The sequence below is a fragment of the Labrus mixtus genome, chromosome 9, assembly GCF_963584025.1.
Source record: "Labrus mixtus chromosome 9, fLabMix1.1, whole genome shotgun sequence".
In the NCBI taxonomy this organism is placed as follows: domain Eukaryota; kingdom Metazoa; phylum Chordata; class Actinopteri; order Labriformes; family Labridae; genus Labrus; species Labrus mixtus.
Window position 1 is genome coordinate 21,698,908 of NC_083620.1, and position 69,531 is coordinate 21,768,438.

The 69,531-nt window shown below is 41.0% G+C and overlaps 2 protein-coding genes across 9 annotated transcripts; one reads left to right on the forward strand and one right to left on the reverse strand.

The window, feature by feature from the left end:
- The first annotated feature begins 11,754 nt into the window (after positions 1-11,754).
- Positions 11,755-47,387, forward strand: synrg (synergin, gamma). 8 transcript variants are annotated; one of them, XM_061046890.1, is made up of 23 exons: positions 11,755-11,848; positions 15,944-15,984; positions 17,148-17,287; positions 17,826-17,953; positions 18,445-18,550; positions 18,660-18,771; positions 19,943-20,356; positions 22,242-22,520; positions 23,681-23,761; positions 23,946-24,142; positions 25,109-25,360; positions 25,446-25,585; positions 26,999-27,123; positions 27,777-27,839; positions 28,954-29,910; positions 35,773-36,324; positions 37,600-37,763; positions 37,934-37,987; positions 38,310-38,406; positions 38,732-38,880; positions 40,332-40,442; positions 40,567-40,605; positions 46,266-47,387. In XM_061046890.1, the coding sequence occupies exons 1-23, from the start codon at positions 11,814-11,816 to the stop codon at positions 46,395-46,397; spliced, it is 4,368 nt and encodes a 1,455-aa protein (XP_060902873.1). In that variant the 5' UTR covers positions 11,755-11,813; the 3' UTR covers positions 46,398-47,387. The 8 variants fall into 8 exon arrangements, with proteins under 8 accessions (XP_060902873.1, XP_060902874.1, XP_060902875.1 ...); XM_061046891.1 differs by having other exon boundaries at positions 23,684-23,761; XM_061046892.1 differs by lacking the exon at positions 40,567-40,605.
- A 5,490-nt stretch (positions 47,388-52,877) lies between these two features.
- On the reverse strand, positions 52,878-60,460 carry dusp14 (dual specificity phosphatase 14). The gene is made up of 2 exons (XM_061046898.1): positions 60,206-60,460; positions 52,878-54,415 (listed from the first exon to the last, which is right to left on the reverse strand). The coding sequence occupies exon 2, from the start codon at positions 54,318-54,320 to the stop codon at positions 53,691-53,693; it is 630 nt and encodes a 209-aa protein (XP_060902881.1). The 5' UTR covers positions 54,321-54,415; positions 60,206-60,460; the 3' UTR covers positions 52,878-53,690.
- Positions 60,461-69,531: the final 9,071 nt, after the last annotated feature.

Consider the following 69,531-nt stretch of genomic DNA (forward strand, 5'->3'; position numbering starts at 1 on the left):
ATAGACATGCAACTGCAGACACTTACAACTAAGGGAAAAAATAGAAAAGAGGTTAGAAATTCAAGCGAGCCACACTTTGTTGTGTATCTACAGCCTTATGGAAAATGGGCGGGTTTCGGATGGGTGTTACTTTATGGCCTGTTGATTGACAAACGCCCCTTAGCTGCAGACAGAGGGTATATGACATAACAAGGGGATGTAGAAAAAGTGAGTTATAGGCACAATGGTGCAAGACAACCGAGAGTTTGAGGGGAAGAAAAGAGGGGAGGAGAAGGCGGAGAGAAGGAGACATGAGGCGGCAGAGCGAACAGATAACAAAGTGGGAGGTGAGAGTTTTTTTTTGTGGAAACTTCGGTTGGAGAGTGTAACGAAGAAGAAAAAGAAGAGAGGAGGGGAGATTGCCTTAAATCATGAGCGTGTGGAACAGATACAGGTCGTAAAAAAAAAAAAAAATGTCCCCAGAATGCACTGCTGTGAAATACACGACTTCAGCCTTGTCAGTAACTCAGCAGCGTTGACGTCAGAGTGTCTCAGTAAGGGGGAGAAAAGTAAATATCAGCCTGCTTTTGAAAGAGGTTTGCAGGGATTAGAGCTAACAAAGGACACCTGCTTGCTCGAAACGCTGTAAGGGCATTTACTGGAAGTGAAGCACACACACACACACATGCGCACGCACAGACTCTCTCTCTCTTTGAAGGGTTATTGTAGAGAAACTGGTGGACTTTGTTCTCCTATAGAACAGAGGGAGCCCTTTGCAGCAGTATAGATAAGAGCAGAGAGGCCTGTTTGGCAGTGTGATCATGGGAGCGTGTCATAAAACCTGCTTTGGAATGCTGTCAGATGTCAGTATAGAAGTGCAGCGACGCAGACATAACAACACACACCTGAGCTGCCACAGAGGATGCATCGGGGTGGTGGTGGTGGGAGGAGTGATGCAATCTGACCTGACCAGCGTACTCAGCTAACCTTGAGCGTATAAATAATGATCATAATCCCAGTGAGCACTTCATTGTTCACATCTGGTCGAAAACAAGGTGAGATCAGGTCTGAACGTCTGAGACCACTTCTCACCCACGTTGAACCATTTTACCACCGGCTTACACACTATTATTATTATTATTTGATGAACTCGTCATCAGACACTTATTTCTTTAATCATTTGAATATTCTTTTCATTTTAGCATTTTAAGGGTGATGAAAATGAGGTTGGTAGCGGCATATCTCCACAATCATTTTCGCAGCAGTGGTTGAAAGCACCGACTGTGCACAGATTAAACCCATTTTATTTTCGTACAAAAATCACAAAAGTTCAGAGACATTGTTAAGAGAAAAGTCTTAAACATTCCCTAAACAGAAAAAATAAAAAAATAAGACTGCATGAGCAGAAAGACCCCTGGGTGTTAATGTAGCCTAGTTGACTGATAACAGACATGAAAAAGGACGGTAGAGAACTTGGTGGCTCACAGTGGTGAGTGGTGGACTTGCAAGTAAGTAATAGTGATCCAGTTCCACTCATTTAATCTTTGACTGTGAAAAACTGCTCAGTCCTTCACTAGCATTAGATTGAACTATATAGAAGTTATATATAAATCTCTTCCCTGGTGGTCTTGTTTACTTCTCTAAACTCATTAAGAGACGTCAGTATTCATTTCAGTCTGTTTCATAACTACGCTGAGTTGTTTTGTCATTCTGATTAAGAAGACTGAAAACATAAAAGTTCACGTTTTTCTTTTCAGAGGCAGACAATTTGTGCTTGGAGAAGACTAGCAGGTCTAATTTATTTTACCTTCAGCTGTAGATTAACGGCAGGGCATCTGACTCTTTTGAAGTTTGTTGAGCCCTTGAGCCACCTAATTCTTGAAATGAAGTGGAATAGTGAAAACAGCAGGTGTTTTCATTAAGTTTCCACTGAAACTCCTAAACAGGAAGTATAAGCCAAATCCTACTTCATCCCATTATTACCAATAATAATCAGCAATAACCAAACTTTTCTTTCTGTTCCTGTTGTCAGGCAACTGACATGTGCATTCAATAATAATAGATTTGTCTGGCTTATTCTAAATTCTTGGCTTTTGTTCACTTTTTTAAACATATTTATTGATGTACGGTTTTTTAAACTGATGTTTGGGGTCTTGTATATTTTTGATTATTTGCTTTTATTTGATCATTTGACTATTTGTGCTGTCACCCTTTTGCGATGTCTGAACTGTAAAGCACTTTTATTTTCATCATCAATAAATGAAACTTCTGTTTCTGTATCACTGAACAGTAATCTGAGCTGAGTGAGTCTGTGGATGGACTCACACACTAACTTTTAAAGACAACACTCTTCAACATTTTCTCCCCCTACTCCCACCCAGGGGAGTATGGGTAAAGAGGGCTGCAGATAAGAGAGAGATTACACACCCCTGCCGGGCCAATGAGGGCAAATAAGGGGCATGCCACAGTGCCGAGAGCAGAGCCCCTGTAAACCCAATCTCAGGGTTTATCCCCCAGCTCAGGCCTTTAAACCACACATCTGCCCTCGTGCCAAATATCAGATTTAAGGCGATATCGGGCGAACATATTACTGAGCACGTTTAAAAACAAATCTGTTCACTTCAGTAGAAGTATTCATGTCAAAATGGAAACTAGGTGAAGTGAACAACACTTTCCACTTCTATCCAGAGTGATAAGAGCTTAGAGCCGTATCATGTTGCTATATTTGGTGTTTACTAAATAATATCATTATAATACCTCTCCGTGCCACACACAGCTTTCGGTCTGATGTTTGGCATAAACACAAACACGTGCCTGATATGAGTCAAAACAGAGTCTCTGTTCAAATATGGCTTGAGTTCACTGAATATCAACAGAAGACAGTACTCATCAAACATGCTCTGAATCCCTGGAGAGACATGTGCGGCCCCTGAAGGTTTCAGGATACGAGTTATGAAAACATTTTGGGCCTTTTCCTGTTTTTTCTTTTAATGCTCTGATACTCTGTCCCGCATGTCTGTATCCTTTCAAAAACAAATAATATCGTCGGGCGACTTATTTGCTGTGTCGGAGGAGCACTGTTTGGAAAATAAAGATTGAGTCGGTGCACCTTCCTGTTTGCAACATGACCTCCTCCCTCAGGACACACACACACAGTTTGTGGAGACACACAAACGCGGGCACGTGATGACAAACAGGGAGAGACAGATGTAGGAGTTTAATTGAATGTTTGTTGTCAAGCGGTCTACTCCACACAGCATGAATCAGCAGTGTTGTTGTTGTGCAAGAAAACCACTTATAGCCCTTCAGTGTTTTATAAGGAGCATACATTATTCATTCTATATTCTCTCTACAACATCCTCCTTGACTCTCTTTCACATATATTATCACCTCAGCCATCATTGGTTTCAAACCTCTGACTTTTGATTGCTGGTAACGAGAGCGATGCGTGGATTTTGCCCACTGCATCTGATTCAAGGGGAGAAAAGTTTTAAACTGAAGTCCACTGCTCACATGTTAAGCGTGGGAATCCCCTGACTACGGGTTATTTCTGCTCCAGGCATTTGCCCTGTGCTGCTATCAGATGTCACCCATGTATGCAACTTACTTAACATATGCACATATATGAAGCAACACACACATTCCCTGCCCCCCCCCCCCCCCCCCCCCCCCCCAGCTGCTGTGGGTCACTTTGTTTTTGTCACTGTGACCAACGTCTTCTGTCGCTAGGGAGAATCCAGAGCTGGTCTCAGGTTGCTCTCCAACATCTGCCACGTTTGACGCACATCTCTTTCAGTCCTTTTATCCATCTCGCTCACAAACAAACATATACACACTTTTTTATCATCATTTTGTCACAATCAGTTGTGAGAAACATTCTCAGAACCTTTGGTTGAACAAACCTGCAGTGGTAATGCTATGTTTTAAAGAAGTGAATTGAAAACTCATCCAAGTCAAAGTTCAGGAATACCCAGGAAACTGTCCAGAAGTAGCCCATCATTCTTGCCAGAGTGATAATCAAAATTATTTTTCTCAATATTGAGATCACATTGATGACTCACAATTATTTATTGATTTTAGGAAAACTATTTTTTATTGTACTTTCACATTTGTTAATATTCACACGCTGTTTTCCGACTATCAAACGTAGCATGCAGTATGTACTTCACTACATTTGACACTTTGTTTGTTTTTGTGTTTATTGTTGATATTTAATGTTGTACCTTTGTACAAAGAGAGCACAGTTTACCAAAGTAAAATTCCTTGTGTGTTTAAGCATACCTGGCCAATAAAGCTGATTCTGATTCTGATTCTGATTCAGTAGTTTTGTAGTCTGACTGCCAGTCGGCGGTCATTTTGCAGTATATCAGGCCCAGCAGAAGTAAACATCAGCCCTGCTGACGGGAAACGCAGCTACATGGTAACATCCACTTACTGTCTGAGAAAAGCTGACAAGAGATTCATTGATCTTCATGATTATTTCCACGGTTACGACAGTGTCCACTGTCCGTCATTTCTACATTCTACATACTACATACGGCATACTACATTTTCCATTCTACACATACTACATTATGTATTTTGGCAAAATCAGTTTGACTACTAGGTGTTTTCCAAAACAGCCAGTTATGGTTTAAGGGAGCGCTTGATTTGATGTGCAGCAACGTTTCTTTAAGTTCGGAACACAGTTCTTTAATTTCATTATCGCTGTCAATCATGTTAATGCAAGTTTATTAAAATCCTGACATTTTACCTTTGATTGTTGAAAATCCGATCCTTACATTTTATAAATATGCCTATTGATTTAATGTTTTTTCCCTTTTTAAAAAGAGTTTCCACTAGACTGTGTTGCTCAGTTAAAGGGATTTGCTCCTTCACAGCGACAAAAGCACAAATGAGGTCAACCACTTCTGTTTGACTTAAAGACCCGGCTCACAGTTTGTGCCAAAGGTGTTGGCTGAGTTTTAGGTCAGGTTTGTGTGTAGTTCAGTGAACTTCTTCCTCACCAAAGTGGGATAAAAAAAACTCTTTAATTATGGACTAGGCTTTGTGGACGGAAGTTTTGTCTTGCTGAACAGGAAAAGGACTTTATCGAAGGTGTGCCACATAATTGTGGAAACACATTAGACTGAGAGAATAATTACATGTGGAAGTAAGCACTCAAAATCCATTGACCAAACAGTTTATGCTATCAGAACTTTCAAGTTCTTCATTTACAGAAAGGCTGCTTTACTGAAAAAGATTTATTTATTTATTTTTGCTTTATTGTCCGGAGCTGCTCTCATGTCTCTACAAAAAAATATATAAATAATACTCAAATATTTCATATAATCATAATTTTTGTGTCACACATAAAAGTAACTGTTGTGGTTTTTTTTTTGGTGCATGACCACTGGAGAGGGTACATAACAGATAACACACACACACACACACACACAGGGGGAAAAGAAAAGGTAATAAAGAAAGAGTGACAGCGGAAACAGAGCAACAAAGAGTGTGGACACAAAGAGATTTGACAGGCCGCAGCAGGAATGTGCCGGCAGGTAGAAGGGGCCCAGGAAGCAGGGAGACATGGGAAAACATGGAGGGGGGAACAATAGGTGTGTGTGTGTGTGTGTGTGTGTGTGTGTGTGTGTGTGTGTGTGTGTGTGTGTGTGTGTGTGTGTGTGTGTGTGTGTGTGTGTGTGTGTGTGTTTGTGGTTGGGGTGCAGCAGCCTTGGGGTAGATCGGTTTACCCTGCACCACTTACCTGCTCAGCAGCACTCATGCTGGGAGCGGGCCTCAAAGGGAGACACATCAATAGCTGCTATACATGTGTGTGGTGTGTGTGTGTACATGTGTGTGCATGCCTGAGCTGTTGATTAATTAATGGGGAGATAAGGCGGGGAGGAAATGTTTCAGACTTTTTGTCAGTCTTAAATAAACACCAATGTTTGAATTGCCTGTGTGGTTTCTGTGTGAAGGTTTTAAAAAACTGTGATTTCCACTGTGCAATAAATCTCAAATGAGCTGCTCGCACCAAATCACAGAGCGGATTTACACGTTTTCTGGCACTGCTACAGACAGAGGATTATTTAAGTATGTTTTGTGAAGTTTTTTTTTTTTTACACACAAACATTTGGAAAAGCACGTTTAAAGGATCGTGTGCACAGATGAATAACTGGCATGATGTGAATCCCCATGAGCAGAACGATTTAGAGGATGAGCTGGTTTGCTTTGGGGAAACAACACATTGGGGATTTTTTTTAATAAAAACAGGGGGGTTTCGGTGAACAATCTGACAGCAGCGAGTTATTGAGTTTCTGATATTTTTTGGTTTTTCAAATGTAAGGGAAAGTCAACTTTGATTTTTAGACTTTGGACCAGTAGTGACGTAAATGTCTGAGTAGAAATCCCCCAGAACAAATATTACTTTTCTTGTGCTTGTTTTCTCCGACTCACAAAAGACATGAGAGAGGGAAAGTACCAAAGACCAATACCACACTAAAGGAAAGTTCTGAGGAACTTCTAAGTATTTCTATTCAAGGTTTCTTAAACCCTAATTTCTGCCACAATTGTTCCATTTTTTCTTTTTAAATTGGCAGCTAAACTTACCTTGTCATCATCTTACAATAATCTTTCAAATCCATCTCTACCGGATGTATTAAATGCTGTTTACACATTAAAAACCCACATTCATTTAGGTTGTGCTGTGTCCTGTTGAAATTCCAACACAACCTAATTATTATTTTGGGTAGTCAGGGTACTACATGACAGTGTATGGAAGCTTTGTCAGTCTTGTTTGTTTTCTATCCCACCCACACCTGCTGCTGTAATAACTGACTGACGCAGCTTCAGGTGTTGAACTTCTTATTGTTTAACTTCATATTTGTGACTCATGAAGACTGACATCTGTAGTCTAAAACAGCTTCTTATGGCCTTAGAGCAGCTCACCCTGCAGGTTGAGGGATGGACTAACACATGTATCCTCCACACATCTCATATAGTGCCATTTGTTGAAAACAAGGGGAATGTAAAATCATACTGTAGAGTCTTTCCTTTTAAGTAGTAAGTTCCTTTCAATATTTTAAATTTTTGAAAATTCAAATCAGCAGCTTAAGTTAAAGATGTCATGAAAAGAAAGGACGTCTCATGAAATAGTTTCTGTCTCTCAAACCTCAGATTCCAAGATTTTTGTTCTCACAACAGAAAACAGGGATGAGATTGAACTGGCTGCTGCGACAGTTTTCATCCAGTAACAGCAGAGAGGCTCTAGAGCCTGATGAAGTGTCAGGACAATGTTGCAGCTTTATTGGGGCGCCTTCCTGCCTGAGTGAATGCTCTGGGAACATTAGGTTGGTGATAAAGAGAGATTTACAACACACGGACAGAAGTCTATCTTCTCTCCATCAGGCCTAAAGTTAATATCACTTAATCCTCTAGCACCAACATGACTTCAGTCAGCGCGGATCTTCTTCTCTCAGATACTAGCGACAAAAATCACACAAATCTAAAGGCCTGGCCTCAGGTAAGTGAGATACAAGCTTCAGGGCAAGCTCTTTCCCAGATGTGATTGTTTAGTGTTTCTCTCTCTGCTCATTGACTGAAGCACTTAGTGACCCCCGGCATTCATTCACAAAGTTAATGCCCCTTTCACCCCTCTTTCACTGTGTCCCCCCCCCCCCCATCCTCACAAACACACGTCTCTGATCTTCCTCCTCTCCTCTTCTGTCCCCTGAAGTCTTAGCCCCACACCCCTCAGCAGTCCCATCCCCAGGGGGCCCCCTAAGAGCCTGACTGGGTGGTCCCCTCCTCCTTCTAAAGCCAACCCAACCCCCCCCCCCCCCCCCCCCCCTGTAGGGTCAGGAGTCAGAGGTGACCCCTGACAGTGTGTGGGAAACGTGCTGTGCCGTGTGCCGTGCCGGGAGGAGAGGAAGGAGTTGAGGCAGCCATATTTCCCCCTGCGGCTGGTTAATAGAGCTCTTGAGGTCGGCAGGACAGTGAAACACAGTTAGGTGGTGCTGGTGTCGGTTACAGTTTTGATTTATTGGACCAATTTCTCCCTCAAACGTGAGTTTGTTTGGGTTGCGAGGGAGGCAGAGCAGACTTGCTAAGACTGATGGGATCAAGCTAGACGCCATGCACAATGATTGTGTGTGTACGTGTCTCTGTGTATAAATGTGTCTGATATGTGTGTGGCAGCCGATGATCCCTCGCTGAGTGTGTGTTAACTTCAATCATTTATTAGCAACTGTCTAGCCGGTGTGGTGTCAAAGGAGCTTAAAGTGATTTATTTGGAAGGCTGAGGGAAGCCGGTTATTTTACAGGCAAATTGCTGAGTATTTTAGAAAAATGACGGCCTTGATTCTGTCCACTTGGAGGATAACAAGCCTTGGCTCGCAGACTGGCAATACCTGGGCTAAAATGGAAATTCTGTAATAATAACTTTGGACAGCTTAATGATGATATGAGGCCACATATGAAATATTTCTAAAAAACACAAACAGACAGACTCAGAGCCATTAGTATTATGTTTATACATCCCACCCAATTCACAGACAAACTTCCCAATTCTCAAACCCAACTGAGTTTTCATTTGTTCTTAAAAATATCATTTTCACTGCTCACATTTTCTCTTTACTGCATTCATTAACTTTTGCATGCCTTATTGGTCACAACTTGCCAGTCCATTCCAAACAATACAATACTCTATTCAAATGCCAAATACATTGTTTATATTTTTTACAAAACATTCTTTTACTTAACCCTGAGCACTACGGTCATAGGGATTCGGTTGTTAAACACATTTTCAGAAGTCAGTTGCATTTTGAAAAATGAACATTCACACACAGGACAAAAGTGGTGAACATTTCCATTTGACTTGGCTCACACACATGGATGTCGCAAAAGTGATCAATGGCACCCTTCCTGCTCAAAACTCTGCATGTATGATGAGATTTCCAGTCGGAAGAAATCTATAATCTTTAATTATTGCAATGCTCCGCCTTGCTTGGACAGGAAATGTCATGTTTTACGCCACATGCTACCTCCCCTGGGATTTTGAACAAATCCACACCAAATTAGTTCGGACAGAATTTAAGACCTTGATGAACTCTTCTAGTTAATCCTGTGAGTTATTGTAGAAGGTCATGTCCATGGTGTACCATGGTTACGATGTTAGCTACTGTCAGCAGAAAGTTATAAGCTTTTAAAAAATGTAAATACAAATCCAAGCGGGTTGGCCAAATCTCCCTAAATATTGAATCAGTTATTACCTGAAACAATGAAGATGCTAACATGCATAGGTCTTGAGTTTTTCATAAAACAATGATGTCATTGGCAACATATTGTTTGACATTAAACACTAAGTTGTTGTTGAGTGTTTTGTGATGCTTGAAAGTCAACCTGTTAGACAAGTCCTCTGCAGGAAAAATAAAATAAAAATAAAAGAAAATCATCATATAATTCCTAAAAGTTAGCATCATCTAGTATCTGATCATCAGTAGCGTACTGAAGACACCTTGTTGATTAAAAGTCTTCAAAGCCTCCATAAACTAATGACCCGAACTTCAAATACACTATAGGAATACAACCTTGAAGACTGTAGTGATGATCCAATGTCCACATTTTTTTATCATACTTTTAGTCCCTCACATAGGTCCATGAAAAGGTCTTGACGCAACAAAAAAATAAACAAATGTCCAAAATGAAATTACTGTGTATGAAACGCCCATTTATTGTAAACCAACCGTGATGATGATATGATGAATGATTGTTGTCGAGATTATACTTGTTTGTTGTTGTTTACGAGATCCGTGTGTTCCCACAACATCCTGTTCACCAGCGACCTATAAACACTCAAACATAGCAGCTGACCAATTAACCCACACTATCAATTATCACCTGCTAGAGTCCAAATAAATAAACATATAAACCAAAACCATTGAAATACATTACATAAATGCACACACTAAAATGGCTCCTACAAAGACATATATGTGGTCATATTCAGTTACAGACATCACTCTGCAGTGGCAACAGGAAACTTCACATTTTACACTTTGAGCTACTGCAGGCCAGGGTTATATATCCACATTAAATGTAGTCAGACTGGACAGAGTGTGAGTTTTCTTTAAAGAGGTATCTTCCATAATTTCTCTTAACACAGGACAAAGTTGTTGAGTTACAGTTTTTTAAAACTCTCATAAACAATGTTACTTATACCTCAAATTTCAGATGATCAGAGTCCCAGATGAACAGAGCTACATGCCGTTTGGTCAAACTCATAGCACCACCTGTTGGTAAGAGGCAGTAAATCAAAACAAACGTCATCTAAATGACATTGAATGTACACACTGTTGTTTACACTTCATGTCAGCATGTAATGCTGGACTGAGAACATGTGCCCCCTCTTGCCACCGGATTTCACTTTAAATTTCTTTGTGTACTGTCTAAAACACATGCACAAAATATGAATATACTATATGACAGCCTAGTGAAGACATCTCTGTTTCCAGCTTATTGTAGAGCTCTGTATACTGCACACTTGGTTAAACAATAAGACTTACAGAGACTTTGAGTAGCTTATGATGCTGCTGTTGTAATACTAATCTATCACTCTGTCGGGATGCACAACGGTCTCAAGACTTCAAGCAGACTGTAACATTGTTGGCCTAGACATCATAGAATACAGCTTAAGAATGATCATTTTTAATTTAAGTATATAGTCCTTCAAATATACAGCAACGTATAAATCAAACAAAGTAGAAACACACAGTGAAACGTGTAATGGTAACTACAGAAACATTACTACTGGTTGTTCCATGCCTTTATGGAAAGTGGTTGATAAGTAATATTTAAATTCAAACGCCCATTGTGATTTAAATATTACTTTAAACTATATTAGAGTCAAATGAAGACAAATGTGTATGAGAGCGTAGAAAAATAACATTAAAAAAATAGCATAGCCAACTTGTCTGGTTTGAATCATTTTCTTAATATATGCATCATAATAAATCAGTATAACTCTTCAAGGTCTTTTGGTTTCTGTGTTAACTATTCGTCATAAACATTTAGTAGCCTGTTGAGTTTTATATCTCCATTCTGCTCTTTGTCTAAAATGAGAGGTGTTTAAAGTCTCTCGTAGGCTATAGAAGAAATAAAAAACATTCTCTACGAGGCCAATGTCGGACTGTAAGACGGGTTGTGACCATGGACTGTAAATAATAGGGTTGTTTGACATATAGTGGAGCCACACTCATCTGTTTTGTACTCAGGGTGCAAATAAGCTCAACACTGACATCTCCTGGAATGCAATATTAATCGCAGCTCTTTGTTGGGTTTAAAATGAGAAAGTTTGCCCTGTGTAATGCTTTCCAGGATCAGTCTCTCTAAACGATTCGCTTACAGATATTTTTCTTAGTAAAATGAACAGTACCACAGAGTAAAATAATTGGCTCGTGCAATAAAACAATACCTAAACGTATGGCATTATTGTGTAAAAAGTCTAAAAAGGCTATCTTAATGTCGAAGTATGAATCAGCCTATAATAGAAGTACTACTAATTAACTTTAAGTCTTCTCAAGCCCAACCATGGATCTCGCACAGTTTGCCTCAACTTTCCTGAAAGAAAATAACTCATGAGATATCTAGAAAAAAGAAGAAAACAGATGAGATGAAAACATGAGACGAATTTAAAAAAAAAGCAACACTTTGTAAATAAAAGGAAGGCTTTATAAAGTCACGTCTGTCATAGCCATCTGTGCCTGAGAGACTGAGCAGAGGGCACAACACTCCGCCGCTTCTCTTCCGTCAGCAATGACGTCATCATCAGACTAGTGACTGCTGTTATCAAGATGGCGCTGCGGCCAGGATCTGGAGGAGGCAGCAGGTATTTTAGCCTTTTAATATCGACTCTGTCGGTAAAAAAGACAACATGTTGTAACATTTCCGCCTCTTAGTTCCGCTTGAAAACACATTTATTACATCGTAGGGCCTCAAAGACAGTCGTGAAGGCTGGTTTTGTTGTCGATGCTGGGTGATGAGATGGCTGGTTGTCAGGTGTCACAGCTAACGGTAGCTAGCTAGCTGTGTGTGCTGTCTGTCAGAGCTCAGAGTTGACCTCAAGTAACACCAAAAGGTTTTTTAGAGTATGTGATGTCTTGGGTCATGTTAACTATGCGTACAGCTCGTGTTATCCAGTGTTGAGACTACATTTTCCTCCTGTAGCATTGTAACATCATAGCTGTGTATGATGAGCTGACAGGCCTGTTGACGCCTTACTGAAGTCAAATCTGCCTGTTTGTTATTTTATATTCAGACTATTTTATCATTTACAATAAGGTCTTTTTAAATATAATGTTGGTACATTTTTAAAAGGTTAAGAAATTGAAGTAGATGGGAAGGTAAGACCTTCAAAGGAGCTGCCAGATTAGTACTTTGTTGTCTTCCAGCAGCAGATAAAGATACTTTATATTTATGTTCTGATGTAGATTGTGACAGCCCTACTTCATTTATTCCTCTGAAATACAGTAAATCCAGTCTCACGTCTGTTATAAACATTTAAAGACAGTAGACACTAATATATGTGAAGTAGACATACATGTAGTATTAGGAGATGAAAACAGACTCATGATTCTTTCATTCACTGAGCTCCAGCAGCTTGAATAATGAATATCCTCTGGTAACAAGAATCTCTACTAACCAGGTGATACTGATCAGACATGTGACACCAACCACCCTCCTTTAGTCTGTATGAATGAGTGGAGGCTCATGGAAAAAGTAGATCTAATGTCAGAACCTGGAGGTAATCATAGCCCTCACTAATACGTGATCTGATAGTTATTGAAGAGTGTTGTAATGGTCTGGGCTGAAGTCTGATTTGTTTACTTGAGCGATCTATCTGCAGGAGGTATGTCGTTCCAATTCTCTTAACACAATTTGACAATATCTCATAAATCTTTACCTGTTGCGTCTGTCATTAGTAGCAGAATGCTAATAAATGAAAGAGTGTTGAGGCAGGAGGTGGAGCAGTAGTGCAGCGTGCAAAACTAATTTGACAGGTGCAGGTGCTTGAGGTAAATGTATAAATACTGTATAATGATGCTAAGGTTTGTGTACAGCTACAATAATGCATGACATTCATTCTTTAAGTTGGTAAATGTTCCATGTGGATGTCTTCAACAGACCCTGTGATGTCAGATGGCGTCTCAATGTAATAACCCAATTATCAAGGCGTTATGGTATCAATTAAGAAGGTGGACTGGATTCTCTAACTGTTGAAAAGTTTGAATTATAACAGGAGATCCTAAAGCTGTTCATCACAGCTTTTAGACTTGTGGTAAAAAAAGAAACAACAGCAAAACATTGTTGGAGTAAATGTTGTTAATCTTTTTTATTGCACATATTCAATTTAAAAAAAAAAAACATAAACAAGGATAACTATGCGCTCTTTCCCCCCCCCAAACACGATCTTAAAATTGCCGGATCAGTTAAAAAAAGTTCAAAACTCAAAGAAATGAAAAATAAATGCACATCAATTTATCAATTTTCTAAATATTTGCTGTTGATAGTACTGATCACAATTTCCTCAGTAACCTTGTAGTGTTTTTATATCTCTTGTTTTTTTTTAATCCAAAAATGACCCCTAGATTAACAAGCTGGAAGTCAGTGGTTCAAATCAGTCAAGGTTTTAGGCCTAATTATGTTTTTATACTGCATACAGATAATGGATTGAGTAATAATAAGCAACCTCTTCCTTTCCTCCAAGACTGTAATTCCTCTTTTAAATTAGAGTTTTACGTCGAATGCATTTTTCATTTTACTAGAAGTATAAGATCAAATAATTTCAGATTGTGCCTCCTCATTGATGATGACTTTGACTTACACTCCTGACCCTGCCGTCAGTCTCCCAGCTTGAACAACAGTTTGATGATAGCTGTCGGATGATTACAGTCCTTTTACAAGGCAGCAGCCTGCTGGGCCACAGCTGCTCTTACTGCTTATCTCCTCCTGTGTTAATCTGCCCAGCCATGATGACCTGTTATTCACTGCAGGATGGTGGGCATCAGGGCTGCAGCGCTCCTATCCTAACCTTTTAAGCTGCAAATCTTACAGGGAGCAGATGTGAGAGTCTGAAGCATCATGAAGTCAGGCATAACTAACTGAAGTTATCTATCTGAACATAAAACTGAGCCGCCTTTCATCTGCAGCCTCCTCTTCTCTCTGCTGAAAGGTTAAATGATTCTGAATGATCAATAAATAAACAAACCAATATATCCTCTGTATAAATAATGATTATACTACCTGTAATATATTGACCTGACATCTCATTAGCTGTAATTTACCACCAACAGGGAACATAAATTGTCATCAAAAGTCTGCTGTTTAAAAGTCGACCAGGTCATGTTGATTTAAAGGCAGAAAAACATCAATACAAATCTCCATTTAATGTTATTTGTTTTTGTTGGCCAACTGGGGGCAGCAAAAAACAAGCTCTAAACACAACGTGGCCACATTATGACTTTATAAAGATGACTTAATACAGCTAACAGTTACCTGTTAACCCATCTGGCAGTCATAGTTCAACATTAGTGTTCGCCCTGATCAGTGTTTGTGTTCACCTGAAGATTGTAATTGCAATATTCACTCCTCCTTTAGCTCTGTTTTTGGGCTCCACCTCCTGGGGAATACAATATCACGTTCTTTAGCTGCTAAATGTTACAATGTCTGTCAGACGTGATCCACAGCAGAAAGTCACAGGCTAAAAAACACAAAGAAGGAAACCATAAAACTAGAGAGGAACTGCAACTCTCTGTGTTGTCGTAACTATGAGAGGCACATTTCAGGTTGCAAAATGTCTTTCCATCAATTGTTTCTTTTAAATTATTAATTAGCAGAACACCGTCTTGGAACGTGTAATACAGAAGGGTTGCAGGCAGCAATTAAAGGTCACAGAAAATTAATGGAAAATAGTTTTTTATGGACTAAACAGTCGATTAAAAGCAGTTTAAAGGGATTCATTGATTCAAAAATGATTATTTGCAGCCCAAGTATACAGTTTTCAACCCTTGGACTGAACACAAATACAGATATTACTTGTTATGATGCTTTTAAAAAAGCTTCCAGAAGTTAATTTAGCATGCAGAAGTCAAACCCAAGTCAAAATAATTCCTTATTTGCCATGGGGAGTTGGTAATTGCATTGGCAAATGCCTGAACCCTGTGACAATGAGCTCACTGGCTCCCTTTTGTTAGCACAGTTGTGTTGATACTAAAGTTATCAGTATGATAATGTCGCTCACCAGTTGGTTTAGTTAGATGCTCAGAGTCAGACGGGGAGGCAGAGATTCAGCTGGCTCTTTTTTCTGTCTCTGCGTCATCAACGGCAGCCTGAAGAAACGCGCTGTAATGAGTTATAGACAAATAGCTGAAGGCCTGTGTGTGTTGGCTCGGCTGAGGAGAGACTTGGCGGCTTGTAGAGGCTTCCTCGGATTATTTCTTAAAGGCTTGTTTCTCAGCAAGAAGCCAAGATGCCCTTGGAAACTAAACTGCATCATTTAAGCTTTGTTTTGGCATTGATGTTTAAATGAGAAAAGACATTTAACTTGATTCTGGTTGACTGAATGTGCTGAAGTTCTATCTTATTGAAAAGGTGACTAATCTGTCACTGCTACTTTTTGTTCATCATGAAGGATATTTTCCACGTTATCTTTTATATGTACTGCTTGTAATGAAAGCAGCTCCTTGGTATTTGTAAAGCCTCAATAATTTATTTAACAAAAAGTATTTCCCTTGTGGCTTCCTAAAGTGATAGTTTATTAATGATGCAGAAGGTTTAAATAGGATCGGTTCATCAAGGTTTTCAGCGTCGCAGGGAGCATTATTTGGTTCCTGTATCTCACTTAAAAATCTCACAGGTGTCCATAAAGTGTGCATTCACTCTAGCTAAAGTTTCTCTTGACATGCATGTTGTTTTCTTCCTTTAGTTTTATGTATCCTGTTGGCGGAGGTCTGGGACCGCCACAAGGTGAGTCATTCTGTTTCAATATTTTTAATATCTAGTAAACAAAGCTTTTCCCCTCCCCCTGAGTTCAAACGCTGACACAGGATTTTTAATTTCAAAGGGGATCTCTGCATCAACTCTTGGATCATGCCAGCATATTTGAATTAGGAAATCAATCTGTATGAACCTTGAAGATAATTTCACTAATATAATATAATAATATTTCTTGATGATACTGCAATCTTTTTTGCTATAAATAAATAAAATATTATTCCCAAGCAACCAAAAACCTATTTATTCAAATACAGAGCATTTGAATTTTTAACAATTTTCTAGAATAAAATACTGCCATAACACGCTGCTTTTACAAGATGCCATCATTCACTGTGCTTGTTTCTTTGGAGTTGTAGAGCTGGGAGAGCAGGCCTGTTACCCAGAGCTACTGTCAGTCTAGGGCCGCAGCCTCAGCTCATGGCAGGTGGCTGCATAACACACTGTGGTCATACCACTTGACCGGCATCAAGCAGCAACATGTGAAAATATAAATAATTAGTTTAATGGAATAGTGACACTGGTGCAGACTAGGGAGGGTGATGGTATACATCCCTAGAAATAAGTAGCTTGAAGATTTTGCCCCAGTGGAACTCCAACCTTTGTCAAAAGGTTGCACAGAGTAATGCATCACTGGCCTCTGATGTATCATTTACCTGTGCTTGAATGCCATATTTGGGCTGTTGACTCCCATTGGCTGCACCATTTCAGACAAAGTAGATTGTGTGCAGCTTCCTAAACAAGCCACTCATTCAGAGCAGCTGATTGCTAACACAGTGAATCATCTGGCGGCTCAGCTCTGGCTGCTCAGCTCACATAGCATCTGTGAAAACAAACAGAGACTTTCACTCCTTTTCCTCACTCCTCTTGTTTTGTTCCAAGCTGTCACAGTCGTCACAAGAAAAACAGATTTGGTTCTTGCAGAGCCCAAGCCTCCCCAGCTGTCCAGGAAATTGATTTTCAATACTGAATCAAGTCCAGACTCTTAAGGCCTTTTTTCAAACGGCAGAATTGTATTTTTCTTCAGTGTATTTTAAATTGTGGTGACGCTCATGCTTAAAATGGTGATAGAATACACTATTCTTCTTCATGTCTATATTTCATCCTAACAGTGTTTGATGTTTGTTTTTTTTCAGGCATGGTTCCCATGCAGCAACAGCAGCAGCAGCAACAACAGCAGGGCTTCCCTATGGTTCCTGTCATGCAGGCCAACATGCAAGGCATGATGGGAATGAGCTTTGGGGGACAGATGCCCCCCGGGGCCATGCCCATGCAGGTGAGTTTGTGTTCTGCTTTATGTTAGATTAATATTTAGATTAGTGTTGTCCAGGTCTTCTCTGTGTGCATTTTATTTTACATTTTTATTTTATTGTTATTGACTCTGATCTTTAAACACACAAAACTGAAACACTGGATGATTTAGCTGATGTCATTCAATGTGAGGCTGAAGTTTAGAGCTCCTCCTCCTGAAGTACAATACTTTCCTTTGGTTGTAGTATTTAATAACAAGTTAGAGGGGAGTTTAAGAATAACTGTTTGCCTGTTTTTCCTCTCACTGTCTCTCTTCACCGTGCTCTGCCTCTCTCTCTGAACTATTTTATTTAAGGTGCATTTTTTATTTAATATTATTTTTGATTTCATGTACATGTTAATTAAAGTGCCTGTGTGCTATCTGTCATTTGGCCATATCGATTTGACTTAGAGATATATATGGTGTATTGCCATTAAGTTATAAAAATATTGAGATGATTTTTTGGTCCATTTTGCCCAGCCCCAGTCTGAGCTGCTGTTTGTGTTTTTTTTTTTCCTATCAGGGTGGGATGGCGATGAGTATGCAGTCCCCTGGGATGCAGTTTTTGGGTCAGCCACAGTTTATGGGTATGAGACCAGCTGGACCCCAGTACACAGCTGACATGCAGAAACAAATGGCCGAGGAGCACCAGTAAGACTTCTTTACATTTATACCAGATTTCTTCTATATTGTCTGTTTGGTTGTTAATGTCAAAGCTCTGATTGTACAAAACAGCAGGCCGAGTGGTTCCAAGCTAGAAGAGAAAAAGTGACCAGATCTAACTAACTTTTTTTATACCACTTTATTTGTAGGACATTTCCAGTTATGATTTTTTAATAATCTTGGTATCTAGGGTTTCTTCTTTGGTAGACAAAGTTCTTTCATGCTGAGCAAAATAAATATTTCAATAACACTTTGTTCTCACATGACAGCAATGCTCATCTTTATTCCACTACTTTCACTTGTATACTGAGGAACTGCATACACTATTCTGTCCTCCTTCTTTTACATCTTTATTCATTGATTTTCCCCTTGCCTTCCAAGTCTGCTCTTATTAAAAAATCTCTTTAAAGTCTCAACAGGGCATCACGTCTCCAACATATTCAAGAATATTAAGGAATCTGCTCTATTTTGCCCTTCAGAAAACGTCTGGAGCAGCAGCAGAAGATGCTGGAGGAGGACAGGAAAAGGAGACAATTTGAGGAGCAGAAACAGAAGCTGAGGCTGCTCAGCAGTGTCAAACCCAAGGTGAGCCTCTCTCCACCTCCTGATTATTTTCCCACTCTTATTCTGGCCTGTCCAGAGCTCATCTTTGTTACCCCTCTGAACTCCTGACCCTCTTTTGTTCTGTACTCAGACAGGGGAGAAGAGCCGTGATGACGCTTTGGAGGCAATCAAAGGCAACCTGGACGGCTTCAGCAGAGACGCTAAGATGCATCCAACTCAATCATCACAGACCAAGAAGCCAGGTACCTCCACCTCAAAGCTTTCACATCTACTCCCTGTTGTGTCTCTCGGTCAGATGATCTTCTCTCTGCAGCTCTGACACCGCTACCTGACAATGATAGCTGGATTACAGGCAGGTCAGCATGATGAAGGCCCAGCTGGCAGCCAGACCAGCCAAAATACGGATTTTCTGTCTGAGCACATATGTAACATAATTTTTTGTTTCCTTTATTTATATTGTTTCCCCTCTCACACTTCATCTGCAAACCTGTCAGTGTTATTCATCGTTTTCAGTAGTGTCGTGTTTTTTTTTTATATTTGTGTACAATACAGCATCCATGTATGAACCTCAGTGTTCATGTTTGGATCATTTTATTATTTTCCCCACTTAACCTATTTCTGTGCATTTCAAGAAACTGCAGTCATGCATTTCAAAACCACTGCCTGAAGTAAAGCTCGACAGACAAAGTTACCAACCTATTAGAGAAGCAGAAGTAGTATTTAGTTGCTACTTTTAAACATTGGCCTTAAAGGGAACCTTTAAGCTTTCTTCACACGCTCTCATGGTGAATTTCCCGATATAAAGAACTTCCTGCGTTCACACATCACCCAACCCTGACTTTTCACAGAAGTTTTACAAAGGAGCTGGCAGGAAAAAATCAGGGGAAAGTTGGAGGGGATGGCAGCCTCTTGCGTTCACACATGCAGCTCACCCTGACAAATTTTGGGATCTTTTCATGTTTTTTTTTTGTCCGTGTGAAAAAGCCACCCTTGGTTCTTCTCCAAACTTGAACATGCAACCTTAAGACTTTATGTAGAGTCCATATACTCTGGTCCTTCAATTTGGATAACAACTAGCAACAAGTCAAACAGTTCAGTATTGAACAAGATGAAAGCATAGGTTAATAAAGGTTATAAAAAAGAACAGAAGTGTATTAATAGAGAGGCTTTTTTACAGTAATCATGTTGTAATTTATCTCAAGTTGCCATTGATGGGTCCCACACTGCGTCCACGCTGTGTCTGCTTTAAAGTCATTATCATGACACTGGTTGAATTTGCAGGTCTACACTTTCTGGTTTTGCACTAAATAGTCTTTATCTCATTCTTCCAATGTGCAGCTTTTATATCATTCTCCATTGTTCTGTGTTTCTGCCATGTTTTGTGCCATCATCATTATTTCTTCATTTTTTCAGACTCATCGCCATCACACCCGTCTGTCACCACTCACTCCCTCCCCCCCACTGTGTCCGAGGACAATAACGAGTTTAGTGACTTTCAGGGGCCTGTAGAGACCCCCGCCTCCTTCCCTCCGCCCTCCTCCACTTCCTCTGCCTTTGGCCTCTCCTCTCAGGCCTACGTCCAGCCTTCATCCTCTGCCCCTAAGACAGGTTTCTCTCAGGACGATGATGAATTCAGTGACTTTGTTCAGGGTCCCGTAAACGCTGTCCCTTCCTCACAGGCCCAAGTCTTACCTTCGTCCCCTTCACTGAGGGCAGGTCTGTCCTCCTCCTCTTCCTCCCTTCCTCAGTCCCTCCCCGCCTCTGTGTCCATTCCCACTGTCACTCAACACTCTGCTGTCAACACCAGCTCCCAATCTACATTTCAAGGTAACTCTTCTTTTGCTTTGTTGACACCTCCCCTCCCATCCTCATAATTTGTACTCATCCATTTACTCTCTAAATTATACGGAGGTTTTTTTTTTTTTAAACTTGTAATGCTGCCTTGGTTGCTGATGCTAAACATTTGGACTGGTATGTCTTTTTTGAGTTGGTTTTGGCCTGTGATGCAGAGTGAGAGCATGCAGCAAGCTCAGCAGATGGCCCGTCCTCATTACCTAAAACCTTTAAAGCTATCACACATTACAAACAAACAAGGGTGAAGAATGAATCAAAAACTGTGTACCAATAGGTTATTACCATACAGTACCTATATACACCATTAATGCTGAATCCATATTGAATGGTTTGCACACTGATTGGAGACTGTCACTTTCATATATCATGTGGTGTCTAATCTCTGGGATGAGCTGCTGCTCTGTGGCAGTTCTCTGGTCTATGAATGACAGGACAGAGATCAACTTCTGTCCAGTGAAACGCAACAGCCGGCCCTCCATCGGGTGTCATCCCCCAATCCTCTGAGACATTTTTGACCTAGTTGTTAAGCATCTGGAATAAGCAGATTAGAAGGCCTTTCGATCACTGCCTCTGATACGAGAGAAGACCTCAGGAGTATATGTTCTGCCTATTGTGGGATTTACAGGGTTTTTTTTTGTGCCGATGATAATTGCACAAGAACTACAAAAGTGGTACACCAAAACAAACAGTTTGTGCAGGCAGAAGTATAACAGGATCTCAATTATAGCTGAGAGAAAACATTCTCTGAGATACGAAACCAAAAATAAACACGCTAAGCAGGATATTTATCAAGTATGATGCACAACTTTTGCTACAGTAGTTCTATCGAGTAGGGAATTTACTAGGCCTGCAGGATATGAAAGAAATATGGGATGCAGATATCATTGTTTACCATCGCGATAACATTATAATATGCAATAAACAGAAATAAAGCGTGCGCATTGTGTAGAACTCACAGCGTCTGTCTCGATCAGCTGTTCTTCAAAGAACACTTGTTGGCATCATTTCCCCCCTGAACCCAATATCAATCCATCAATCACTAAATATGCAGCATTAAAAGTGAGGATAGCTGATAGCTCACTTTTGTTTCATCTGAAAGCATGACCATTAAATCAAGGCCTCAATCAAACAGTAAAAAATGAACACAGGCTGATGTCTCATGTATTTCAATCAAATTCAGACTTTGACTTCAACTTGTTAATGTGAATACTCTTATCACCATTACAATGGTGTTGTGATTGATTAGGCCGTCCTTGTATTTTTACGTCATTCATACATAGCAAGAAATATAATTTGATTTGAGTTTTGCACAACTCAGCAAAAATATAAAGCTTGATATAAGCATAAAAATAGAATAAATAATCATAGATAAAAAAAAGCACTTTTAAAATGGTAATAGACTTCCATGTAGTTCAGAAGTTAAAACTTAAAATACCTCATGCTACATAAGAGTCTGTGCAGCCTGTTGGGTCTTTATGACCACAGAACACCTGAGTCTTATTTGGAGACTATCCCAAAGCTGAGAGGCTGCTGACTCTGGAGCACGAGTCATACAATGTGTCCAAGGTAAACGTAGAAACCCCGGGAAGTAGACATAAGAGCTCCCCTTGTTGTTTTGGGTCTCAGAATTTGTAAGGCCCTCATGAGTGCCAAAAACATCAGTAACACATTCATTAAACTTCAATTTATCGTTGTGCCTTCTGTAGTTAACATAGAAAAACAGAATTTGACTGTGATTGATAAGTTAATATCCCCCTAAATATGACAACAACAGACATTGCTGCTGAAGCTTCAGACTTAAACTTCTGTGTATAGTGAGTTTGTCACCCAGAAACCTGTTCCTTATTCATTCCTCTAGGCCCGTCCCTGGAAGAGAAGCTTTTCTCCTCATGCGATCTCACTGCTGGTAAGACGGCCCAGGTTAGCTTTAAGTCCAAGCAGAGTATGGCTGAAATGGGTCCTAGAGCCAAAGTCTCAACACAGTTTCAGTCCAGCACTAAAGCCAGGAACTGGGCTGAGGCCCCCAAGGACTTGAGTTCTGTCTTCATCTCAGAAAAAGTACCTGAGGCTCCGGTGTCAGCACCCAGCGTCCCCCCACCGGCTGCTGACTCATCTGCTCACAGCAGTAGTGACAGTGGTGAGAGAAGTGAATGTTTACTCGACTTCATAGCTTTTCTTCTCTCCGTCGCTTTGCTGCAGGATTACCTCGCAATCAAAGCAGTCTCTTCTTTCCGTCCAAATTTCTTCACTCTCTCTTACTGCGACAAATGAATCAGTTACTTTTTCAGGCGGCTTAATCTCTGTCTATTTCTTTGGGTCTTAGTTGGTTTGTACCTGATTCCAGACCAGGCATTAACCTATTTGTTGCTCTTGTGCTGTTTGATCAAATCCTGCTGACATTTTCTTCACCTTTGACATTATTCCAGAGCGTGCTGTCTCCAAGGTTTCCTCCCTGGTCTCTTTACATCTTCTCCTGAGACAAGGCTCTTCTTTCTGCCTGCTTCATATCTTTGTCACTTCAGGCCAAATCTCATTAGAGGGGCCCTCTCATGTTGGCGCTCTGTGCACACATGGTCGAAATGGACTGTTATACCTGCTGACTCAATAAGCTTCCATCTGTTCCCTCGCTGTGTAACACCCTCTGATAACAACCTCTGGCGCATGCTGACTGCTTTGCTTTAACAGGGATGTGCATGGATGGACAGTTGCCACCTGGGCCCAAATAATCCAAGGCTGATTGTGCATGCCACTGCGCTTCTTTGTTGTGCTGTTATTTGTTTATTTGTTTGTCTTTGTCCATGTCATGAGTGTCATCAAGGGGAGTATAAGGCTCGTCATGGAGGCTGAGTGAGGATTTTTAATACGATTAATGTAGTTGCCCTAGACAGATGGGAGGGAATATTAGCAGCGAGGTGACAAACAGGTGCCTTGCAGACAGAGTGTTAGTGAGTTAAAATAATCTATAGCTTGTCCTTCCTGAAACATTTGTTAGCCTTTATGTAGTAAAACTTTTGTTTAATTTCAGCAACTTAATTAGCTTCTCAGTTATTTTATTTTTTTACAAGGCAGTCTCGACTGTCTCCTCTATAAAAGGTTTATGGATGTCTGACGTGGCAGGAGAGCGTTGTATCTGCAACGAGCCTCTTGGACATCAGGTGTATGATTTTGTCCAGTTGGATCCCAGCAGGGCTCAGCTGCCAAGAGGCTTGGCAAATCGTAAGCCTTAACAAAGGCTTTTTGCTAGAAGCACTAACTGTGTGTGTGTGTTTGATGTGTGCGTTTGTCTGCTTGTGGCAGCAGGTGTTGGCGTGTACCCACAACAAGAGCACATCCAGCCCATGCTGCCTACCTGGCTTTACAACGACAGCCTCATCCCAGGTAAACATTTATACACTGACACATCCAGTGCCATGTTTCAGATATTCCTATTAATCATTTACCTCTGTTGCCTTCAGAAAAAAAACAATTAACTACCGGTATACTGGTTAATTGGGATGTCAGTTGTTTACATCTCGTTTTCTAGCACACATGAATATGTCTCCTGCTGTTTCCTTTTCCATAGAAATGTTCAAGAAAGTTCTTGAATTCACCATGACACCGGCAGGGATAGACACAGCCAAGCTCTACCCCATCCTGATGTCATCAGGTCTACCCAGGGAAGCTCTGGGGCAAATCTGGGCATCAGCCAATCGCACAACACCTGGCATGCTGACCAAGGAGGAGCTCTACACTGTACTGGCACTAATTGGTGTGGCACAGGTAAACATCGGAGTAAATCCACTTAGAGCGACTTCACTAATCATCTCTCCTGGCTGGAGTCTGACTACAAACTCTTGGCTGAAATCAGACAGGCTGAGCTAGAAATAGAGAGAAAGAGGCAGTGCTGTGAATCAGCCCGGGGCTCATGGAGCATTGTAAGTCGCGTATATGTCTGAGTCCCCATCAGCCCAGTTAGGCGGGAGGCTGCTTATCATCCTTAGCCCCAGCCTGTCACCGCCTCCACCATGTCTGGGAGGATGCAAATCTGCATGCAGCTCACGAAATACAGCATTCCACTGCTTCCCAACAAAGAATAATAAGATACCGTTGGGGATGTAAATCTTCCGGAGTCTTAAAAAGCAAAAACAGCAAGTTACATTCTCATGTGAGAGGGAACAAGATCTCAGTCTGCCTATGAGGTCCGCTCAAAGAGAACTTGACTGTGTTGAATAATTTATAAGTCAACATCAGTCTTTCTTTTCTTAGTACATTGAATACATGATGGCATCAAATGAAAAAGTTCAGAGTGTAGCTATGACCTCGAATATAAGAACCAAAGATGTGTTTTCTCTATTTGCTTTTACATCCCCTTGTATGTTGCTTCTAGCTCCACTGGGTCACAAATTATTGAGTTTTTAGAAGCTATAGCCTTTTTCTCTACATAAACAGTAGAAGGTCATTATTGTGTTGCGTACTATTGAAGCAGCAGATCAAAAGTGTTTGCTGGTAAGTATTCCAGCAGCAGGAGGATTAATGCTGAAATAACCTAAAATATTTATTGTTTTGTGGCTCATTAATTTGTTTCTGAATACCTGTTGAGTTCTGGCACAGAGATGTAGTCTAGAGGATACTATGAGACTTTGGATGCAGTTGTTATACTTGCTAGTGGGATCTGTTCATGGTTTTGAGAAAATATCCCAAGTTACAGTAAATAAAATCACTGTACACTGTTTCCCATTGTTTCAGAGTGGCCTCCCTGCAATGAATGTGGAGATCCTCGGTCAGTTCCCTTCTGCACCCGTGCCCAACCTGCCGGCCCTGGCTATGGCCATGGCCTCTCACATGCCCCAGCACCAGCAGCCCATGATGACCCAGCCTCCGGTCTCAATGGCAATTCCCACACCAGCACCTCCACCACCAGTCATGGCGATGACACCCGCAGTCCCGGTTCAAGCCCCAACAAACACCAACTTCATTGCCAGTTTCCCCCCAGCACAGGTAACAATCCCACACCTTGAGTTCTTTGTCTTCCTGTCGGGGATATGAATTTAGATCTCACTCACTCAACATATCATTGGCTTAGGTCAACAAAACAGAGGACGACGACTTCCAGGACTTTCAGGAGGCCCCAAAAGCAGGAGCGGGAGACCCGGTCTTCACTGAGTTCAAAGGGGATTCAGGTGGAAATTTTCCCCCAAGCATCGCGTCTCAGCACCAGAACAGGTACAGAGCAGTGGAAATGCTGAGTAGGCAGAAACATGTTCTTATTTTTTAACTTGAACAGAGTAGAATTTGATATTCTAGCTTGGATAATTAGTGTGGTCTTAAAAAGCAGGAAGCTTTGAATTGTCTTTATGCATCATTATTTTTTGTCTGCTTTTTGCCCTCTAACTAGCTCCACCTTTCTGGCAGTGATGAGGGTCTTATATTCTGCCTGTGTTGGTTATTTATAGCCGAGTTACTCTGCATAGTACTCGTGTCTGTCATTGTCTGTCTTGGACACCATAGAGTCAGACACATTGTCTTAATATCTCATAATAACCTCCCCAGAATAACAATGAGTGTGGGTCACCTCTTAATGAATTCCTTTCAGTGGACAGTAGAGAAGCGTTTTTCTTTATATTACTTTCCAATCCTGTATGGAGAGAACATTTTCACGGAGAGGAAGCTGAAAGGCAATTATCCCGTTGGAAGACAAAGAGAAAGTCGAACCAACGTATCTCACATCTTAGAGGCGAAGGCCTTTAAAAATAATTTCCACCAATTCCTCCCATGAAAACATCCACTCCAGTCCTGGCTCTTTCAGCTGCGCAACAAAACTTCCCCACAGTCTGAGATCTTTGTCTAATTGAAGAAGGGGCTGTAAAGCTCATGTCGGGTTGCCACCTTGAATTGGCAGGCAAAACTAAGTCAGATGACATAGAAAGAAAAGAGCTTTGAGGAAACTTCAGTGGAAAGTCAGCTTAATGATTTCCTGTAGTGTATGACTGTAGTATGTCATCAGATCAGCTACTTCAGAAATATAAAGACTTTATACATGTTGTTTGTAAGTGGAGGGATTTGAGCACATCATTTGATTTCTTATGATGCGTTACATACTTACAGTACTGTAGGTAAAGTTTGACATACTGTACCTACTTACCCCAGCTATTGCTAAAGCTAACAAAAACCACAGCTTTGAAAGTTAAATGACTGATTCTAATGTATTGATGTGTTAAAACAATTGTTGGTGGTTTAATTTGAGTAATGTGCTAACCTTTTTTATTGGCTTGGACTGGTTACTTACAAGAGTGTTTGGTGATTACCTGGCAAGTGGCAGCGTATCCCAATGTTATATGGGCCTATTTGTTAAGAAAAAAGATATATATATATATATATATATATATAGAAAGATGGAATGTGGATTGTTTAATAGTGTTGTTTACCCTGTCTCCAGTCTTTTGCTACACTGAGCTAAATAATTTATTGGTATCTTTATATTTTAAGACAGACATGAGATTGTCATCCAGTATAGCTCTAGACATAAACATAAATAAATGTGTTCCTCCAACCTTAAGATTTGACCTGGATCTAAACTGAAGGCCTTTCAATTTGTAACACAAAAACATTTAAACATATTTCTGTGTGTCCCTGTAGCGCTCCTGCCATGCTGACTCCGGTCTCTGGTTCTTCATCAGCCTCTGTCACGTCATCTGATAAGTACGCTGTGTTTAAGCAGCTGTCTGTGGATCAGCCTGCAGAGCCCACACCTCCTGCATCAGGTACCCTCTACACCTCACACGTTGTGCACAATTTCTCAGGAACATTTTCTACTCTCCATGAAATGCTCCAGACAAGTAAAACCCGAGAAAGAAAGATAGTAAAAGACTTAGTTATTTAAGAGTAGGTTATTGAGGAAAAAATGTAATCTTCACACCTCCAGCTCCTTTACCTCAATGTGTCATCACACATCTCAGCCATGACACAGCCAAGGAATTGTGCAACCAAGTATTATCCTTTTTTGATCAACGTAATGCAGAATTTTACTTAGTTTTAATATTTATGTTGAATCCTGGAGTCATCCTTAAGTCAACTCAAATGGTAATGCAGGCCGCTTCAATGAGGACATCTTCAGTTTTATGAAAATGTTTCTAACTTATATAACCTTCTTTCATAATCGCTGACTCCTATGTTTTCCCACATCAACCCATGCAGATAGGTTGGTGATGTCTGGAAACACAAATCTAATAACATCACCTGCAAATAAGAATGAGTGCTGAGTGTCTGTCTTTAAGATCTGATTTCAGAAACAAATGTGATTTGCCTGCAGGCTGAACAAAGCTGCAGAGTTTCAAAACAAACTGCGTTAAGGGAACACATTTTTGCCTGCATTTCCTGCTCATACTAAAGTCATTCTTTTACTTTTTTGATCCAGATTCCGGGGACAAATACAGTGTGTTCAGACAACTTGAGCAACCTGCTGACAAGAAACCAGTCGGTAAGAAACTCTGCAAGCCTTTTTTTTTTTTTTTTTACATTTAAGTCATGCACACACACTTGCATATGTAAAGCAGCAGATTCCTAAGCCAGTACCTTAGGTTTCTTTGTCAATGAACAAATATGACAGCATTGGCTCTAAGTTGGTCCCTGCAAGCAGATTGCTAAAGGACCTTATAGAAAAACCTCTCGTCCTCCTTAGAGAACACATCTTTTGTCAGGACGAATGTGTTGGTGCTAGATTCCCTCTAATTAAACATAGTCTTGTATTTGAAGCTCTCAGGTCATTGCAATGCCATATTTCCATTTTTGCACTGTATCTTGTTTGGTAAGCCCCCACATTGTTGATATCCGTGTATTTCCCGTCCCTGTTTCATTAGAACAGTTTCCGATGGGGACCGCTCTTACAACTCCAGTAAGTCGTGCTTTTGCGGTGACCTTTCCTTGGCATTGTCAGGCTCCATCTCCTTAATGAGCCCATTAGTTATCTCTTGTCCTCCACATACACCGACAGTGTGAACAGATTCTGTGTTTCAGTCCCTACATATATTATATTTTACCACAGTGGATGTACAACCAACTGAAACTAGAAGGCCTTTCACTTTTCTTTCTGGTGGAGTAGTCCAACATTTTCGAGTCTAAAGATTCTTTAGAATATCCTCTACTGTTGTGTTTCCCTGCCAGACCAGTGTTAGTGCTGGTTTTTCAAGACCACAGGCAAAAGCAATCTGTCTTTTCCAAAACACCTTATTTAGCTTAATTTAAAAATATAGTTCAGAAATCTTTATAAAAGTTGAACCGCTATAGCATGGGGAAACATGTTGACTACTACTTCACTGGGAGACTCTTTCACTCTGAAAGTCAAGACAAAATAACTAGTTTGATCTTGATGGACTTTACAGGTCTGTGCATGGTTGTGATGATGAAGCTTTTCTGTGCAGTGATGTGTGCTCGACCAAAAGTTGGTAGTGTGATTGTGAACCTAATCTATCTGCCTCTTTCCTTTTAGGATTGAAATAGACAGGATTATGGAGGGAGCAGCCGAGGCTTTATTGTCTCATCATGTCTCTGACATAATTTCTTAATGTTCTCAAATTGTTTTCTTTGGTTTGCAGGGGAAGGATTTGCAGATTTCAAGTCTGTCAGCGCTGATGATGGCTTCACAGACTTTAAAACCGCCGACAGCGTCTCTCCACTAGACCCCTCAGAACAGGCCAAGATCTTTCAACCTGCCTTTCCTCCTGCTTTCCCAACCTCTCAGTCTCTACAACAGCTACCACAGCAGCAGCCAGCAGTTTCTCTATCTCAGCCCAAAAATCCTCTAAATATGGCCGACCTGGACCTTTTCTCTTCCATAGCTCCCTCTGTTCCCGCCTCCTCTGAGACAAAGCCCACCACATTCCCCTCAGTGTCTGTGCCCCCCTCTCTAGTTCTCCTACCAGGTGGAGCAAAACCTCCCGGGGGAGGAGCAGACGATTTCGGTGACTTTACCCTCTTTGGCTCCTCCTCTGACGCTGCTCAGGCTTCAGCAGCAGGAGGAGCTGTGGCGGCCCCTCAGGACGACTTTGCAGACTTCATGGCGTTTGGCAGTTCTGGTGGGGAGCCTAAAGGTGAAAGCAGTGCGGGGGTCCAAGGGGAGCCCTCAACTCAGCCGCGGCCTCAGCAGAGCTCAGACAAGTACGATGTATTCAAACAGCTGTCTCTGGAGGGGGGTCTGGCCTACGACGATACTAAAGAGAGTGGCGGAGGATCCTTTTCTTCTCTTAAGAGCGATACAGATGACTTTGCCGACTTTCAGTCCTCGAAGTTCTGCACGGCGCTGGGGGCTTCAGAAAAGACTCTCGTAGACAAGGTGTCTGCTTTCAAACAGGGCAAAGAGGACTCTGCCTCCGTAAAGTCCCTGGACCTCCCATCTATCGGGGGGAGCAGTGTAGGAAAGGACGACTCCGAGGACGCTCTCTCGGTGCAGCTGGACATGAAGCTCTCGGACATGGGCGGAGACCTGAAGCACGTGATGTCAGACAGCTCTCTGGATTTGCCGGGTCTCTCGGCCCACCAGCCCCCCGCTACAGGTGAGGAACTAGTGCGATTGCTCTGGTGAGGGGCCCCCCCACCCCTTGTCCATTCAAACACAGTATTCATTTAAAGGCCAGCAGTGGCCTCATCCTCAGTGCCCAATGCTGACCACCAAACAAGGGGTCAAAGGGCAAGGTCCTTATTGAATTGAATAATCTCAAACACTGCAGACAGACACTGTATGAATAACATATCAGATTAGACCCATCTCAACTTTCATTCTACATTTCATTATTCATATCATCTTATTTATTTATTTATGTATTTATTCAAATCATTTATTTCATCCTCTCTTTTTTTATGACCATATTTATCCTACTCCCTCCCGTAATACAGAATTATTCTAATGACAGAGAGGTCTTGCCCTTATCTCTGTTAATCTACAATGATGATGGATGTCTGGTTGGGATGTGTTGGCTGTCGTGTTTACAGGGACTTGAATCAGCTCCGTGTTTGTTCGGTTGACTCCCTTCAGTGTAGCTTTTGTCTTCACAGGCATGAATCTGTTTGTGCTTGTGTGCTTGTTGTTGAAATGACATGTCGTTCAACACAAACCAAAAAGATGATGAGAAGATGAGTACAGAAGCCTGTACTATGAAGTGAGTTCAGCATACCAGGCTTATCTTTCCGTTATGTGGCTCCTCTAACCCTAACAGAGGAGATCACACAAAAGCTTATTATCAACCTGATAAGTTAACCCAGAGTTTGTTTGAGCGCTTTCACATTTAAAGGGGCGGTGTTATCAGCACAACTGTAAAGTATTAATCATATCTTTTTCAATCATATTATATATATTATATCAGACAGTGAAGACAAAGTTATTGTAGGTCCCCTGTATGAGGTGAACGACTTTGCAGAACTGAAAATCCAGAGTTAACCCTGATTGATGCACAGGCCTCAGGAAGAGTGTTCCAGTTTGATCGTCATGTTTATCCAAATCAAAGGTCATCGCACAATAGCAAGTTAAACAAAGGCACAATCTCTAAGCCAAGTTTTAACTTTTAAACTCTGGACTTTTGGTTTGTCAGTATCGGATTATATCATTTTGTTCAGTTGAAAAGGAAATGTAACCACATGTAGGACATTTTGCATGCACAACTGGAAACAGCTATTTTAAATATTAAATCACAAAGCAGTTGAGAAGTGTGAACACGTCAAAGATGGATGTATCTTCAGGCCAGAGTGTGTGAATGTGATGTGTGTGTATTATTAACCTGCACTATCTCAGACTCGCCATGCAGTATTATTTTAGAAAACATCCGTCTGATTTTGAGATTTTTCTATAAAAGCATCTTGCTTTGCCTCCCCTGCCTCGCTTCCATACTATTGACCTGCAACTTGATTTTTTTCTTGCTGCGTCATTTTGTATGATAAAACAGTTATTTGTGTAACCGAACTGTTTATTCCATAATCAAAGGAAAAAGACAAACACTTAATTGTTCTACTCTCGCGTATGAGGTTAGAATATTTTTGGCTTTTCCCATCTCAAACACAAAAACCAGTGACGTTTAGAGACGTCACCTTTGGCTCTGGGAGATGATCATATTATTATATTTAGATAGACAGATACATGGATGTACATTATTGATTCCACATTGTTCAGTCATTTGATCCCTAAATTTACAACAATTTTCCAAAGACTTTTTAAAGACTATATTTGACAGATGAATCAATAATTATTGTAGCACTCGTCATTTATTTAATGTAAATCGACCCAGTTTCTGTATTAATAAGGTAACGCCCCCTTCAGCTCTCCCTCTCCTCCTCTCTCGTGAGCTCATCTTTTATTCATTGAGCATCTCACTTTCATGTCATGGCTCATGTTACACATGAAACATTCAAGACTTATTTTAAATGTAACCTGAGAAAGACACATACATGTTGCCAGGTGAAAGCTTTACAACTGAAGTATTTGATTTTTTTCCAAGTTCAGATAATTATCCAGCTGGTTGGAAATGTTGATTTTTTTTTTCACTGCATGGTACAGCTCTGCTCAACTCCACTAATTTTAATCAGCCCAGTTTCCAAGTGAACTAGCCGATACGATTAAAGGTGGAAACACTGCAGACCCCTGATTGGTCAGAGGGAAAACCCTGAGAAGGACCCGAAGAACAAGGTTGATAGCATGCACATATTTTTAAATTATGTTTCCCTTTCAGAATCAGCAAACAATCACATTCACGATATGATCCTTCTTCCTTCTTACATCTTTTCATGGAAGGTTTATAAGTAATCAACAAAATGAAATTAAAATGAAATGGAAACGAGTACACACACATTTCTGAAAATCATTAAACATACTTTTTCCATAAGTAAAATATACATCTTTAAGTACCTGCCTGTGTTTGAGCAGCATTGAAGACACAAGGCCTCGTACTATGTGCACTAGGAACAAAGTAGTGAAAGTACCAGTGTAAAGCAAGTGGAGTTGAGTAGAGCCGATCTGTCCTGTGAAGAGAAACATTAAAAGTCTTCATCTGACTACACTGACATGCTGTCACTCATGCATCCAACTCTGCATGGATAGAAGTTGTTTCTAATCTTTAAACATTTCAATCAGTTAATTATCACCCAACAACATGAACACAGCATCATTTCATCCAAGGAAGAGTTGATTCAAAAACATCAATGTAAACATCCATTGCCTTATTTCAGTTTGTGTTCAGTGGCTGTGTAAAAGCGGCTCCTCTGTACTGACCGAGTGAGATGTGTTCAAACCCTCAGCCCATGGAGTGTAACAGTTATGCCGCTGACAGAGCCCAGTTTCACACAGAATACATTCCTTCAAAGGTTTTCTGCTGCTGTAACAGCCGCTTCACATTTCTCCTCAAATTGTATCTATCTCATGTTCTTGGAGAGCTCTGGGACTCACCTGTTGTTAACGTGTAGCAGGCCGAGCAATCCCATCAGGCTTTGCACTGTGTTTCTGTAAACTTAAAGAGACAGTATTTCTTTCCTAAAGTTCCTTTTGAGTGTTTGAGCACAAAAGGAATCTGATTTTGTTTGTTCTCTTTCTATTTATTTTACCGTTATCTGTGATATCGCAGCATGAACTATCATGTGTGTGGCTCAACAGACTGGCTCTCTGAGAACATAATGACGTTAGTATTACCCTTCCTGCCTTGCTTTTTGCTGCAGTGTGCCTGCCTTTTCAATTTGTGAAATTGACAAGAACGTTATACAAAATACAGTTTTATGCATACCAGTATTGCAAGTTGTTTTTAATGAAGGAACAAATGTATACATGCAGATTTAATAGTGTATTTTTATTACAGGAATATTAGCTACTTAAAGACTACTTGATCTTGATGTGATTCTCCTACGATGTAAATTGAGTGTAGCCTTCAGTATAAAGTAAGATTACAATGTTAATTATATTTTAGATTAACATTCCAGACTACACATTGTTTCCTTGAGTAGTAATGATGTATCTCTTATTTCTAAAGGGATCATTCAAGTTTGTGCACATTAGCCTGCTTTGACAAACAATCACTGTAGCAACAAAATAAAAAAAAGGATACTGTCTCTTTAAATCTGTTTCTGCATCTGTGATTGGATGTAAATGAAGGCCCTGTCTGGGATGTCAGATGTTAGGGTTGGCCCTTTTTGTTTTCTGTAACCCTTTGAGTGCTTGAATCGTGTTCACGTTCCGTTTACACGCTGATTATTGTGAGAATGATTGTTAATGTATAAAAATGGCAGCCTCTTAAATTGTGGCTCTGAAGTCCTCACTGATCCTTAAGTGCAGTTTGTACGCAGCCTTTCCAAACCAGCGTGAAGTGTTGGGATGCTGTGCCCATCCCCCCCTCGTTCAGGTCCTCAAAGGGTTAATGCTTCCTGCCTTGGGCTTTTTCTTTGAATTATCTTTTCAACCTGGCTTTTCAAAGTGTTATGTATTCTTTTCCAATATACCTGTTGCTTTACAACCTGATAGTAAAACAAAGTTTGTCATCTCCCCAGAGTTACTGATTCTAGTCTGTGAATGTGCCTTCTCATTCTGGTTTCTGCTTCTATTTCGTAGGATAATCTTTGTTTTACCTTCTCGCTGTTTTTCTTCTTTTCTCCTGACTCTGCATGCCCTTGTACTCTAAATGACTGAATCTAATTTTACAAGTGTTAGTTTGACAAACCTCTTGTAATGATAGACCTCTTTCACAGTACTTTGTGACCTTTCTCTTTCTCTCTACTCATGTTGTCGTAATAAATATTACTGTTGGTATTGCTGAAATGCGTACCGTCTTATTTTCTCCTTCCTTTCTCCTGAGAAGCTCTAAATTGATCTAATGACACGAAGCTTATAGAACTGGGTCCTTGTCAATTTCACAAATTGCTTTTTGTATCCGAGGGTTTTGTCTGGTAAAATAGGAAGGGTTCAACAAGGTCGGTTTGTGTGTGTTTGGGTGTGTGAGAGAGGGACACCGGAATTCATGAGTGCTGGCAAATTTGTGTGAGCTGCGCAGCGCTGTCAGCTCCTATTAGTCATAAAGAAACTGATAACAAACTGTGTTCTGTCAACAAAACACAGTGACTGACACAGGCCAAAACTGTAGTGAGAGGAAACATCTTTATTTATATTGTCATAGCAAAGCCTTTCAGGTTGCTTTTAGTATACAGAGATCAAGTCCAATTAGTGTCAGAGAAGCTATTTGTCATCAATGAAAACAGAGAGTGTTATTAAAGAGACAGAAGAATTACCTCCCAAAAAGACAGTGTTCCTGTTCAATTCACTGAGTTTTAGTTAGATTATGGCAATTAATATTTATTTTCTCTTCTACATGATTCAGCTCAGACATAGAAACAAGAGCAAGAAATGATTTTGAACTCTGACATAGTGGATGTTACTGCTCTTACAACAACAGGAATCAGCCGTTAACAGTAATCCTGAATGTGGATTATCATGTATGTGGTTGATGGTGTGTACAGAATCTGTTGGTGGGGTTCAATATACAATACATATCATTCACATCTTGACACTATTGACTACAAAGCATGGGTAATGTCAGTAGTTAAGTCACTTCTCCAAAATGACAAAACATCCTGATTTTTAATGTACCTGTAATTTGATCTTTTCAATGGTTGAGGTTTTATCTATTTGTCTTTTGAGATATCTCTAATATTGTATCCTCCATTTGGCCCAATGGAATTAAATAGAATGTTCTTTATAGACATCAATGTCATTTCTAAGTCAAATCCACATGGACCAAATGCCAGTATTACACAGGCACTTTTATTAACAGCCAGCTGCTAAATGTCAACATGTACATACACATGAAAAATGACTGAAACAAACTACCCATTTGTGAAATAAATTAAATAATATTAAATAAAAATGCTCCTTTAATAAAATAAAACAAATCAATAAAGTTCCTATCCTGCATAAGAAAACACATACAGCTGTGTATTTTCTTAGGCAGGCATTTTATTTTATTTTTTTGTTCAGAGAGCGAGAGAGGTGCAGCAGAGTGAAGAGGGACATGCAGTGTGAGGAGAAATAGGCAAACTGGTGGCTCTACTGTATTTATTTCTAATTTATAATCCTGTTAGCAAACACAATGTAATACTTGAATACCTTGAATCAGTGTGGAGGCAGAACTTTAAAGCCCATCAAACCCAGCTGAATGGCTAGACACCACAAGATGTAAATAAAACAATAGTTTCAGTAATTTAGCTGAAGTGACCCTTTAATATACATACAATCCCTGGGTCAAGACCTTATACTGTTAGAAGCATCTGATCTGTAGATAAGTGAAAACATGTTAATCCATCAGTTCATCATCCAGGCTCGTTATTGTTCTGCCTTCATGGGAGCATTTCTAATGTTTCTAGGAACCACTGGTATGTCTGTGTTGTCATTACAGAGGGAGACGACATGAAATTTGACCCGTTTGGGACGTCGGCCCTCAGCACCCTGTCCAGCTATGACTGGTCAGACCGGGAGGAATGTCTGCCCGGGGAGGTCAGAAAGTCACAGGACATGGAAGGAGTTTCTCTTCCATCTTTAGCTCCTGCACAGAGGACGGAGTTGACCTTTGGCAGCTCTGAAAACATCACAGGCAGCTCCGCAGCAAAGATCGCTACCTCTTTCCCTGCCGAGGACGGCTCCTCGACAGACGACAAGTTCGAAGCCTTTGCTGATTTTGGCTCCAGTGACCATGGAGGTGTCGATGCTGGGGACGACTTTGGGGACTTTGCCAGTACAATCTCGGAAAAGTCAGACTCGCCCCCTGCCAGCACGGAGACGGGCTCCGAGGGAAATCAAGGGGAGGCCTCTGACGAGTTTGGAGCCTTCCAAGGGGATAAGCCCAAGTTTGGCAAGTCTGACTTCCTGAAAGCAAGCGCTCAGCCCAAAGTCAAGTCCAGTGAGGAGATGATCAAGAACGAACTGGCAACATTTGACTTGTCTGTCCAAGGTGAGTTACAATATCATGTTTCTTCTGTTACATGTCATAGAAATACAATGTTTTTCTATTCAGAATTTATACAAATCAGTCACACAAGAATTGAACTTGCAGACCAACTAGTGATAAGAATAATCATAACTTGCTGCCTCCAATCAGTTTTATTGAATATACATTTAGAAGAATGCTTTTGATTTTTCGAACCCAGGATGAATATTCTATGAAATTTACCGCAAAAGGCAGCAGATAACCTTTCAGCAGCTTTTTCACGTGTGTTTGTCTGCTTGAAAAATTACTTTTGTCGTAATAACAAACTCTTGATAAACTGATTGCTTTCAGAGCTTAAATTAAATGTCAGTTTTAAAAAAGAAGCAAAAATTAAAAGTTTTTAATTCAGCCTGTGGAACTCTTGCCCTTGGCACTAAAATGGCCCTCGAACACTGTCTTCAATCATCTTCCCTTATCCTGCCCTCACGTGTGAGGTCCATCGGCTCTGTAATAAAGCTGTCAGACATTAGATGGCAGTGTTGAGATGACAGCCGTGCTCTAATGGCAGTGACTCCTGAGAGATGGATTAGAGGAGATCAACAAATCCATGAGCAGAAATTAACCGTATCCACTGAAAGGCAGCTGGTTTTCAAATCGCTTTTTGCTGTTCTTGTGTCCCACATATCATTGATGATTGTTTCACTGCACTGTGATATAAGCCCATTTGACTCCCAGACTCATCTCCTTACGCTGGATTTAATTTGTGTAAAGAAGAAGAGGGCTAACTTGGCTCATCTTCCCCCAGTGGAACAGTAATCCAATCATGGTGGGGATTCTGGTGTTGTTGGGAAGATGACGCATGTCTCTGTGGGGGGGTGGAGTATATGGGGGGGGGTTTGATTACCTGCGGCAGTACAACCCTCACACACACACATGCACTGACTGGAAGCCCCATTGGAATAGTCTGAGGTTTAGCATGTGTTTGTTGTGATACCCTGCCAGGATCTGTCCGTCTGCGAGTCCCTTTGAATTATTCATACCTGCATATTTGTGCATCTATTTTGTACGTAATTATTGTTTGTCACAAATTAAGTATTTACTCATGCCGTCCTCGTCCAGGAGGAGTAATCTGCAACAGAACAGAAGTGTAATGATTTTAAACAAACAGGTGCATCTCTTGAAATAAGTCGTTAACAGGGGCTGATAAACAATGACCTCATCATTGTTATAAGATAAGTTTTGTCTTTTTGCTTCTTGCTAACATTATTCATCCCCTTTCCTCCATTCTCTCAACCTCAGGCTCCCACAAGCGCAGTCACAGTTTGGGCGACAAAGAGATTGGGCGTTCCCCTCCCTCCCCTGCCCCAGAGCAGCCATTTAGAGACCGGTCCAACACCCTGAGCGAGAAGCCTGTCCTGCCCGTCATCAGGGACAAGTACAAGGACTTGACTGGGGAAGTGGAGGTGAGGAGGATCCGACTTTATCTGCACCACATGTCAGCTCTGTTAACCTCCACATGATCTGTCCTGAACACATGAATCATGACTATTGGAGGCTACAGAGCAGAGAAATGATCATCTGTTCTTTGCTGTCTTTGTGCCTGTTGTAAATAATGTTGTGCTTGTTGTTGAAGGAAAGCGAGCGCTACGCATACGAGTGGCAAAGGTGTCTGGAAAGCGCTCTGGAGGTTTGTTTTTGTTTTTGTCCTATGCCTGATTTCATCAGTAGGCGAGAGTATATTATGAGTGTGACAATACAAATTAATTTTGATCAACAGTAGGTGCTGGAAGCCAGTTGTAGCACTTCAAGGACATTTTCCTTATTTTGAACATTCAGGGGTTAAAGGCTAACACGCCTAAAGAGGAGAAAACATGGCAAACATTTTGGACAAACAAACAAGGATAGTTACAAAAAAGCAGGAGTTGTAATGGTGATGAATATACATTATAATGGTGATGTTGAGCAAAAATCAGAAGCATGTCATAACCGGTCTGTAATCCCACATTCAGGTCATCACCAAAGCAAACAACATCCTGAACGGCATCAGCAGCTCCTCTGTCTGCACTGAGGTCATCCAGTCTGCTCAGGGCATGGAGTACCTGCTGGGTGAGGGATCACAAACACACACTCATGCACACTTTCACACGACACTATACACAAGCATGGATAGTTGAAGAACCCTGTATGTACCGTTACACCCTACTGAAGGACAGGCAGGATAAGATTAGAACGAGCTCTGGTGGGTGATGGTTTATCTCTGCCCCGTCTGACAAGGTCCCTGCTCCCTTATTGTGTTCCTCTGCCTTTAACGAGCTGTGAGTGGCAAACATGTCTCAGTAAGGGCCTGGGCACATTCTGCCTCTTAAATATAAAACGAAGAGAAAGCAGCGAAACATGTTTTTGTGATTGCTCTTCTTTATTTCTCTTCCAGGTGTGGTGGAAGTGTATCGCGTCACCAGGCGCGTGGAACTGGGCATAAAGGCGACGGCCGTGTGCTCTGAGAAGCTCCAACAGCTGCTGAAGGACATCAGCCGTGTCTGGAACAACCTCATAGGCTTCATGTCGCTCGCTAAGCTCGCTGTAAGTCACAGAGCACATGATGGAGTTACAGTAAAAGAAATGGAAAGTATCAAACATATTGGAAGTAGCGCCCAGGTATGAAAAGTGAAGCCAAATATGGTGGTGCCTTAAACCTGCATTATTTGCACAGTCATGGCCAACAGGGAATTCCCCTCCTTTTTACTTATTTCTATCACTGTTTGCTCTAAATCTGACACAGGGTCACACACTTTCTGGTTTTTCTATCATTGTGGGGACTTTACGTCACACTACTTCTTGTTTTGATGTTAATGTGTGGACTTTTCCTTATACACACTTTCTAGTTTTAGTATCTTTGCAGGGACTTTCTGGTTTAAATATCATTCAAGAGATTTTTTTTGACAAACTTTCTTGTTTTCCCAGATTCTGGGGTCTTTTCAGACACCATTTATTGTTTTCCTTCTGCTCTGGAAACTTGTCCCGACACACTCTTTCTGGCTTTTCATGTCAATGTGGGGACTTCTTCTGACCCACTTTTCTGGTTAAATTTTTCCAATGGTTTAACATGCAAGCTTCAAGTCTTTTTTAACCCATCGTGATGTTGACTCTGTTAATTATGCTCTCATTTAGAGAAAGTAGATGATAAAGCAGGATACTCGTTAGGGCAAGGCCACATGTTCTTTGACAAGTTACTACTAAAATGACCAGCCTACGAGGATAGTATCAAGCTGGCATAAAGAAAATAACAAGAAGGCCTCGGTCGAAATACCAAACTCAGTGTGTGTCTGTGAAATTGACAGACTAAAAACCAGTGGGTGTCTTTACCGTTACCACATTTACTTCTTATACACTGTCTTATAAATGTATGCAGCTGCTTGGGCTGCATTTTCATTTCATCCAGACATGTTTCAACTTTTGAGGTCCAGGTATACCAATATGCATGAGAATAGAGCATATGGTTCTATATGCAATGATGAAAGCTGCCAATAGAATAATGAAATGTTAGTGAATCCAGTATTGTTGGTCCATTATCTTAAAATCAATGATCTATCGATTCGCTAGCTGGAGCCTCTCTGGTAGGCCGTGTGTTCATGTCAACAGGGATGTCAAGGACTCTATAGATTTATTTATCCAGCTGGTTGCTGGAGCCTGTAAAGTAGAGACAGAGGAGGAAGGACGTCGTCTACAGCAGTACTTTCTTTCTGTACTGTGGAAGAACTTGCATTGTGTCTCGAGAAGAGGGAGAAAACAAAATAAAATGTTTTAATTTAAGAGAGTAAGCTTATTTTAAAGACAGAAAGAAGAACATGCTACTATTGTTTGTTTTGATTCCACGTAGTAAAAGTCAAGTAGAGCATTTATATAAAGTTGATGATGCTTGGAGATGTTTACTATAAGCAGACTTGTTTTTATTATTAGAATAGAAATGCTACATTTTCCCTGCAGCAAGAAATACAATTATTTTCTTTGTGTGTGTGTGTTTGCGTGTGCAGCCTGATGAAAGCTCCCTGGATTTCTCCTCCTGTATTCTGAGACACGGCATCAAGAACGCCAAGGAGTTGGCTTGCGGGGTGTGTCTGCTTAACGTCGACGCTCGCAGCAAGGTTTGTGTACACACACACTCGCGTACATACGCAGTGTTTGTGAAAGCATTTTTACATAAATATTGTTGTGCTCGTCCACAGTGGATAACAATTGACATTTCTTTGACTTTGAAACGTTTTGCAGAACAAACAAGGACGCACTATTGGACGTCTGTTTAAACGAGTATGAGACAGTTAACTGTCGCCCAAATCTCATTCCACTCTTCCCACTGGGGGCCTTGAGGGGGCCGATTCTTCTTTTTCAGATGAGCCCGGCGGGGGGGCAAAGTGACAGGTTCCACTGCTTCTCTCTCACATACAATCATCAGTGGTCCAAACAGACAAACTAACAAAAAGAATCTGAACAAAATCACTCTTCCAAACTTTAACAGGTGGATAAATTTACTGTCCGCTTAGCCCTGCTCATCTTAGCTCCTATCTGTCAAGTGAATTCTGAGAGAATTACAAAAAGTCAGGACATTTACGTGCACAGTTACATCAAACGATGTTTGTAGCTCAATTAAGTCATTGAACTGTAGTACTGTCCTTGTCCCAGTATACAATCATGGGGGGTTGCTTGCCATGCTAGTTAGCCTGACATGCTTATACAAGTAAGTAAGGGCAGACAAACAAATCGTTAAATCAGAATAAAATGCAACATCCTCCATAATATGTGAATACCAGGTGTAACTGTTAAGAGCCCCAATGTGCACGTCTTTATCACGATGAGAAACCCATCTTAGCATGCCGTGTTACAGTTGCTAAGTGCTTAATAGTCAATCACTGTTAAGTGGGGGAGTGGTTTCATGAACAGACAGTAGTCTCCCAAAGTTAATACTGAGGCTGACAAAGGTAGTACTGTGAACTCTTGAAATAAGTGAGAGAGGAGAGCTGTCACTGTGGCCCCTCGGGCGGGTTTTTGCACTCTGGGATTGGGTCTTTAAGGTCGTCACTTTGTCTTGGAAGGGTTTCATTTTCTGTTCTGTCGCCTCTCTGTGGAGCTAACTGCTCACCTCATCACTTTCAGCTAACAGCACTTAGTTTTTTTTTCTTCTGATAACCGTTCAGTTATTAACTCTGACTGGGGACCTATAAGCAGAATTGCTGTATGTCCAGCTCCTCGCCTACAGGGGCCGTGATTTTCATCAACGTGGGCCATTAACGGTGTTCTTGAGCCCCGCTGTTTGGAGGGCAGGACGTTGATTGTTCCTCCTAGTCTCTCTACTGCTCAGTCAGAGCCAGATGGATGAACTGGGTGAGATATAGCTGACTGAGAGGCATCCAGAACGTGAGCAGATGTGGCTTGCACATTTGTCAAAAGCAGGCAGTACAGCTGATAAAAGTCCCGCAGACTCCCTCCCTCACCTCACACTCTCGTGTTTGCAGAGGCAGGCTGAAAATTAATGCAGTTTTATTTTGTCGCTGTGCCACTAGCGTGAGATTAGTAACCCATCTTTTAATTACATTTTTGGCAGAGGCACACTGGCAAGAATGCACAAAAGCTATCCCTTCAGAGCATAATGAAGTGAAAGCGCGGCTCTGGCCACCACAGACGCCACTGATTGTTGTATTGTCCTTTTGTGAAGAGGTAATGATTTGTTATCAAGCAAAGGTACAGAAGGGTGGCCGTGTTAATGTGGCATCAAATAAATGTGAGACATGCTTGACAGCGTATGAACTCAATGGCTCCTGCTTAAAGCATGCTCTGAATTTTAATGTTTGTAAAAAATTCTTCAGAATTTGTATCAAATTTGTCAACACAAATTGAGCCAGAAATAATTTGTCTTAAATCCAGGCATAGCTGAAATCATCCACAGAGGTTCTCTGTCTCATCCTGCTGCTTTTTGGATGATTCATTGTGGGAAACCACAATTGTGAAATCTCTTTTTTCCCGCCCTTCAGGTCAGGAGGTGGAGACGGGCAACCAACAGCAGCATTTTCAGTTCGTCAGTCAAAAGCTGAAGCAGTTTGATCAAAACGGCCACTTTTCAGTTAATGATTCCCGAGCACTTCTCCCCTGAATGATGGTTTGAGCAATCACAGAGGGAAGCACTAAAACTGATTTTAAGTCGAACAATTTAGCATTTATGGCCATTTATCTAAATGCTGGTTTCTGGAGTGCAGGAGGATTTAGATTGATTAAAGTGTGCAGCTTTTACTAAAAAAAGCATTGCAGCAGTGCTTCAAGAAGATGGGTATCCAAACTTTGCAGTTTTTTTTCTCTCAAACGTTTCATCGCCTCAACATTTTAACTTGAAAAGATGTGTTGTGGTTGCCCATCTCTGTCACTGCCACTTTATTCAGCCCGGGTTAGCAGTGTTCTTGTACAGGTTGATTAAGTCAGAGACTACTTCCTGTACATTACACCGATATAAGCTGTAGGAGAATTAGCAACCTTGCTGTCTGAAACAGTTCAAACTGAAGAACCAAGAACTGAAATCGTTCAACATGTTCTGGTTATTTTCTGTTTAGAATATTTTCAGCTTCAGATGACTTTTATGTTTTCAAGCTCTGCTGTCGATCAGAACAAAAGTCCACTGACAGTGAGAGCACGGATGTTTTGGTTAATCACAGATGAAGGTATTCAGTGTGAATGTGAGAGTTATTCAGCGTCAAAGCACAAATCTGAAATTGGTTGTGACAGTGCTTTGTGTGATGATATCAGCTAAGTAAAACTATCAGGGACTCTCTGGCTCATCATTTCAATCAGCTTTGAACACCACTACAATCAGTGGAAAAGTGGTAACACCATATACTTTGAAACTGCTTTGTGCCTCTACTGGTGATTCATTCACAGTGAGCTTCATTGAAACTCAAGAATCAAATGGAAATTAATGAAAGCAGGAAAATCCTTAAAAGTAGGCTTGTGTCTTATCCCTGCAGTTATTCTAAAAATCAGTTCACAGGCCATTTATTGACATCAAGTCTCAGAAAACTTGCCAAAGAACCAAAGTTCAAGAGGATTTAATTTTTGCAAATCACAAAAGAAGAGTTTGTATTTTAACCAAAATGTCTGCTGTTGGAGCAGCTGATGGCACACATCAAGCCAGCTTTTTAAAGTGAAATAAAACCCTTTAAATCACTTTATTTCTTTAGATTGGATGACCACAATTTAACAGATATGTTATGCACGATCTACTGGACAGTTTCTTGGCAGATGCACCTGAAGAAAAAAAAAAAAAGCTGTTCAAGTGACTGAAATCTTGAATCATACCTTTTGGATTATTTGAAACTGAATCTCTTGAATACTATGAATTGAAATGTGTAGGAGCCCAGAGAGTAATAACTCGACTTCTTTCCTGTTTTAACCCACAAACTCAAGGGGAATGGGGAGCTCTGTCCTGGTGACACACAGCTGATCTGAATGTTTGCTTGCTGCTCTTGCATTTGATTTTCTCCGCTCTGGGTATTGCATGAACATGCTGACTCCTCTTGTGCTTACAGGCTCTGACTAACGACAATGACAGAAGGGTAAGGGGTAATCACGCATTATTCATATCCAAGATATAAGAAATAGTGCAAAATAGGTTTGTATTTACTCTGGAAGGGTTTAAATGATAATCAACCAGATGGAGCCCAGTTCTGAATCTCTAACTTTTACATGAAACTAAAAAGGTCAGGTGAATGATTAGAGTCACTGTTTTATCTGAACAGCAACAGCTTCAAAGCATGACTTCCTATATTGTTGTTACAAACAGTTTCTGTCCAGTCAAAAAATAATAAATGGCCGTCTTTGCACTGCCATACAGGGGAAGTTGAAGGAAAAAGTTCAGGTTCGAGAGGGAAAGGCACTGCAGTGAAAGGAGGATCTATTACAGTGCTTCTTTTATGTGATCGCCCTTTCATACAGCATCCTCTCCCTCCCAACGTTTTCCCAGCACTGGCAGCTGTTAGTGCAGGTTTGTGGAAAACATGTAGGCCAGGGCACAAAAGAGCTCGGAAAGGAAATCGCTCTGCGAGAGTGGATATGTGTCATTCGGTTTCCGTGAGAAAGCCCGTCATCCCGTGGAGCATCTGTGCTGCAGACTGCATCCGAGCAGGTGGAGACGTATCTGACTTCAATGTTGTGTGTGCAAAGTTGCTACGTGTGTGTGTTTTATTAATTTTTTTATGCAGTTGTTGCTTTCTGCATGCCTCTCTTGTCTGCGTGGGAGGCTGTGATTCACTGCACATGACTCATTCCTCTCTACAGCTTCAGCTCCCAGTATTTCACCGCAGGGATGCAAACTCTTCAACGGCACGTCGCACACATGAGCAGCTCCCTGTTGCACACACACACAGTGCTACAGTTGGACCCAGTGAAAATGTGCATCAGCAGCACTGCAGCCAGGGTCAGATCATGCAACATGTGGAAGAGTCCCTAAAGTTTAACAACATTTGAGTCTCTTAACTCTGACCTAAGGGTGAATAAAACATTGTCTCAAAGGTGATCACTCGCACATTCTTCACTCATCTTAGAGACTACATTTGTACGTAAAGTCAGGGTTGTTTAGTGACACATCTGACTGTGAAACAACACTGTGTCAAAGTTTTTTTTCCCCCTCTCTATCTTGCTAATTTGGTAACTTTTTGTGAGATGTTATCTTTTTATTTTACAGATAATATTCTCCCATTCGCTCCCTCATTTGCATTAAAGCTGCAGATGTAGCCCCATATGATCAGGGGCTTTAGTCAATGCCTACATGAGAGAGTCCTTATGAATGTGCTTGTAAACAAATTGGCTTTATATGAGGAAGACTTGACAAAGGAGCATGTCTTAAAGCTCCTGTGAGGAGTTTTTAGCTGGTCATGAAACAAACCGGTATCAATACTGATGACATAAGCCGCACCAACATCCACACAAAGTTCCTCAGAGAGGCATGTAACACACACACTATAACTGGATCTCAAGTGCATGTAGAATGTATAAAGAGATGATTGTTCCATTTGAGGTCACTTTGTGTCTCCCTCAATGTCATTAGGTGAATAAACAATGAGAAGTCTGTGGCACACTGAAAATAACTTTACTACATTTTTATTGTGCGCGAACAACGCGTTTCACCTGTAGCTTCTTCAGGTTCGCCCAGCACTATCACAGGGCATACATTACACAGGTGCGTTATTAGGTGAATGTTTATTTCTTCCAGCACAGTCTCAGAAATACCTGAGACTGTTCGTCCTTCACAAGTCTCAGAGAGAGAGTTTAAACGTGCTGCAGATTGTTGTGCTTTGAAATCAACCACAACAGCATTCTTCAGAAAACCTTTTTCATATTTATTTGGACTCTTTGGAAACTATTTACATTTTTATTCAGAAGTGAGTCATAAGATGTTCACAGTGTGCTCATGCATCACTACGTAAATACTGATTTGCACATTCCAGTTGTACCTATTCCAGGTTGTACATTATTTATATGCAGTGGAAGTTTTTTTTTTTTCGACCGTCTGCATAAGAATTCAAAATATATTTTTATGCAGGCTATTTAAAACAAATGAGACATGCAGGTATTTTATGCATGCAAACGTGTGTATTATAAAATCTGTTTTTCTTGCTAGAGGCATTTTCTCTCCTACGACTTGGCTGCAGCATACAGCAGGGTCATGTACACAACAGCTGAGCTGTTCAGCACAGAGCTGTTATTATAACGGATGTGGATCACACTCTGAATGATGACTTAGGCAGTTTTAGGATCCACTCTTCGGACGGGGTACACTTAGAACATTCTTTAATGCTTCAAATGATCAATCCTGGTTGTGATTTGTCCTTTTGTTCCTGCATATCTGTCGCTCCTTCTCCTGTGTGCACAGACACGTTTCATGTCTCAGTGTTTCAGGTTTGTAATATTCCAACGTTTCACTCTATCAGGCGTTCAACTCGGAGACGGACAACTTCAAGCTGCTGTATGGAGGCCACCAGTACCACGCCAGCTGTGCCAATTTCTGGATAAATTGCGTAGAGCCCAAACCCCCCGGTCTCATTCTACCTGACCTGCTATGAGCTTTGGCCACCGCTGCCGTGGCAACGGGTCACAGAAAATTGTCAGACAGGTGGACTGACGACTCCCTCGCACTGCACGTGCTCTCACCTTGGACTGTGAGCGAGAGAAGGATGTTAAAAACACTGGATCCCTCTGTATTTATTGGCTTTTATCTGCATTCCCTCCTTTTTGTCACGGTTTTAATGAGCTCAGCTGCTACTCACGCTGAGTTTATGTTCACATCTGGATGTTAAAGATTTTCTCCAAATGAGTACCATCTCCACATCTGTTCTTCCACATGATTTACACACTTCACCTGTATTTAGGTATAGCTTACGTTCAAATCAATCAATAGTTATCCTTTTAACATTCATTTCACTGAAGAAAATGTAAATATATCTAAATAATATCTTAAAAGTGGCCAATATTTATTACATTAGGTGTGCAATATCTTTGACTATACTGGCAGAAGTCTATCCCCCTCTTTAGTATATCTTCTGTTTGAGAGGACTTGGATTCATTATTCTTTTTGTTTCTAGTGAATGAGCTCTGTTGATCATAAGCCTCTTACTGTATTTGAATTATATTTGTCGGTCTGGTCTGTTATATGAAACTCTCTTTTATTAAATTTTTAAAATCTTGAACTTCTCAAATCATTCTCGCTTAAGGCAGGTGTCTACATTTTAATGAATTGTGTTCAGTTATCTGCTTTGAATGTTTTTTTGCACTGTTGAGGAGATTCCCTCACCTCTTTGGGTTTTTAAATTGTGTATTTAACTGGGAACAAAAAGTTGTGACTTTTGGGGGACTTGAAGGGAACCATGTAAACGGTTTAGTTTTTTTTCTGTCTTGGCGTTTTGTGCAACTTGAGCTGACATTTCCAGAAGAGGCCTGTGATTCTGAACGAAGACTGCAGCAGCACTTTTTGTATGTGACAGTGTCCCGTGTAGAATTGTCATAAAGACTTACTGTAATGTGAATGTGATGTAAATAAATATACATACATCTTATTTAAAGTGTCACAGGTTGTTCTATTGGTCTCCAAAACCTAACCCATCAACTGACTTCTTAAGCTTCCTTTAATACATATAGCTTAATATGATATAATATATTATTACATGTAAACTATAAAGAGCTCAGACCATCCAGAGGTTATCTGTATCTCAACACAGATTTAAACCAACAATAAGTTAATGCTAGGGCTAACTAGCTTCATAAGGCTACTTCATATCAAAGTGTTGGACTCAGATCACTGTGGGGGCTGTCATGCATGATCCTTTAAGGTCTGTACTTTGAAAACTATTCAACTGCAACCTAGATAAAGTCAGCTGGAGATGGTTTTTTTTTTACCTGATGTATATTATAAACAGTGCTTGCATTAGTCTGGACTAAATTGAGCTGATAAAACAGACAAAATCCATGAGAAGTGTGCAGTTTACAATTTATTAAACCACATCTGGTCATATTTAACATTTTTAAAGATTAAACCAAAGCTACAATGTGTTGAAATAAAAGAGGTGCGGCCTGATTTTCGTCTTTAGGCAATAGCCAGGTTTGGTGTTCAGCTTTTAACACTACTTTGGAGAGCAAATTACTGTTCTGAAAAAAGATCCATATATATTTATTTTGCCACGCTTTTGTAAATCAGCAGTGTTCCTTTTGTGTCGTAGAAGTATTAGTGTTGGTGTTTGTTTTTTTTTTAAGTCTGAGGGTATTACAGTTTTGAAATGAGATGATCGTTTAACTCACGTAGACTTTGATGTTATTCGTCCTGCTCCTCCATGAAGCTTCCTCTTCTAAATGCATGAATGTTGCAGCCCATTTTCCCTCCATCATTTCACTCAATATTGTACTTTCTCTGCGGCCAGAGGCCTCATCTCCATCACTTTGTGACAAAATGGAATAAATTCTCCATCGACAAGCCTGCGGGCCATTGCTGGTGATCTCGCCTCAGCCAATCACGAGATGTCCGGGGGCTCTGTGAAACCAGTCTCATTATCAGTCCCACTTTTGTTCAGGTGTGTTCTCCAACATCCATTTTATCTCCCACTGTTCTCTAATTTATTTCCTGCAGAAAATGAATTCCTCTCCTCTCACAGTGAACATCGGGATTACAGAAAATTACAAGCATGGAAATCAATTACTGACTAAGGCTGTGTAATTTGAAATGTGGAGCGTCTCCCTCTTTCCTGAGCCTGTCATCTCCACGCCGATTGTCTGCGGTGCTGTGCTGAAATGATCACTCTGGGAGGGGAGCGAGATTGAAGTGATTCTGTATTGACTGCTGCCCTTTGGTATTTCACGTCCATATAAGCTTTATTATTGATCGAAAAGACAGCTGCTTCACTTAAATTCAAAAGATTGCCTTTACCCATGAGGATGGAGTTGCTTCCACTTTTATTTTTGTCCTGATAAGATTTCATTTATTCACAGAATATCCAGTTTGGATGCTCTGACTAAAACTGAAAACAATCCAGAGCACTTCCCATGCTGAAGAGCCAGACCCTTCTGTTCTACATTTCTTTGTAGAATCTGTAAATGGAGATTGACGTTCCTTAAACAGGAGTAGTGAGGGTAACTATTTTCACAAGTAGCTGAATAACAGCAGCTGTATGCAAATCAAGCAACCATGGGAATAAGATGTAACAGCAACCTCCAGTTTTGAAATATGAAGCCAATGCTGAAGTGCAAAAACACTGCAGTTCCTTGAGTACCCACTTGACGCTGGCTGCAAAAGCAAAGGAATCTGCATTACTGTAGGTCTTATGTTAAAATAAACATTTTACAGCCTGGTTCACAAACATAGCTTTGGTCGCAAAAGCGAATTCCTTTATTTGTAAAAACGGTCGTAGGGTGGAGTTACTCATCCATTTTGTTTATATTAAGGATAAAAGTTTTTTATACATTTGACTGTGGCTGAGTTGACCGACAGGTGGGTGCGTTGTAACTGTAGGAATCTTTTCCTGCTGCTCAATTAGCTGGAAGTTAGATGGCGTCTGCATTTTCAATGTGGCGACCGCCGTTGTAGGGCCTTATAACACCACTCAGAAACCGCTGGGTCACTGAGAGTACGTCCATGTTTTATATAGTCAAAGGAACCTTCAGGATTAACTCCTTGTTGGTTTTTGTCTTCTCACTGGATTTGCTCCCAATGAGAAGATCAACAAGAGTTATTCTTTAACATTAGTCCTGTGTTTAATCTCAAAGTAACCGCAGACATTAAACACTTGTGTAGATATATGATGCCAGAGTTTCACCGTTAAAATGACCCGGACACAAACGTGAGTCATTCCTACTGTTCAGACGTTCTGCTCAAATTTATTGCAGCTCTGTGTCTCACAGTCTTTGCTTCATAGTCCGCTCCATCAATCTGTTCAGACAGTTGAGGCTTTAAAGGCAACGGACGGATGAGTCACTGTTACACCCCAGAGACGACACACTCACACAGCTGCTCACTGAGGAAGAAAGACTTGTTTCACTACAGCCGAGGTCTCCTGTTGAGCTTAAGATCAGCCTAAAGACTTTTAACTCACACATTTAGTACACACATTTAGGTTCTTTTTAATACTTCAATTTCAGTGTTTGATCAGCCTAACAGGAAACACCAAAAGCATTCAACTTCAGGGCCTGTTTGTTTTTGTTTGAATCACAGTCAGAATTGAAAGCATGCGTTGCTGTGCTGCTAAACCACGCTGTCGTATTAGAACTATAACGAGGGTGGTGAGGTGGTGAAATTGAAGCAGCAGTGAAAGCAGCATGTTTTTATTAATGACAGGGCCGTGTGCGTATGGCCTTGTTAAAATGGAAATTCAAGATTTACATCTATTGATACGGAGCATAGCTCATGCTGATTATAGTGAATTATTAAAGGCTGCATAATTCAAAGCCCAGAGTGGCCATCATTTAGAAAATCGTCGCAGCTATAGCAGATGTTCATATTTGCTGTGTGTGGTGGGAACCAAACCTGTTGTAGACTGAGCTGTGCTCTACCACCCCATCACATACAGAAGATTTTGTCAACACAAAGTTGCAAGGTAGAAATCAAAAATCCCCTAAATACATTAGAATATTATGCCATGTCAGGGTTGAAAACAACCAAATGTAAAGATATCTAGTCTTAAATAATTGGACTAATCCAGAATGTCGCCTTTACACAAAAGTCAAAGCAAAGTTCCTGAATATGTGGCGATTCAATTATAGTTTGATTTTTTTCTCTCGGTTACGGCCGCAACCTTCCCGGTGTTCAGGTCTTAATGAGTGACACGCCCCCTGCACACAATATGAAGATTTGTCTTTGATATTTATGGTCTTGGTCTTGGTCTTGGTCTCGTCCTACCTTGGTCTCACTACCATGACTGTCAGTACAAAGTTTAATGTACATTTTGAGTCATTTAAATGTTAATGAACTGCTGGAACAACAAACTGACATTGCCATCCTTCAAGCATTTTGCTAAACTGCTAACTCTAAATATGAGTAGGTTTAATTTTTGTCTTATATTCTGTTTTATATTACTGAAAACTGAACATGAACATTTTTTTATACATATTTTTTTCCTGTTTCTAAAACCTGCTACTTGGCACAGTTCCTCATGTGTTTTTCTCAATCATTTCTGATATATTATACACTTAAGTGAACCGACAAATCAACACAACGCAGCAGTTTGTTGCAGCTCACCTGTGTCCGACACTTCCTGTTGAGTTGCTTCTGTCTGGTTTTCATCGCCTCATACTTCATTAGCGTTGTTCGTTCTGCTTGGCCTGCTGAGCTGTAGTCTGCACGGCCTCTGATGCACAGGATGATGCAAATCTTTCCGCTAGCTGCTGTGATGATAGATGATAATATTCTGCTCCTGGTGAGGGATGCGTTCACTTTTAGTGCTCGACTATTCCTGAGAAAGGTTGTGCATTAACACAGCAAAGAGACAGGAGGTGGCAGGAGAATCAAAAATGTGAATTTCCCTCTCTTTGCTTTAAGGAAATTGTGTTTGCAGTATGTAATTTGTGCCCATCACTTTTGCATCTCTGTCATCAGACGGGCCTCGTGTCTTTCTGTAATGGAATTCAGTGTGAGACCACTCCGAGGTCCCCGGAGGTGTGAGCACAATATGAGGCGCGCTCATCAATATCTGCCTGCTGCTCTGTATAGTCACAGCAAATAAAAAAAGAATGACAGAATGAACCTCTTTGGTGTCTCGAAGACATCTCTTGGGGGAAATTGTCCACGCACAATGAACATTTTGGAGGACAAAATGCTCCAGCCTGCCTGTTCAAGTGAAAACATCTCAGAGACATCAAAAAAAGATAAATAAAAAATACCAGTAAATAAATAGAACCATCTTACACAAAAAGTCGTCTCTATGGAGTCGCTGTGGAGTCAAATTTTCGCAAAATCCAGTAATATTGGCGTGCATTGTCAGGTGACAATAGGGTCTTCTTTGTTTCCTAACCCCATCCCTCTGCTTGTCAACAAATGCATGTCGTCTGTGATGGGGAGCCGTGACAGCGCGGTGTCTTATGACAGTTGCACTCAGCAACCATTGGTCGGCGCCAAAGCACACCAAACCGATTGGCTAAATAATGTTGCTTTAACCTTTGTTGAGAAAGCGCACTGTTCTCTGCTCTTCTCGTCACCTTATAGAACATCACTGCTGAGTGTGGATGGTTAGACGTCTGACACACTGATATATTTTACTGCATTAAATGGAAGGGTGAAGGTAAAACACGACAGAAATCTTAAATCTGCTAGAACTTCTAACATTTCTGAAAATCTGCCAAGAAACAGGCAACAGGCTGTAAAAGGCTGCAATATGATCCTGATGTTAATACATCGATTAGAAGTGCTTGTTTTTGCCACTGACAGGCTTTGATTTTTTTTTTTTTTTTAAACTCCTGAAAAATATTGCTTTAGAAATAGATGTCATGTTTCACTGCCGTCCTTCTGCATCAACAATCCTTTTGAGGATTCAGAGCCCGACCTTCCACAAGTACGGCTTCTGTTTACACAAAAATGTAAATTTCTTACGAGATGTCGAGTAATTGCAACAGCGATCTGAAGCTGTAAGTAGCAAAAACACACTTTTCATTGCAACTATCTCAGCCTGTTGCAACAACTCTGGCTGAGGCGTTCTCTCCTGAAGCTATACCCTAACATTCTCTACTTATTAGTCGGTTGAACTGTAAAAGGTGTAAACATATGGCCAAGCTCTAACAGTAAAGGAATTACCTGTTGAGAACATGACTTTAAGAGTCTTATGGAGTACCAACGTTTCTTGTCTCACCCCTCTAACTATTTAGCGCTGAATAGTGCTTTTTGGAGTGAGTACAGCAAAGTCAAAATTTGGACCAGCAGATAAAAGAGAGGGATTTCGTCCTGTGTGACATCACTCACCAGGCCAGTTTACACACAGATATAAAACGTGTTTTCCACGCTGCACTGAATTTTAACAGCTATCCCAAATGTTGACCCAAGGCAAAAACAGTAGGTAAGAAAAAACTCTGCAAAGCTTTTATAATAGAGCTACCGGCCCCCACGAGGCAGCAGATATTTTCTTTTAATACAGCATCAAATATGACTACAATAACATAGTGTGGTCACAGGATGAAACAGTGAACCCTGTGCTACACAGGAACTTTCCCTAAACCTTGACTTTTGTTTACATCCTATAGATTTTCACCTTTAAAAAGGTTTATATGCTAACATCTTTAAAGATTTTCTGTCCCATGAAACATGTTTTTCCTCACAATCAATACATCCAAATAAAATACTTTATTTTTAATATTTTTTCTGTACATTAACTTAAATGCTACCATGAACTGAGAGCATGCTGCTGCCCTTCACACTAAAGACTACCGCAAAACTTGCACAAAACCACCACATGACACCACGTCAGGAAAAGGACTTCAGGCACATCTCTGTCGGAGCTGCAGAGTCCCTCAGCTGACACCTTCACAGAGTGCCGGTCCTCCACTGGAACTGGAAAGACAGACCAGGAAATAGACTGCACAAACCTCCTCCTGTTTGGTGTCTGACATCATTGTGGTATCGATAGATCCTTTGGTCCTAAGGATTCTGGGCTTGAAGTCGCCTTGCTCCTACTTAAACACTTAATGGAGGCGGCTGGTTGGGCAGACAGCTCCCACATCAACAACCGGTGTTACCTAGTGACTCCTTCTGTCCAAATGCACCATTAAATAAGCTTCACACACATGTACAATCACACTTGGCCTGTTCTGAACATACATAAACCTGCAGTCCAGAAGGGCAAGAAGGCTCCTCTTAAAGTTACAGTCCATGGTCGAGGACGTTTCGCCTCTCACAGGCCCCAGTAAGGAGCCAGACACCTGCGGTCCCTGTCGTAAACATCAGGTATGACCCCATACGGCGTCTGCACCATCTTTACAGAGTTCCTCCCGAACAGCTTCCTCTCATACTCAATGAGCTGGCGCCAGAAGCCCCCGTTGGGCCTGATGACGGGGCGGCGCGCTTTCACCCAGGCATGGGCCTCGGCCAGAGACACGCGGTGATACTTCATGAGGTATGCCAGACACAGAGAGGCGGAGCGGCTCACCCCCGCCGCGCAGTGCACTAGCACCGCTCCTCGCTTCCGCCCCACGCTGTGGATCTTATCCGCCACGCTGTCGAAGTACAGGGAGATAGGGGAGTGGGGCATGTCCGCTAGTGGGACCTTCACGTACTCCATGTGAGGCCAGTTGAAGTTGGGAAGCTCGATGGTGGCGTTGACCACACAGGTGATGCCTTTGGACAGCAGCAGGCTACGGTTGGACGCCACATTCCCTCTGCTGAGGAAAAGGTTGGGCGTGATTTGAGCGATGCCCCCCAGCAGGCTGCTGCTCTCGGGCAGCAGCCTTGGCACCGTGGCGGGCAGCATGGAGCTGCGATGGTGGTGGTGGTGGTGGAAGAAGCCTTGGCTGCGGGAACCCATCGGGAAATCAAGACGGCTTCAAAAAGGGACTATACGTTATTTTATCTTCTGGAGGCCAGGATCATAGTAGAGCGGCGAGGCCAGGTAGACAGCTCCTGAAACACAAACATTTAACATTCAATTTACATTTAGCATTTTTATAGCTCAGTGTTGGCTGACAACCACACAAACACCTCACAAGGACGGGTAAGAACAATGCTATTTGCAACGACAAAAAAGAGCTGAAACACCATTTTTTCTTTGGATGCCATCGTGCGAGACAAAAGTGTTAAAATACTCAGACATTATGCCAGGAATGTTCTTTGGTTGTCGCAGTCTTAAAACATTACAAAAAAATCTGATGTAACAATTAAAGCTCAGCCGCAATAGCTGGTTAATCCAAAAAACAGTGATCAGCACGTCCACATGCCTCACTTTATAATAACATCAAGACATGAAACATGTTTAGAAATCAGCCAGAGAGACCAGCCTCTCTCTACATTCAGGGTGAACGGTCTCCACTGCCGCACACTGAGACGTGCCTCCATCTGCCATGTGAGCGCGGACCCCCTGGAGGTGAACACTCACCTCATCTCATGTTCATCCATCCACAGCCCTCACATACAGATTATATCTCTCGTCTCTCTGGCTACTGCTGCTGCTATGTCGCTTTAGACGGCACCAAACTGCAGGGTGGAAAGTAGTTACATTCTGTACAATTATACCAAACTGAGCTGATAATTTACTCCTTTTAGTCACAAAATGTTCAGAAATGCATTCATCATATTCCATTTTCCAAAAGAAGAGTTCTCTCTTAAAAGCATTAATGAGCTGTGACATGAACTTGAAGATGCACGTTGCAGATCACCAAAAACAAAAATAAATAATTGGACTCATAATGTGTCCTTTCTGACTGTGCTGTGTGATGGATATAGCCTCCTGCGTTAAGACTTCAGTTATCAGCAGAGAGCCCACAGCTCCGGGCGCCGCTGCACCTACTGTTGCACTTGTCGTGCATCATCCACACCTTGTGCACCGGTCTGGCCGGCAGCTCTTTTTCTTTCATTTTCATGCTACAGTCTGGTTAACAAGACACACGGGTCAACTGCTTTCAACTGGAACTCAAACCTGCAGAAATAAAAACACCTGCTACAGCCTGTGAGGATGCACAGGCAGATATGGACTGCTCTTATTAATATAACACTCAAATACAAGACATGAATTTGAATCCACCTGCATGAATGACAATACAACAGTGGTTTCCTGGACCTGCAAAAAGTCTTCTTCAAAACCATAGATACCAAGTTTTTTTTTTTTTTTTTTTTACAGGTTCTCTGACAGGAATCTGTAAAATGTTCTCACTTCAAAATCATTTTTTGAGACTCTCTTGTTGATCAATCAATTGCTCTTTTGTGTGTGGTTCGGCTTTGTGTGCAGTTGTTGCCAGTGCTTGAATAGAAACTTTATCAACAGGATTTTCCACCACTGAATCAGCCTTTGACTTTGCATTCGTAAAACGCGGACAATAAGTCCACCCTCTCTCTGCAACCTGAACTTGTCCATCGATTCCCTTGAGAAACTGCAAGTGAGAACACAAACGTCTGAACCGGCCAAATATGAAACAGTCTTTAACTGTACTAACTGACGAGTAAACCTTGAAGTTACAATATCAACCATAAATGAAGGATTGCATTTTTGACCACCAAAGAAAAACCTTTTCTAGTCCAGCTTAAAATAGAGAAAAAGATCACCTTTGGTTCACATGGTCTCAACGGGTTCAGTAGATATGGCTACGTTCATCGGGTCACAAAACAAAAAGGTTATGAACCACTGCTCTAAATGTTACATCACAGATAGTCCAGATAAAAATGTCAGCTGCCATCTTTCACTTTTTCCTACATGATATCCTCTGTCTAGATTAATAAGGTTGTAATCTCTGATGTGAATGGTTTAATGGCCTACAGTTTGCATGAATAGAAGAGTAAGTAAGAGTTTTTTTTTGTTTTTTTTTCTTTTTGTTTCCTTTCTGTATAATTATCACAACTTATTTATGAATTTATTTTCCTCTTACCATCAAATTTAATCTTTTTTTTATTACTATTATTATTGTCTTCAGCCACCATTTCATTATGACCTATTTATTGATTTATTTCCTCTCCCCCCCTTATATTCATATCATATTTATCATCATAAATTCTCATCACAGCCACTCTCATTTTTCATGCATTTATTTTTATTTTATTTATTTCTTTTCTCTTTCTCTTTCCCCAATCCAGATGATTGTCTGTTTTTCTTGTCTGTTTGCCTTGTTTTATTCGTCTCCCCTGTCTCCTACATACTTTTGTTCTTGTCATATCCCTCACTTGTCTTGTATTGTTCTGCATCACCTAATAAAAAAATAATAAAAAAATAAAAATGAATAGAAGAGTATGTATCCAATCCAAATAGAAATACTGATTTTAGATTTAATCATCTTCTGAAAGTCAAAACTTCATGAATAAGCTTCCAGCTATTTAAAATAAAGAAACCAGCCTCTCTCTCCTGTTCACCCCTCTCCTCATATTGATTACAGTATTCTTGATGCCTCAGCATGGTCTGCTTCGCTTTTCAAAAAGGAAAAAGGAACTGACAAAGCTTTCCACTTTCCTCAACACTGGTCGCCGGTGGTGATTCAACAACAGAAACATGAGCCAGACTCTGAGATAAGTTTTACGCTCAGACCACAACAGGAGCTGTTGTCTTCTGTGTAGGTGCTCTATCGAACCTGAACTGAAGAAGTGACAACCGAAGTGAAACGTGATTTTCTGTGTTTGCATTATTGGTGATGATGTTTTTTTTGTCATGATTGTGCTTTTCCTTGTCTAATGTGATGGTAGATTAACCATCTTTAATGTTGTTGTGTTTGAAGACATCAGTTTCTGCTTTAAGAGACATTTCCCCAAGTGTAAAATGGCACACACAGCTTTAAAACCAAGCAGGGAATGAACCACAACAATTCTCATCGAAGCCTGATAATTATACGGAAGTTTTTCTGAGTTTATTTTCACTTCATTATTCAGCATCACATCATGTTTGTATTAGCTTGTTTCAGTTTATTCTGGAATTCATCACCCTGCTCTCATCACTAAGTCATGGATGCAGAATCTGTGCATAAAGTTGCAGTCATCTGCATTTCTTGCTGCTAAAAAAATTGAAAAAAATAACAACCAACTCTTGCCAGGTTCAAACCTTAGTCACAAAAGCACAGTGATGGAGAGTTGTGAAATACACACATAAGATTCCCTTATTAGAATTGTGCAAAATCACATTGCAAAGGTGGCTTTTATCCCACTCCTGCTATCATCAAGACATTGTTTTGTCTTTTTGTCTTCATTAGTTAGGACAGCTGAAGAGAGACAGAAAATGTGGGGCGGAGAAAGTGAGGGATCACATGCACCACCAGGCCAGGAGTCGAACCTGCGACCAGTTCAATGAGGATGGTAGCCTCTGTACACAGGAAACCTGCTCAAGCAACAGACCTAAACCAGCCCCCATATGCCAGTATCATGTCATCATCATTATCATTTCACAGCAAGTCATTCTGTTTCAGAGTAATGCACAGTCCACGCATGACCTCGTGGATATATATATATATATATATATATAGGAAATTCTCTGTTGCTGCGGCAACCTCCTGACCACTCTATAAGACAACATCAGCCACATTAATGCAGAGATTAAGAAGATAACAGAACCAAAGACTCTCTGGTCCTCTCCATAGTGATGATGTACTGCAGCTCCGAGCTGTGTTGAGATTTGCTCAGTCCACATGGTTATTTTTACCCCGGGCAGGGCAGGGCAGGGGGGGGGGCAGGCAGTGGAGGGGAGGGCAGGGCAGGGCAGGGCAGGTCAGAAGAGTGGCTGCAGATTGCAGAGGAGGAATTATGCAGAGTATGTCACCAATAGAAAATTCAACTGTGGTGTTTAAGATAAATCGGATGCTGCAGCTTCCTGTCAATCAAATCTGTGAAAAATCTGAACACTGACCAGGATCCCTAATGCTGCAAATGTTGTTGAGGCAGATCAACCACGATATGATTTATTCAATAAAGCCCTTACTAAATCATCAGCGTGTGTCTGTCAACAGGTGGTCTCACCTCACAAATCTCCTCTGATACTCTCTCCATCTGCAAAAAGATTCCTCGGGTGTCTGGTTCCACATCCTCCAACACCAAATTGGAAACGTGACCCACCTGCTGGAAATCCATCAGCAACCTCACTCTCACAACACTGAACGGTGAAAACTCTACGACACCGAGATCTGAGCCGGGACTTGGGATGGGGAACTTGAAACTCCCAAATGAAATCGCCCTCACAACCCAGAATAAGATAAATGAAATGTCTGGGAAAGGTGTGAGCAGACACACGGCTCTCAGCATCGTCTCTCAATCAAAGGCAATCAATTTATTCAGTCTGAGTGATCCATGGAAGTGACTCTGCTGCTGCTGCTGCTGACGGTCCAGATAATAATCAGGAGAAAATGGGGAGAAATGACAAGGATGGTTCTTTGTGGAGGAAGGACACAGCTTTAAAAATTCCGCCAAACACAACTGGGTGCAGCTTTAAACACACAAAGACAGGAATAGCCTTTAAAGTCGTCTGCAAAAGGAGTTAAACAAGGGAGAGTCTAATTCCAAATGAGGGTTCAGCTTTGTCACATTCCTGTAACAGCAGTGACTGGATGCTGCTCACAGAGTCCACAGCTTTACACAAAGACACTTGAAAACTCACATGAGCAGCCCGAGACAAGGCCTCGTGTCAGATAGTATAACAATGGACGTATGTCTGTTTTTCAGACATAAAGAGGCCTATTGTGTGCAGTAAACTAATTTCATAATTCATATGTTTGTAGGACTACGTTTGAATCCACTATACTACAAACAGACGAATAAATGGAGTGACTCTCCTTAACTTTACTTTTAAACAATGACAGAAAAGACACGCTGCTTAAACTCTGATGAGGCTCATTACCTCATCGTTGCTATAAGCAGCGATTACCAAAAAGAGCGGGAAAATGAGTCAGTACATTTTAAAGTGATGAACAGATTCAATCATTCATCAAGTTAAATTTGCCAAACTTTATTTGTTGAATGCAAAATGGTAGATTTTTGATCTTTGTTGAGAATATCATAAGGTTTTTTTTTGTTTTTTTTTACCTGTTAAGCAAATAAAGGAAGAACTTTGAAAATTACACTTTTGGCCCTTAAAACTCATTATTTACATATTTGTCCAATATATTTTGTGTAAAATTGGGGAATGGATGAATATACAACACAAAAATTATACACTAATCATTGGCGTGTCTATTAGAAAACATAAGCAACAAAAGCAAATACCACACAGGCAACACATCTAAACTGATATTTAAATTTGTCTTAAATAAAATGTCTTTCTCATGAAAATAAATGGTGTTATTTAATCAACGTTAATAGACTTAAGTATTCATGGATGATGTCAAGTCATGTGCCACAGTGTGTAAAGATGTGGGGCTTTGGGTGAATGACTCCTCATGTTTAAAATAATGAATTCTCCTGTGCGCACGCTCTACACGTCCTCGTGCGCGTGACGCGAGATGTGTGAGTGTTCACAAGTTCTCGTGCCTGAAAAATCTCTTAATAAACAGAAAAATATGAAAACACAGCCATGTTTGTGTCCATTGTACACCTGGCATCAGCTTGTCTTTTTTTTTTAATAAATGGAGGATGTGCACGTTTTTATCAATTTCACCTGTCTTGCATCAGAAAACAGATCACAATAAAAACGTGTAGCAAGATAAAAGCCAGCAAAACACGTAATTCAATATTTTTTTTAATTAAGTTTAAATACCTTTGATAAACTGCCCTCATCAGATGTACAACTCAACTTACCAGGTGGTTCTCAGTCGGACAGAGATGGAGGTTTTCAAAGCGTCTTCACCGCCTGCTTCGATCCGGTGGGCTGCTCTCACAGTACGGACATTAACCTTCAGTCGGTCCGATCACACAGACGGCCAGGGGGATGGCGAGAGGCCAGCAGGTGAGAGACAAACCGCGACAGCCAACAACATCATGTGAAAGTCAACAGAAATACGAGCCATCAGTGCATCCGCCGGCTTCTACGCTGGCAGGAGGAGCGGCGTGTACAGAACAGTACAGCCTCTGTATGAGGGCTGGATAGTGCCACACACAGGAGGTGGCCAAAGATACTTCAGGGTGGTATACTGACAGTCCACACGGCACAACTGACTCCTGCATTGGTTTGAAGCAGAAACGTATAAGAAGTTCAATGACCCTTGGTTGTTTGTTACATTTCCTCTCTTTGTTTCTGCTGTTCTCTGCACTAAGCAGGGACCTGATGGATCCTCCGTTGTCAGGCTATAGGACGCATTTGAAGAAGCCTTAGAACAACGATGCTATGATAAATTGGTCTTCTGCCCACCGAAGGATCAATCAATCAATCTTTATATATAGCGCCAATTCATAACAGATAATAACTCAAGACACTTGAGGTAAAAGATCATATTCATTGTTATATTATACCCAACATTAATCAGGATACATGCCTTGAATTGGGACACAGCTTGAGACGTACCGCCTGATTTATGGCAGTGTTCATGATTCTAGTTTTTTTTTATCAGCTATTTCCTGTTACAAAAAAAGGGGTAGCCTAAAACGACATAAATTTACTTCCATGTTGTCTTATGCCGCTTCTGCACCGGATAAGCAGAGATGAGAATCAACCAGAGAAAAGTAACCAACACTCACAGGAGTAATTGAACTTTGCATATTCTTGAGTGTTTGCTTCAAGTCGACACAAGCAATGTTCTGCTGGGGACGGTACTGACCTGAGGGGTCTTTGCAGCGTTAGCAATAATCGCTGGGTGTATTTTGTCTTCACTTTTCACAACAGGTAGAGGTGAAAAGCATTGTTCATCTTTATATAACACGGCGGTTTAAAACCTGTCAACCTGAGACAATCTTGGTTCTTTTATAAAACTAAGGGAGGCAGCTATATAAGTGAACTAAAAAGAGCTGTAGGAATGACTTCTTCCAAGAAATGAGTTAGCATTTTTACACTACCACTTTCCCTTTGTTCAAGTCAATGTGTTTTTTAAAGGTAATTTGGTTAGATGCCAAAATTAATTTTAAAACAAGCTTTAGTGATTCTCCTGTTTTCTTCTATAATAGGCTTAAATAATACACAAGTACACCCAACTCATGAATTTTTAAGCCTCTAAAGGTCCTGACACACCAAGCAGACAGCAAAGAACTAGTGTCGCCTCACGTCTTGGCCAAAAAGTTACACTAGAACTCGATGTTATACGAGAAGACCAATTTCACACCGCTGTCGTACCTCTTATTACAGGAAGCCGCACTAATGGATGAAAGCATGGATACTACAGCTGTAGGCTCAAGAGGCTTTCCTGAACCTGTGTCGAGAGCTGGAGATAAATGACATCTCCGAACAGCCAATCAAGAGAGATCCATCTCACCGACCGCCGACGCAGATTCAACATGTCGAATCGGCAAAAAAAACCCACTTGTGGCACACATGCACTGTACGTATCTAAAATCAGAAAAGCACAAGTTGTTTAACTGCTGTCATGATAAGACACATGGGGGCTTGCTGTGTAGAAATTTGGGACATTAATTGTATCTTGATTCAACACGATTCACTGATTCCGATTGAGCTTTTGTGTAGAATCTGAATAGGCAAACTACTTCTTACTCCACTTTCTCCCGGGCATCAGTTACTCCTCATACCAAAGCGGTGGGAGGATGCCTCCTCACAGCGATACTGAAAACTATTGGTGAGATGCGAGAAAACAACTAACACACCTCTTTTCTGCGAGTAGAATTATCAAAGCCTGACTGAAATGGAGTTCTGACTCTTTTTAAACAAGAGACTATTTGTTTCCCTCAAAATGTTTTGCGGCAGAGGTTAAAGCGGAGCATACACTTGAAGACAAAGCCAGACTGTAGATCGCAATATAAGGTCATGATTGTAAATTCCCCAGGCTGAAAAACACCCACCTTTTTCATCTTTTACTACCAACCAACCTGAGTACAAAATTCAGGGTATTTTAAGAAGTGTCAGATGTATTTTATTCTTTTAATTGTTCAGTTTTATTGCAGTTCATATATCCAACAAATAAAAAGAGAGGACATGATAAGCTGCTTATAAGTTTGATTGTTCCTTGTAAATACATTTGTAACATTTTCCCCAAAATAAATGAACTGTTGATCAAAACGTGGACAGTGGCGATGACAGAACTAAAGAGATAAAAATCAATGGATTAATTTTACAGTGTATTTTTTGACATACACTGCATGGAAAACCTTAACTGATTACTCAAACTACAGCATGCACTTCAGCGTTTTGGCATTAAGAGTCTGAACCTCACTGACACTGAAGTGTTATATGTTGTACAGGTTATTTTTTCTAATCCTAACACCTTCTAGTACACAGACAGCTGCAGTGTTTAAGTGAGCGGCGAGGAACACCTGATACAGTAGCTTCAACAGTCAGCGGTAAATGTTTGCCGGCAGGGACCTGTGTGATCATGTTGCAGGTCTTGAACTTATAAAAACCCAGAGAGCAAACTCAGAGTTGAGGATGCACTAAACACAGGCAATATGTTTTCCATCTCAGCATGCTGCTGACAGTATGCACTTGTTCAACACGCACACAAATGCACACATTACTCATTTAAATGTTCCCCCTGTGCTGTGGGCTGCAGGCCTATTTAGAAAACAAATAATCTGTCTGAACTAAAGGTCTGTTATTTCAGATCTCATTATGCCCTGCCCTGGAGGAATCAGCTTGATATCTTTTGCAGAGCTCGACATTGTGCGTGTTTCTTCTGACCATCAACATAGTTACAACTCTGAGTCTCTCTATACCGCAGCTGTATCTGTGGAGCCGTGTACGAAACCATAATTAGACATGCTTTCCAAAGTCAATCCTATTTCAAAGAGCTCCTGGGGGAGATATTACGCTATCCATAAACCCATGGCCCCTGCCTCAGAGTCACTCCTAATTACATTCCAAATTCAATCAAGTGGAAACAAACAGCAGCACTGAAGAAACTGGTGCTGGGGTGACTTTTTCTGCACTGTGTGGAAAAGAAGAGAGAGGAAATGACATTCACTGACACCAGATTTTTTGACCCTGTGCTTGGAATGCGTCCTGCTTTAGGGCAGACGAGCGATGAGAACATAGTTGATTGAAATTCACCTGTTGAATGTTTAAAGAGATGAGGAAATGGTGACACGAAATGTCTGTGAACAGAATGAGCAAGAAGTAAAGAAAAAAAAAAAAAAAAAAAGGAAAAGCAGTGATGGATGTTTATAAAGTGTTAACCTTGAATTAGAACAGCGGCGAGCCGGAGAAAGATGGATAGAGAGATGGAGGGAGGGAGATAGAGCTGCGGGGCTGGAGAGACGGGGACTGGGGTTCAGACTGAAAATGTCAGATGAGTCAGAGGCATTCTGGGAGGACGCTCCTGTTTAATATGGCTCCACAGTCGGCCATGGAGGCTGGAAATTTACAATGACACCATCGTGGTAATAACAAGCACCTGCAGCCACGTTCTGAAGGCGCTGCCTGCTCTCCGAATGAGCGGGCAGTGACATTGATTAACCCTGACCGCCTGTAACAGAAGATAACTGATGGGCTTGACAGTGCACAGGGTTGCCACAGTGATTTAACTATGAAATCCTTTGCACATCTTTCAAACACACGGACACTCAATATCCTGTGTTGTCCAGATATGGTCACTTATTTACGCTCTTGTTCCCACATTCCTCATATTCCTCCATCTGCTACGACACAAAACACGTATCCACCATATTAGCATCCTCATTGTTGGAATTAGGAGTCTGTGAAGGTTGTCTCCTACATAGTGGTCTCTCGCTCGTTTAACAATGGACAAAATATTCCATAATCGGCTGATATGCACTTTGTTATTTTAATCCACTTTATTTGTTTGACACTTGTACTAACTTCTTGACACTAGACTGTTAGAATGATGTATGTTTTAGTTATCCCAGACATTCAATCAGACTTGCAGAAATATCAATCGGCCATTCAAATTGCACCATAAGCATCAAGTGCCAACTGTCATCAACACTCATGTCACTAGAACTTCATTCGGGAATGAAAATATGACTATACAACGGTTCTTATTGATGTAAATACAAGCCTGATTGTTTTTCTAAATATGTACAAATCACAATGTTATAACATAAATATTTAATCACAAAACTGCTGGTTGGAGGGGGTGGGTGGTGGTTAAGACCCGGCTCCCGGCGCCATTGGGGGCTATCTAGAAAATATGGGAAAGTCGAGCCTGAGGAGTTTGTGTATGTGTGTGATCAGATAAATCAGATTATCAGAGTATCTGTGTCGTCGGCTAATAAGTTGATGAATGAAGATCCCTGAGAAAGTAAACCAAAGTGTGTAAAGATGCACTGTGAATCTTCTTCACGATCCCAGCTGGCTTGTAACACTAGAGCTGTTTATTTCAGTCTGTGCGCGTGTGCGTGTACACGTGTTGACGACAGACTGACGGGGCGGTTGGAGCGGAGGTAAGATGAGGAGAATGGAAAGTGTTTTGTGATGGAGATGCTAGAGGATGAGGGGGTCTAAATAAAGTCACTGCTGATCTCACAGGTGCCCCCCCCCCCCCCCCCCCCCCTCCCCCTTTCCTCCAGCTGTGACGGTGGTAAATAGACACGGGATTTGCTGTGGCAACATGTGACAGCGGCACGGTTCCTGAACGCAGCTCAGAGCCTCCCTGTTGCTCTGATCAGTGTTGCTCTGACATCAAACAAACGTATTTCTGCAAGGATAGACACATAAGGAAAAATAACAACACAGTGGAGGTATTGCGCCTCACAATGGGCTGATATCGTATTTAGAGCTGAATGAATGCATTGACTTGCTCCCTTTCTTCAGTGATAGTGAGTCAGTGAGAAAAACAGCACACACACAGATGGGAGGTGGTGGAGGGGCTGCTGCAGACGATAGTCACGACTCCTCTGCCCAGCAAATGAGCATGAGCAACAGGGTGGAGTGTGTGTGTGTGTGTGTGTGTGTGTGTGTGTGTGTGTGTGTGTGTGTGTCTGTGTGTGTGTCCATAGAGCTGCCCCTCCTCTCCTCCTAGACTTCAGTGTGCCAAAGACCTGGTTGCCAAGGTAACCTCTTGTGTTGATGGCTTCACCTCTGTGTGTTAATCACTGCCTAGAAATAACAGTTAAGCAGACAGCTGTCTTTTTTTGTCTGAATTACTTCAGTGTGTGTGTGTGTGTGTGTGTGTGTGTGTGTGTGTGTGTGTGTGTGTGTGTCCTTTTCAAAGAGGGATACAGCATGTGTTTGACTTCTTCCTTTTCCCTGAATAGCTGTAAAGTTAAAAATCAATAAGACACCAGCAGAGCAGAAGCTCTTAAAGCAATGGATTGATTTTCCTCTGTTAGCTGTGTTTCCTTGTGGGTTGCCAAAACACGGTAGCCTACTTTCGCGGCTCTAAAAAACAAAAATAGCTCCAGGATTATGAGCGATTATGTCTTCATACTACACATGTGCAAGTCATTCAATAAGAGCTCAAATTGGGAGCTGATCAACGTATCCTTGTGACAGTCACATCATTTCCCCCTGATCTTGTTTGCTATCCTTCCTCTTTGAGTTGTGTAAGATCCAAAATAATCGAATGATGGAAAATGAATCCTGCTGCAGATAATCCCTACTTTTTGTGATAATCCGTCTTTCTTCGGATAGAGAGTAATTTTTGAATGGGTCAAATAATGTGCTAAATAAATACACTTTAGCACGGTTTTCAAACACTGATATGTTTCCCTAGTGTGTCTACAAACCCCCCAATTATAAGAAAAGTCCATCCTCTCCGTCTTTTGCATGCTCCACTTTTCCGAGAATGTGTGCTCAATCAGGCCGATTGGAGATTTTCCCTTTGTGACATCACAATGTAGCTAATAGCATAGGTAGCTATAGCTACAGCTATTTACTCCACCCCCAGGTGGGTGACACGCCCACATCTGAGTGTTTGTTCTGCCCTCTGAGTCTGCTCTGGTTCTTTGGTTTTGAAAAGTCTTTTTTTTTTACAAAATCTCTTTGAGCTCTGGGACATTATGCTCAGAATTTTTCACAACTCTCTGATAATCATTTTATGGAACAATGAATCAATGTATAGTAAAAAAATATCCCATTATGAGAAACTTTTATCTTAGTTGTTCAAAGTTTTAATTGAATAATGGAGTCCCTGTTATCAGATAATCAAACATGTAGAGTAATTAACCCTGAAGCTGATGATCATTTACTTACATGATCCTGGCTTATCTATGTGTTCTTAAGGTAAAACACTGAGGCTGCAGATCATACCTGTTTGTGTCTCTGTTTAAGTTCAGGATGTTCATTAGATCAACACCAAAACAAGAGTTTCCTCCCAAGGCAGCAACAGCAACAGGTTACCTTTGCATGGAGTCTTGGACCAGCAGACAGTACAAGGCACACAGTGTCTGAGGAGACGAGGTGTGGGTGGAGTGAGAAATGTTGCATCTCTGCACACATGCAGAGTGTTGACATCAACATCTGCTCCATCTGCTGCTCCTGACACGACAACACTGAACGACTGAACAGTGACACAGAGAGAGAGAGAGGGCCACACCACAACATGAGGTGGCTGAAACAACAGGTGAGAAGTCTGCTCAGCTTGACTGCTGAAATCAGACTTATTCTGCGGGGCGGATAAATATGTCGTCAGTGCAGCGCAGAATAAAAGCATATTAACTTGTGAGATCATCAATCTGTGTTTTTTTCTTTTTATTTCACTGCACTTTATGAATCTCAGACTTGTCGCACCTGCTTTTTGAAAATATCTCCTGTCCTCTCCCCCTTTGTCTTCACTCAAACCTCCTCGTCTTCAGTCAGAGTAGATACAAAGAGAGAATCACAGATTGAGACATGCGTCCTTGGAGAGAGAAAATAAAGCTGTCCAGAGTGATATAACACTCAAGTTGCTCTAAAGCCGGCCTCTTGAGTTCAAGTAACTGAAGAAAATGGAGAAAAAGAGCTGCTGAGCCGTAGAAATGTATCTTTGAATGAGATCATCCAAAGTGAACTCAGTGTATATTTTACACTGAAAAGAATGTACACTGAGAGAATGAATGGATACATCCACAGATAGAAATAGTTTTAAAGGAATGTTTTCATGTCAAGAGAAAGAATAAAGAACTGTAGATAAAAGAGTTTAACTTACTCAAACACTTGTAGAGTATTTGGCTATTCAATTGCATTGCTGGGCTCCATCAGCGCTGATTAAGCCAGGCATCAGTCCACAAATAAATCACCTTTAATCAAGCCCAGCCAAAGTGGCAGCAATTCCCATTTTCAGAGAGCTTGACATGTTGGATTATTATTTCAAAAAAGGTTGTTAATGGGTCTTTCTGATTATTTGATTTGTATGGTACTTTCAGAAGTTTATCAAAGTATACCACATGTCATTCCGTTTGTAAAAGCTGTCCTCGATGACATAATTGTGGAATTAACATCTATTCATGTATCTCGTCAATGGACCAGTCATGGTGTCATCTTAAGCACACGTCCATCTATCCAACAGGTCTGGACCACACTGTGACAAACTTGGATGTCCATATTAAACAGTGACATCAGAGTTGCATGAGTTTGATGTTATTTATATTACTGTGACAGCAGAGTGTTCAAGCAACAGTGATATCACTGATGAGTTATTACACTATTTTTAGTCTTAATTGTAATTGTATATATTATCAGAAGCACTCTCAATGTGTTGTTGGGTGTCCAAATGTCCTCTGGGATATCATAATATATTAATCATCAGGGTTTTTTTTAGTAAGGATCTTAGTATGGCTCTCAAAAATGTATTTTCAGATATCTGACACTTAAAAGTTGTGGATACTTGAGACTTCTCTTATGAATATGAACAACTGAAATACATAAATAAATGCTGTCTAGCTAATTTATACAATCTGGGAATTTAAACCTGTATGTATTTAAAGATACATTTAATTTTGTATTGGTGGGACAGTCAGAGTTGTAGACATTTTTGAGATATTTTGGTCTTTATTTAATAAGACATGAAAGGAGAGAATATGAGTAGAGACAGTGGGGGATGACATGCACCAAACAGCAGCAGCATCAGGAGACCAGTGAGACGAGCACTACAGCCTTCATACATCAGCCCCCCTTAATGTAACGTGTTTTAAAACCTCCTGACTTAGTTAAATGCTCCTAACTGAAAAATGTAATAACTATGGTTATACTCAAAACTGGCTAAGCAGAGTGGCATGGTTATATGATGTAGTGGGTACAGTGTGACATCACTATCAGACAAAGTGAATGTGTACAAATGACTAAGGTAGAACTTTTGTTCTTTTTGAAAATGTTATGAACTTCACAACCAGAAATGCTTCTGTCTCACCAAGAAGTGACTACGCTACAGTAAAAGTTCTGCAAAAGTTGGACCCTTTAACACAGCTCCCTCTTTTCCATGCACCTTGTCCTGTTAGTTTGTGCCTGAAACGTGCAGCCTGAATCTCTGGACTCCTTTAAATGAAGTCACAAGATCCTCTTTACTGACTGACTGTTTGCATGCATGTGTGTGTGTATGTGTGCATCAATGAAGTTCTGCTTGTATTCATGTTTTATATTATTCATTTCTATATTGTCTCTCACATATTTGAGTCTCAAAGCACTTTGGCACACCCCTTGCTCGGTTTAAAAATGTTAAAAAGTCAAATTAAGTTTTTTCATCTTGTTTGTGTACTCAACACCAACTGTCAATTTTTAAAGCCATACGCTGAACACAGAAAATAAAGAGGATGATCAAAGCCTGGATGTTTGAGGCTGGTTACACTTCAGGAAAAAAATGCCAAGTTTGACACGAGGAGAAGTACATCCAGAGAATTGATCCGAAGTGAAAGGAGCTATTTAAACCGCTGCTTCTCGTTTGCTGTGGGACGTCATGACTTCAAAAAAACACGGAGGTTCCTTTTTGCCATTCTCTTGAAGTCCTGAGGTAGTTGCTGCATTTCAGTATCTGGGCTCAGGCCTGTCTCCACGGTCGTCTTGTCCTCATCATCAAAGGTTAAATCTGATCTGTTATGATCACGCCCGTTAGCTCAGGTTGATGCGGCGGCTGCTGCCTTCTGCTCAGATAAGC

Excerpts from the sequence above, each read along its gene's own strand:
- synrg (XM_061046890.1), top strand. The coding sequence starts at position 11,814 with ATGGCGCTGCGGCCAGGATCTGGAGGAGGCAGCAG. Across the intron at positions 22,521-23,680 it reads TCACAGCAGTAGTGACAGTG|CAGGTGTTGGCGTGTACCCA; the intron begins GTGAGAGAAGTG and ends TGCTTGTGGCAG. Across the intron at positions 38,881-40,331 it reads TGTCGCTCGCTAAGCTCGCT|CCTGATGAAAGCTCCCTGGA; the intron begins GTAAGTCACAGA and ends TTGCGTGTGCAG.
- dusp14 (XM_061046898.1), bottom strand. The coding sequence starts at position 54,320 with ATGGGTTCCCGCAGCCAAGGCTTCTTCCACCACCACCACCACCATCGC.